At 41.0% G+C, this 70,481-nt stretch overlaps 6 protein-coding genes and 1 long non-coding RNA gene across 15 annotated transcripts; 5 read left to right on the top strand and 2 right to left on the bottom strand.

Moving 5' to 3' along the window:
• Window positions 1-2,832: 2,832 nt before the first annotated feature.
• Window positions 2,833-11,087, bottom strand: LOC116266259 (synaptotagmin-3). 8 transcript variants are annotated; one of them, XM_031647399.1, is made up of 12 exons: window positions 10,626-11,087; window positions 8,579-8,677; window positions 8,256-8,306; window positions 8,033-8,156; window positions 7,074-7,192; window positions 6,867-6,968; window positions 6,666-6,740; window positions 5,985-6,061; window positions 5,051-5,300; window positions 4,213-4,578; window positions 3,113-3,241; window positions 2,833-3,023 (listed from the first exon to the last, which is right to left on the bottom strand). In XM_031647399.1, exons 1-12 carry the CDS (start codon window positions 10,734-10,736, stop codon window positions 2,895-2,897), a joined length of 1,632 nt encoding a protein of 543 aa, XP_031503259.1. In that variant the 5' UTR covers window positions 10,737-11,087; the 3' UTR covers window positions 2,833-2,894. The 8 variants fall into 8 exon arrangements, with proteins under 8 accessions (XP_031503259.1, XP_031503260.1, XP_031503264.1 ...); XM_031647400.1 differs by lacking the exon at window positions 8,256-8,306; XM_031647401.2 differs by lacking the exon at window positions 2,833-3,023 and having other exon boundaries at window positions 3,112-3,246.
• Window positions 11,088-14,744: 3,657 nt separating this feature from the next.
• On the top strand, window positions 14,745-15,815 carry LOC116265191 (uncharacterized). The gene is made up of 2 exons (XR_004175005.2): window positions 14,745-15,130; window positions 15,281-15,815. It is a non-coding gene; the product is annotated as an uncharacterized LOC116265191 (long non-coding RNA).
• Window positions 15,816-25,325: 9,510 nt separating this feature from the next.
• On the top strand, window positions 25,326-26,693 carry LOC116266123 (uncharacterized). Of its 2 annotated transcripts, none has more exons than XR_004175268.2 (2): window positions 25,326-25,930; window positions 26,081-26,693. XR_004175268.2 is itself a non-coding variant. In XM_031647225.2 (2 exons), the coding sequence occupies exons 1-2, from the start codon at window positions 25,764-25,766 to the stop codon at window positions 26,482-26,484; spliced, it is 417 nt and encodes a 138-aa protein (XP_031503085.1). In that variant the 5' UTR covers window positions 25,326-25,763; the 3' UTR covers window positions 26,485-26,693. The 2 variants fall into 2 exon arrangements, 1 of the variants encoding a protein (XP_031503085.1); XM_031647225.2 differs by having other exon boundaries at window positions 26,235-26,693.
• A 9,458-nt stretch (window positions 26,694-36,151) lies between these two features.
• Window positions 36,152-38,754, top strand: LOC116265747 (phenylalanine ammonia-lyase-like). The gene has a single exon (XM_031646607.1). It carries the CDS (start codon window positions 36,281-36,283, stop codon window positions 38,435-38,437), a length of 2,157 nt encoding a protein of 718 aa, XP_031502467.1. The 5' UTR covers window positions 36,152-36,280; the 3' UTR covers window positions 38,438-38,754.
• A 10,726-nt stretch (window positions 38,755-49,480) lies between these two features.
• LOC116265355 (phosphoenolpyruvate carboxylase kinase 1-like) lies at window positions 49,481-50,863 on the top strand. Its single transcript, XM_031645918.2, has 2 exons — window positions 49,481-50,352; window positions 50,468-50,863. The coding sequence occupies exons 1-2, from the start codon at window positions 49,575-49,577 to the stop codon at window positions 50,521-50,523; spliced, it is 834 nt and encodes a 277-aa protein (XP_031501778.1). The 5' UTR covers window positions 49,481-49,574; the 3' UTR covers window positions 50,524-50,863.
• Window positions 50,864-52,537: 1,674 nt separating this feature from the next.
• LOC116265358 (phosphoenolpyruvate carboxylase kinase 1-like) lies at window positions 52,538-54,181 on the top strand. The gene is made up of 2 exons (XM_031645920.2): window positions 52,538-53,478; window positions 53,760-54,181. Exons 1-2 carry the CDS (start codon window positions 52,701-52,703, stop codon window positions 53,813-53,815), a joined length of 834 nt encoding a protein of 277 aa, XP_031501780.1. The 5' UTR covers window positions 52,538-52,700; the 3' UTR covers window positions 53,816-54,181.
• A 3,396-nt stretch (window positions 54,182-57,577) lies between these two features.
• Window positions 57,578-66,030, bottom strand: LOC116265357 (cryptochrome-1). The gene is made up of 5 exons (XM_031645919.2): window positions 64,935-66,030; window positions 63,237-63,458; window positions 61,438-62,144; window positions 58,177-58,863; window positions 57,578-57,921 (listed from the first exon to the last, which is right to left on the bottom strand). The coding sequence occupies exons 1-5, from the start codon at window positions 65,245-65,247 to the stop codon at window positions 57,847-57,849; spliced, it is 2,004 nt and encodes a 667-aa protein (XP_031501779.1). The 5' UTR covers window positions 65,248-66,030; the 3' UTR covers window positions 57,578-57,846.
• Between the last annotated feature and the right edge of the window lie 4,451 nt (window positions 66,031-70,481).

Here is a 70,481-nt window from a genome sequence, read left to right as displayed (position 1 = left end):
ACAATATGATGCATAGAATGCTGCTTGCTGTAACATAAACAAGGTTTTGCTTACCAGAATCAAGAAAATCATTCCTAAACAAATATCTAGCAGAAGTGGCAAAATAACTGGGACTACTTTTTCCCATTTACTGAATATACTAAACCAAAAAAAAAAGAAATTCAAAATAGGCAAACGTAAATGCCATAGAATCTAAAATGGAACAGATATCTAACAACAAATTTACTTAGAAAAAACCGACTCCAATATACCAAAAAAAAAAAAGCAAATGAAAAACAGACCAATACAACCACAATAAAGCCAAAACTGAACTAATATGACTCTTTGTAGCTGATTGAAGTTCACGCCACTACTTTATTCATCTGAGCAAATGATTACTGATACCTGAGTCATAAAAAATAAAAGAATCCGGAGGGGGGAGAAGAGAAAAAGTGTGGGTGGGAATAACAGGTCATCTATACCGGCGAAAATAATCACCACTATATATATATATATATAAACCTTCAAGCATGCATGTTGCCTCCTTTATTCCTATGTAACTCATGTCTCTTCTACCGGTGCCAATTCAAATGCGTTGATCGACGAATTCATGCGTCACCAATCAGCAACTTCTTATGTGATGATCCCCTGACGCCTGCCTCTAAGCAGTACTGTGTGCCTTGTGATCTCATCTGCTTGCCCTTGGACAAAGGTGGCTTAGATGTTCCGGACTTGCATTGGATCCGTGAGGATCACTTTGGATTTCAAACGGTGGCATGCTACTCTTTTAGGTGAGGGAGGTTTTATAAAAATACTGATTCCCTGTTGATCCTGTGGCGGTCCAAGAAGCCTGCTCTGACTTCAATGAATCTCGTCCACTCAAAATAGAAGTATTCTTTTATAACAAAATATTATCGCACACAATATTGTATCCTGCCAGATTTGGAGAGGCGCATGCTCGAAGGAGAGAAAGGTCGAGCGAGTTGGAAAGGCGAGGGTTGCAGGGAAATTGAGAGAGAGAGAGAGAGACTGAGAGAGAGGTGGAGGAGGTCTTCTTCTTCCTTTCACGGGGGTCTTCCTCCTTTGGGCCTGGTCCTCCATCAAACTACAACAACTTGTATTGCTCCCAACGAGGCTGCCTAAGGGAAGAGAGAGGGATAAAGAGCGGGGGTTTTCTTCGTATGCTTCAACGCTTTGTGTATGATCCTCCTTTCTGGTTCGCTGGGAAGGAAACATCTAAAGAAAACGGCGATCCAGAAACCGTAGGAACCGCAGAGGAAAGGGTGATGGAATCTACGAAGGTGAAGAAGAAAGAGAAGATGCAAATGACGGCCGAGAATAGCTGAGCATTTGAGATCGACAAAGAAGCATATCACCTTCCGGATGTTGAAAACAGATTTCATTGAGATATCACAAGAAAATGTTGACGGATCCAAGAAGAAGAGGAAGAAACGGGAGAAATCCTTGAAGGAAAACTGTTCTGATGGAGTGGCGGGAAGCCACTGAGGGATGTTCTAAGAGGGCGAGGCAAAAGCTATAGGTATTTCTGAGAACTATAAAAGGGGAGATGAGCATGACTTTAAAAGACAAACCGTGACTCGGAATGAGGTCGAATTGCCGAAGTATACAGCATTGAAGAATTTTCTGGATTCGTGACAACCTGCCGAAGAGGTATATATTTTGTCCCGTCTTCTCATTTTTCATGTTCCTTTTCCATGAACCAGGTACTCTGTTGCTTCTTTGTATTTTATTCTTTATTCTTTTCTTTTTTTTCTTGAAACTCGTCGGATCTTCAATTTTTTGTTTCACATTTTTTTTTAAAATTTTGTTTCTTCTCCACATAAGCACACGAACTTATCGTTTCTCTTTTTGTAGTACTGTTTCCTGGTATGGTTGGCCTTCTTTTCTAGGAAGAGAAAAATACGTCTTAACTGCATGCCGTTCTTTATAAGGCTCAAAGGTTTTCTATTCAATTAAAATAGGGTTCTATTTCTCGAGTGCATTTTTAGACTATGTCCCTAATGGAGGGGAACTAGAGGAGAAGTTGAAAATGCAGGTTATTCTAAAGTTCCAATCCCTCTTTCAATTTAACAATATACTTGTCGGTGAAAAAGGGAACAAGGAAACAACATTCGTCATTAGCTTATGTAACGTCCAGCCCATGTTGGCAACTCCTTAAATATGCTTAGGGTCGTTGACCCAACAGGTGTTTTTATTCTCAAACTATACCAGAGGGTTTTGCAAGAATTATGGAAATTCCCTTCTCGATATCAGAATTTCCGATCTATTCATTCAATATTTCTCTTTTTTAAAAGACAAATTATCACATTTATATTACGTTTCACATATACTATTGCCCTACCCAATCCATCTAAAAATCTTGCTTCAAACTCCTCGGATACCAGATGATCCTTTGCATTTATTCCGATGTTTTCTACACAAACATCATAATTGCAATAGCCGTATTACTTCAAATAAATCCACAAGTATATAGCACAATCTGCTATATTAAGCACAGTCACCAATACGATCAACATCCTCAAAACACTTCAACATTAAACCTTTTGAGGACCTTTAAAAGTGCGAAGTTCAAAAAAATGAACATGTTTGCAATACAATAACTAGAACCACGTATAAGGCTATCGTAGGCATCCAAGCCTTTTGTCCCGACAAACATTATTAAAAGTAGATTAATATTCATTGAACTTTTAAGATCCTCCTTCGGAGGACACTTTAATGTTAACAAATATAAGGCTATCTTAGACATCTAAGTCTCTTGTTACCAGAAACATAATTCATGTAGCACAATAAATCTGTACATCGAAAGATATCAATAATTGACCCAAAAATTGACCAGGCTAATATAAACAACTGGAGATGTCCCATTATAATCCTTTCGTTCTGTTGTTATTTTCTCAGATAACCTTCCACCGCATCTCAATGTGTATGACTCCATTCTTTGAATTGATCAGATGATATTTCTCATTAATACGTCCATTATTCACCACATCAACTAGATTGATATCCACATGGCCCAGTGGTTCCTGCCACATACATGCACATATAGCATTGAGATGACCATATAAGAGTGATTGGAAACAAAAGTCAAAAGTCAACGTAAATAGTGGGTAACCTTCCAATGAAAATTGAAACCCTTTTTTCTGCTCATAACTTCAATGTGAACCCTTTCACGTGTAGGAGCCTCCTCTAGCATGAATTGGAATTCCTCATTCCAGTTAGGTGCACGGCTCTTCTTTATCACCTGAACTTCACGGAATAAAGAATCAGATGTGAAAAGCAGGAAGCAAGACAGCTAACTCTAGTTAGTCAGGCCAAATTGAGAATCAGTGCCTAGCTTACAAAATTTCATAACTAGGACGAGATTAGAATCCATGTAAAGATCAAAATGGACATATTCTACAGAAACTGTTTTCAGAGGGAAAACTGAAAATGGTCGGTATGACATTTATAAGATAAATGAGTCAAACAACAAAAGACAAGTACCGTATAGAGGTAAAGTTGGCTTTGAAACTGACGCTTGTGAAAATTCTATTTGTTTTCCTCCCATGTTGAGTATGTGGGTGGTTAAAATTTGGACAGCTTCAATCTACTGTTTTGGAACTAAGTAAAGCGCTAGCAATTTTATGACTAGGTAGGCCACTTCATCCTTTTGCCCTTCATTTATTGGTTTTTAACCAACAGCTTGCCTGCTAAAGTATATTAAAAATTAACTTCTGAATTGCCTCACATGTTTAGGATTGCCAGTGCAACTAAATTCAGATAAAATAGATGCAAGTTGCTGGATTTCCATCATAGAAGAGAAAAGGCTCAACAAAGCAATTGGGAAATGCACAACTAAAGAGAGTAGAAATCGTCAAGGAAAAATAACTCATCTGATTCCTTACAGAGGCACATCAATATGACAGTCAGCATATGTCAAACGCAGTTTCCAACATGTCCTTGACTTCAGATCTCTTTCACTTTATGATCTTATTTATTTTATTTTTATGCAAGTTTTATTCTTGATAATCTTTATTTATTGTTGTTCCGGATGTTAACAACTTAACAGCTATTCAAGAATTTCCATTTACAGTAGCAATCAAGGGATTTGCATGTCCTGCACTTCCTACATTGAGGTGGAGAAACTTTCAACAAATAGAACAAGAAATGCTATCTAAATCATGTATCATTTTGTTGAAAAAGAGAATTTTAAAAGCTGTGAGACACACTCACCTTGGTTCTCTTTTGATCTCCTTTTACAATGACTAAAGCATATGGATTAGTGTGATGCTTTCCTTCCACATTCTTAGCCTCTTGGACCCACACAGAAAGCAAGCCCCCAGTTGAAGCCACCTTTGTATCCCTTCCAACAAGACCATTCTCATTCTTGTCCTCTTCAATGGATAAAGAAAATTGTAAATTGTCATTTTTAAAGGGAACAAAATTCAGCTCTAACGTGATCTGTCCTCTGTTCCTTTTATTGTGAGGATCATTAGGGTTCAAGCTCTTGAGAAGATCAAGTGTGAATTCCCTTTTCTCATTGGGGACAAGCAAACTTAAGGGTACCACTTGCATTCCCAATTTATCGTGAAAGCCAACCTACAAGTTTTGAAAGAAAAATAACTTAGCATTCAGAAAGGGGAGGCAGCAAGTAAGTGACAATGATTGTTTACAAGCTAATGCACTTAAAAAAAGGAGGAAACGAATACAAAAGAAATTTTTTAATAAACATTTTTTAAGCCAAACATCAAAAGTTTTACTACATAGATCAGAGTGACATCTCAAGATAACTTAAGTGTGCTGGAAAGGAAATTGACAAATGCAAAAGAAGGTACATATCAAATACAAAGGCATATAAAGTTTTAGTATAACCATAAAACATTTGCACCACATTACAATAATAGTAACTGCTAAAAGTGTACAGGAAAGGACTCAATCTCGTCCAAAGGAGAAAACCATAGACCTAAGTGCTACATTAAAAGCAAACATGCCAGTAAATATATATTCAAGAACTCTGGAACTAAAAACATATGCTAGCCAAACACAGGATGCACAAGAATTGAATGCACACCTTTTCCCAGTCAAAGACATGGAGTTCAAGGACTTGACATTTTAGGTCTTTCACAATCAGCCGGAACTGTTCATTCCACACAGGGTTCAAATTACACATCTTCACCGTTGTTTTCTTTGCAGGCAAACTTTCTCCACTCAACCTCATCTTCACGTAAGGATCAGACTTGCCCAAGATATCCATCTTTCGAAGGTTGACTGCCCTAACAACCTTCACATGAAGTATGCCTATAGGCTTCTTTATTGCCACACTGACGAGGAAAAGAAAAAAAAGATTAGGCAAAATCACAATTACCTATGCAACGGTATAGAATTTTCAGAACAAAAAGACATTCACTTATTATTCTAATTCTGTTTAGCTAGGATAATTTAGTTTTAATCACATAACGAAAATTGACATAACTATAATTTTAAAATAAATAGATATTAGATAATGGCTTCACGATATGAAAAAAGTAAATAATATGTGCATCAGTTTGTGGTTACAAAGAATATGCACAGTTCGTAGTAACCAAACATCATCGACAACTAGAGAGAAAAAGGACAAATCATTTCTCTGCCAAGGGTTCCTTTTACCATATTAAACCCATATAAAACTTATCAATTACCCCTTAGTAAAGTAACTGCTAAAGGGTAAGGTTACTTCAGAAGGGAAGACAATCTCATTCTAGGAAAAGGAAAAAGATAAAAAATACACCTCATCAAAATGACATTCAAAATATTTATACGCACAAAAGAATAGATAACAATTACTTTTACAACGTTAACTGGTCTAAAAGGTTATTTCAGAAGGCATACTTATCGTCAATAGTTAAGAGGCAAGGTTACCTCAAAAGAGAAGACAATTTAAAACAAGAAAAGGAAAAAGGCACGAAACCACCTCAATGAAACAACATTGAAAATACTTATGTGCATAAAAGGATAAACAATATTACCTTGAAATGTCCAGGATAGGTATTTCCAAGATCTTAGGCCATAGATATAGGCTTGCAATCTGATCTTTTATCATCTCCTGTGCAATAGAAGGTCCATAACTAACATGGAAAATATGTTTCCTAATGGCAAAGGGAATACACATCATGATGTATCAGAGAAAGTAATACCAAACTATTTTTCCATAACACCACAGAGCACAGCAAAAGAAGCATTAGCCTTTATTTTCCTTTCCACTAAATAGAATAGAAGCACCAATGTCTAAAGATGGATTTGTTTGAAGTTTGAACCTGATAAAATCACATATAGCAGTACGTACGATAAAAACAAAGAAAGTAGATGGACAGCACCAACTATTGGCGTCCTTAGTTGGAGGAGAATTATGTACACAACTGATCCTATCAAAGTCAAAACTCAAGGTACAGCCACATCAAAATAGCACGAAACTTCTGAAGTTGTTCAACTTGTGGGTATGGTACAGTACTACTACAGCCATATCAAAATAACATGAAGCTTCTGAGGTTGAACAACCTGCGGATATGGAACTAAGAAACTGAGATGAAGTGAAACTAAAATGAAGAGGAAGAAAGGAATAACTAGACTTTTGGGATTGCACATGCTACATCCTTATATCAGATTTCAACTTGGAAAAGCCTATGAACATGTAGACATGGGCTTCTTACCTGAATAAATCGATAAAACCGTGGTATAGCCATGATATCTCCTCCCATCACCTTAAGTCCAAAGTCAATATGCGGCTGAAAGTATTTTAAAAAAAAAAGAAAAAGAAAAAAGAAAAGCAACAACAACAAATGTATGAAATTTCTTTCATGTAAATTAGCAACCTTGAAAGCAATTTTGAGAAAGACTAACAACCTGCATACCTTTTCCATCAAAGTCCCAATTATGGATGCAAAGCATGGAAATGATGGCACAAGAGGCTTCAATGTAATGCGTGGTGCCACGAATATCTGCATGTCTATCAACTTCAACAGACAAGTTTGATTAGCTTTTGAGCAAAAGCCTTGAACTGTACTGTGTAATTTTTAAATGATATTTCCCATTTTCTAAAGATGTCACAGTCCACAAACCTGTGTGGTAACTCGAAGACATGATGCTTTCAGTGCCACAGTTATGTTGGGGTTGCCAGCCCATCTAATTGCTGGTTCGAAAACTAAAACTTTCTCATTTGTATCATACACTTTAATACCTGCCATGAAAAATTTCTGCAAGATAATTTAGGTCTGCAAGATTAGAAACCGTCATGCAAAGAGATGAAACTTTTGACATGTAATCAGGAATTAGAAATGCTCATATTCCTCGTGTAAGCAACCACAGCCATCAACTGGTTCAATATTTCAAAATTGTCCTGAGGTCATCACATTCTATAACAAAAAACACACATCCTGGAAGAACATCATGATATTATACTACCAAGATTATTATAATGCAACGTATTTCACTCTGAGGTCATCACATTCTATATGAAAAACACTAATCCTGGAAGGTTATCATGATATTATCATATAGCATATGCTTGTGATAAATTCACATTACTGTTTTCTTGTATTGTGAATTTTAACATTTATGGGGCAATTCTAAGGAAAACCTTGCCAAGAAATAATGATATTGTTGGCCATACACGCAGAATCCATACCTAAGAAAACAAGGAAAGAACTTATTATAAGCCTCTAAAAGTGATCGTGGCATCTTTTGTCAAGAATTAGCAGAATAATTAGCCCAAGTTGAAGGATGTAGATAAGAGGAGCAGTTAAGTATACGCTTAAAAGATCGTCTCTAGCTATCCATCCAGCTTAATATTTCTCTCACTTCAACTCAAAATGGTTCAACAAATCATGAACCACTTTAAATGCATCTTGGTGAAAGATAGGCATTGCACCCCAAACCTAAACCGTCTACTTGGAACTACCCATACACCATGTTTTAAAAATTTCACGTCGCACCGAGATCACCTGAGTTTAACCATGAGCAAAACAACCAATGCTACCAAGCTAAAAAAAAGGAGTTACTGACATGTAAATAGACATACCATGAATTGTAGGTGGAAGCGTTCCAAGAGTTAGCTGATCAAATTTAATTGATTCTACATGGAACTTTCCAACGTATTCATCAAATATTGGTCTTACTGTGCTTCTTATGATATTGCATATTGCCTGCAGAAGTTGCATAATAAGATTAGAATTTAGAACACAAAGTATTTTCTTGAATTTAGTGGATAAATACCAATGTTGAGTTCCCACAGTGAACCACACCTTATCCAAATAAGGCCAGATATCACGAATAAACATGTTCAACCAATCGACCTAAAAATGCCAGCAAAGGACAGTAACTGTACTTAGACATAGTTCACCAAGACAACTCTTTATCTATATAAAATAACAATCCAACAAGACCAAAGCTCCTAAATCAACAGCAAAGCACCACAAGAATTTGATAATCTAGGAATCAAAAGCAGAAAATTTTAGGTTCTTGATGTATGAAAAAATATAAGGTTCATATAGTTTTAGTCTTTTAGAAAGATGCAAGAGAAGGCAACCCACAAGTAAGCCAGCTAAATGTGAAATTCAAAACTCACTCGGTCATAATCAGGATTCTTCACCCAAAAGGGCATGAAAGGTAGAAGTGATTTCATCAATGTTGAGTCCATCTGATGGACAGGTTTGATATATGGATCCTGTGACAAAAGTTTTCAGTGGGAATAAATCAGGTAAACAAATCGATGAAACAGGAAAATTAAATAAAAAACAAATTACAGCAATAACTTAACAAAGTAAAACATGACCGTCTCTGTGAAGTGATATGGGGGAAAGAGTGGAATCAATAGAATCGGAAGCAGTGGCAAACATAGATCCAGAGGCAACAAAACATATTCCTAATCATAACTGCAGCAGCCAGAAACTCACAAGTGACAGACAAAAGGGTCAAGTAACCATGTGGCTGCCCAGCATGTAGGTCCTAAATGTCTTCATCTACGTAACCAACACCCATGCAGCCTGAAGAGCAGTGTTTCCAGGTACTCATGTAACCAATTTTACAAATGTGTAAAACATGCCTAAGATATTAGATGATGTTCACTTTCTAACAGACTAAAAGTCTAAAATCATGATTACAGAATCAGATAGTTTAGTTAAATTAGTACAACTGAGAACAGGTTTTCCTTAGTAAACAACTGATATTAAACATATGCTATAGCTAAATATTTAGTAAGCAAAAAATACAAGTGAATCCTTAACATTGAGGACAATTAAGATACACAAGCCCATTCACACACACACATAAGCACATACACAAACAGATAAATTACACATATGGACTATATGCACTAATAATGAGTCGTCGGATCAATTTGATTGATAGCTTGTAGCAACATGGAAATATATTTCTCCACAAAGGGTGGGACATCAAATACTTCTTTTTGAAAAGTAGCTTTTGCATGTACCATTTGGTGAGCTATGAATCAGGTTGATCAAAACATTCATAATCAAAACACATAGTCTTCTTTTACTTAGTGCAAATATTGATATCACTGACATAAAGGGAAATGAAAAATGTGAAAGATCATGACGCTTTCAAGAAAGGCAAAATGAAATATTGTTGCTTTTTTTTTCAGGAGAAAATTTTTAATTATATTTTAAAGTTTTTGAAGTTTCTTTTAACATTTTAATAACTATTTTTATTTTTTATTAATGTTTTGCAAGAAAACTAGTAGAAAAATCAATGTTTTATAATTCTTCTATTTTTATTTTTTTGACTTCCCAAGATTTAAGAAATATAGACTTCCAAATTAACAGCCAAAAAAAACCTCATAGATAATAGGGTGGCATATTTGAGATGTCTCAGTCTGAGCATGCGCACAAACATACACAGATATATATATATATATATGGTGAGAGATTGGACCGCAACATCTCAAATGTGCCACGAGTATATCATGATGTACAGACACATACACACACGAGGGAACCACATGCTGCCAAGATCATAAGTCGCACCAACTGTAGGAACTCGTTTCTCATGTAAAATACCAAGCGTCCTACGGGATGGTAAGAACTGATAAGTCCCATGAAAAAGATGGCTGCCTTTTGTGGGAGGAATACGACTTTAGCACTCAATGCAGTTGTCTCATGGTAAAGGGATTGACACCGACTTGTACAGTGTCTAGTACCTTTTTTTTAACCTAACAGAAGCGAACTTCTGCCCCTCGACTGCCTAATGCAATAAAAAAATAATAAAATAAAAGGAAAAAAGAAGGGACGCCTCGTGGCGTCTCTTGACCAGTGTAGATTGAAGGTGTCCGTGATGTTTGAAAACAGAGTTTGTTTTGAGAACATATGTATAACCTAAAGAGAAGAAGGCGGGATTTCAAGACCGGGTGAGCAAAAGTAACACCCTCAGACCGCCAAGGATTCTCGGCTTCCTCCTCCATCCAATGACAGTTCTGACGTCCCGTACTGATCACCAATAAAGGCATCATAAAACCCAACGAGACTAACGATGCACGCCAGGAGAAAAGAAGAAAGCCTCTAGGGTGAATCCAACACAAAAATGATGATCCTACGATCCGGTACTATAAAGCAAGAAAGTAAGAGGAAGAGGTGGAGGAAATATGGACATCCCTTTACCTTGACATCCGCAGGTCGTCTGTAGATGAAGAAGAAGTAGCCGGCGAGAAGGCCGATCGGGATTCCGATGCTGAAGCCAAGGGCACCAAGTAGAGTGCTCCAGAAACCCATCCCTCCTCCGGCCACGGAAACTCCTTGCGTCCCAAACAGGGGCACAAAGACCCTCCGGTAAAGAAAAGGGAAGAAAACAAACTGGAAGGACGAGAAGTCCAAGGGAAGGCTTTCAGAAGAAAGACAGAGAAACAAAACAAGGATGGATGACTGATGAGAAAATGGTTCATCGGAGAGGGAATGCAAAACAGGGAGAGGGTGTTTACGGCATCGTGGCCGGAGAGACCTATCTCTGTTGAAGAATCAACTCTCTCTCGTAGACCTCCCTCCCCAACTTCTTGTTGGGTTTTGAAACGTTGAAGAATCAATTCTCTCTCTCTCTCTCTCTCTCTCGTGCGTCGTTCGGTGGGGAGGAGCAAAACCGCAACAGAAATGCAACAACGGACGTTTGTAAGCGGGTGCTGCTCTGAAATGACGATTTTAACCCCCTAAATTGGATCCGAAACCGAAAGGGAGTTGTTTCCGATACGATTTGAGTCACATGGCCATCTCCATCTGTGGAGCTTGTAATTACGAGGATTGATTGATTTCAAGTGACCGACTATCTCATTCATTCGACATAATGTAAAAAAAAAAAGAAAACACTGGATAGCGAGGTACAACAAGTCTGCCTAACGGCATCCGTATCATGATTTCTTTTTCTCTTTTTGGGTACTGTTATTTAATTTTAACTTAAGAAAATTTCAAAACATTCACATCATACATCCCCAGTAATTAGTGGGGGTGGGAAAAAGCTTCAAGAGAATGCATAATTAGTGGGGGTGGGAAAAAGCTTCAAGAGAATGCATGTGCATGGAGCCTTGGGTGGACTGGGTGCACGACCACGGAGCATTTATTCCTTGGCATAAAACGTGGTTGATATTGGACGAGGCCAACCGCTTTTAACCTTTTTCATTTCCATCTTTCGTTCATAAAGTTTGCAATAAATTGCTGTTCCCATCGTAAGCACCAAACAAGCTTTAGTGTTGAATTTCTTAAGCTGGCCAACACAACACCAAGGGTTGATGGATTGGTATCATGCACTGATCAGTTTTTACGCGATGGACATCTGAAAGAGTGTCTTCCAGCCTACGAATATTTCTTCTTCTAAAATGGATTACAGTGTGTACGAATATTATTATATTACGGCAAATCCGTCATATTTTGCTGATCTGGTGAAGGCAACCCCTTCGACACGTGTCCTGCAGAGGTTTTTTTGTAGGACGTTAGCGTGGCCCCACCCGAGTAATTATTCCCTTTTGAGTCCAACAAAAATATTTCTATTTTGCTAAAGACACCCTTGCAAGCATGTTTTTGCCTTTGATTATTGCCACATGTTTTTGCCTTAAGAATTTGGTACAAATTCATAAAATATTTTAAAAAAGTGTTGCATCAATTTTGTACCTGTTTCAAGCTCGCAAGGTCTGACATCGATCAATTAAAGAAAACTATCAATTAACGAACGGTGCCTGTTTAGTTTTTGGAGGCAAATATATACAATAATATCATTACATAGTTACTAGCGGACCAGCCTCTATAGAATCGACAAAACCAAACGGAGTATTCACAAATTCAACGTAATTAACTAAGCAGCTGGCAAAAGTAAGCATTACCAAGTAGAGGCGATCCATCTTTAGACCCACCAAACCATTCCCTAGTCTTAGCCGACTGGCGTGAGATTTAAGTTTACTAGTGACTCTCAAGAATCAAAATCAAGGGCATATTCGGGGCACAATACAACTAAGATATGCAAACGTCCACGCTTCTTTTTTTTCTCCTTTTTGGAATAAAGAAAGAGATGGGGAAGGCCCTTGGCGGGCAGGGACTGGACGGCCATGGAGTGACGCAGCTGATGATGCCAAGTGCACAGCCCACAACCAGAAATATTAAGGATCAAGACTTGGCCCATCACTATATTAACCATCTTTGAAGAACCGATCATTTTCGAAGTTGGTGTTATTTATTGCAGGCGCGTGCGATTCGCTTTGCCCGGAACACTTGCGAATGCCAGAGACCAATTAAACCTCTTTTTCTTTTCCAAATTTGCTTTCTTGCGTGCAATCATTATTTTCTTGTGTGTCGCTACCCAACCCAATCAAATGTCATGCTTATCTTAATTTCTAAGTGAAGTTTTTTGCAGCCGGCATACATCTTCGCTTTGTGTTTCCATCTTATTGTGACATTTTCCCTTTCATATCGGAACTTTGGTAGAACTACCACATTCTCGATTGAACTAGTTTTGGTAGAACTACCACATTCTCGATTGAACTAGTTTTGGTAGAGCTACCACATTCTCTATTGATCTAGAGTCTGACTGAAGGCGAAGCTCCCATCTAACTCTTCCTTTTCTTCTAATGAAGGCCCTGGTTTCCATTGATCTAACTACTGCCTAATGTTATTATTAAAAAGGTGAAGTCGCAGTAAACAGCAACGACACCTCAGTTTTGCTCATTAGTGCCAAGTAGTTACCTGCATTTTTTCTTTTAACATTTTTTACTATTGTCGTTTCTGAAAGACCGTGACTTCTTATCTCTTTTTTTATCTTCGAACCCGAGAAAGTTCCAAGCGTTCAGCAACATTTCTTTTCTGAGTTCCTATAAAATTTTCAACTGACTAATGTTTCATCAGCAGCCAATCATACTGAAGGGACATCCAACACAAGTCTGCTTCGCTCATGACTCTAAGCGGGTCCATATAAGGGCCATCAGCCTCAGCAGATCACAATGTTTACATCTGGTAGTTCTGACCACATAAACAACTTTATTGTGGATGCTCTAGATATCTGTTCCAAATTGCTTTTCAGTTTGGGAGAATGAATTCCAACACCTACCAACGATAATCAATATAAATGTCGATTAATTTAAATAACATAAACTTATCGTATACACAAATACATATAACCAAGCATATGTATATATGTGGAACCCATTATTGAAGTACTTTGTTCTATATGGATTCATCGGCATAGCAATTGAAAAGAAAAAAGCAAACGAAAAAAGGATTATGTTCATGACCAGGCGTCCAGATTCAGGTGAGGTCAGATTTATGTAGATACATATAACAACACCAATCTAACCAACTGCCATCTCTAGGGCCGTAAGTGCACAAAAGGCCTTGGTTTCTCTTTGAACTTTGAAGTTGCGGTGTCTATCTCGTCCCTGTTAGAACACGGGCAGCCAAACGGCCGGTCGGGGTTCGTGGTTTGGAAAGTTGGCAAGTCAAAAAAGTGATCACCTCTTTCAGTTCTATCTTTTCCACTTGATTAATCAAATGATGCGTGCCGTTTCCTCTTACGCCTGTCAGACGGCATTTGCGGTCGACCACATCCTTCATCAATCCTCACAAGAATTCCATTGCTTACATCTCAGAGAACACAAGAATTTCACACCTGGTAACATGCAATATGCCCATTTCAGGAGGAAACCAAATTCAAAAATAGAGAAAGAAAGAAGAGTTCATAAAGCAGTTGGAAGGGTGAAATCTTTGCAGAAAATATTCCCTGCTTGTGGCGGTATAGCTAAAACGGAGTCCCGTTTGATCTTCCTTCTTTTAATTAACAGTTTTTTTTTTTTAAAAATGTAATTCAGGTACTGGTCAAGTGTAGCGAAGTCAAACTTGACGATGTCTTAGGTTAGCTCTTAAAAACTGAACACGTCTGCAAGAAAGTTTCTCAAAGGGAGGTGCTCGAATGTCTGACATCACCAGAAACACGTCTTCAAAATACGAATTATTTATTCCCTCACCCTTTGAGGTGGCATCTTATGCGAGAGCCGATGCCCCACATTATTACAACTGTCAACATGTTTAATTGAAAGGCCGGTGTTTTCACAGGACGTTAATATATCTGATTTGCACTGTTTCTTTTGAAAGAAAGTTTAATCTCAAATTAAGAAATCGGTTCAGATTTAATTTGAACTTAAGAAAGGCTAGTGTTCACCGTATTGACTTGCAGTTAATAGGATCTAAGTTGTGGTATCTGGTCTGATCCAGGCCCGCCCGATGAGGTCCGGATTCGTTGCCTGAGGTTGATTTTCTTCGCCCGCAAGAATGGATGAGAACGGCGAAAGCAGTTACCTGGCGAATGTAGATCGGCGTAAAAGAGCGCCCTTATTTCATCCTGGAGTGGGGTCTGGCGACTCAGAAGCGCACGCAAAACTACAAAGCGGTTTCAATAGCGCAGCCACGAGCACACTACGTGGCTTATCACTGTGAAGAGACGTAACGAAGCGGCGTGACGGCGGCAACCAAGGCCTTCTCCGCGGAATTCATCGGCGTGTAGAGTCACCTCCTCCTCTATAAACAGCTAGAGTTGCAGACGCAGCGGCGGCTGCCAATAAAGCTTCGTCACCGTCTCTCAATTCTCTTCCCGTCAGCACCACCAGAAGCCCCTTATGGCTCTTGTTCTTCGCAACAAGGTACGAACACAAGGCCCCCCGTTCTCCTCAGAGTTCTTTATTCTGTCTTCGTTCAAATTGCAGAATTGAATCATCAGATCCTCAAGTTGGTACTTGGAATTTACCGACTTCTCCAACGGTTCTTAACGTTTGTCTCTTTAAATTTTTTAGTTGTGATTGTGAACTGAAACAAAGGAATTCATCGCTGGGGAGAGAGGAAAAAGGAGTATTGTGAGAAGATGGGTTACGTGGTGGTGGTGTCCGTTCCCTTTATCGTTCTGGTATTGATTGTCGGGTTGGTATGTTACATATTGGGGAGGTCGAAAGGAAGGAGAGAGGCCCAGAATCAGATGATGGTGGCTCCACCCGTCTACGGCGCGGGTGTTCCACCGCCGCCGCCTCCTCCTCCTCAACCGGAATATGGAGGACCAGTTTACCCGAATAAAGCCTCTGTATAGCAGCGTCCATGTATCACGATATATTCTGGCTTTGATTATCGGGTAGATGGTGCATGCCTAGATATTGGGTTCATTCTCTTCCTTGCTCTTCCCTCATCTTTTTAGCTTTTATTTTTCTTTTTTTGTTGCGTACAAAATTATCTCTTGTGCCCTGTTCTTCTTGATCTCTATGGTTACAGGTGTGACGAAAAGACCTGCTTTTCTTTTTATTTGCTTTACCGTATTCAAGGCAATTATGGTTCTTTCTCTGGATTGTGTATGAATTGTTATATGCAGAGATAATAACGCTTGAAGTGATATATATATATAAATATACATATGTATATATAAGATATAGTGAAACTAGTTTGATTATTTAAAGTCACACAACTATTTTCATTGATGAAATGTCTTCGTTTAACTGTTCATTATATTATGTTGGATTGGACGATGTAAGTTAAAGGGTTGGTTGACTCTAAAAACTAGATGAATGGTGTATTTGAGCACCCACTTTTACCAAAATAAAATAGAAATAGAAGACTTGAGGGACTTAAACTTTCAGCTACTAATTGTCTCGTACTTATTGGCGAGGGGAATATAATGGTTTGAGGAAAGTGAGAGAGAGAAAACCGATAAATGAGAATTGATAACAAAATTTGGAAACAAGAAGTTTCTTATATATAAAAACAAACCGCAAAAACAAAAATTAAAAGACGAAATATACAAGACAACCGCACAGTAAAACAAAATAAAAGGATCGAAAGAGAGTGAATAGACAGAGCAACACTTTCACTTAACCGCAGACGAAAGACGGCGCTTAAACATTGTGCACGATTGAGATAGTGAAACTTCCCAAGAGATCGTCAAACTTCCCAAGTGTACATGACAGCGTGGGCCCACTCTCTCACATCTGAGTTCCCTTTGAGTGCACGAAAAATATTTATATTTTGCTAAAGACCTCCTTGCAAGCATTTTGATCTGCCAAATTTCCACGAACTCTTAAGGAGCGTTTAATCGGTGTGAATAACTTCTGCAGTTAACTTAATTGGAGACGATTATCTCCACTATACACCTTAGCCATCAGAGACATCCTTCGGATTTTGTACCCAACAAAGAGCTTCCACCATTTTACTTGAAATTATTTATTTATTTTATTTTTTATTTTTACAGAATGCATAACTTGTTCTTAAGCGATCAAATAACTTCTATTTAGGCATTAGTATGCTAAAAATCTTAAGATTATTCACAAAAATCGTTGACATAGAAGCTAACGGAAACGTATTGTAGCCCATTGTTGGAATACAAAAACAGAAAGTTGTGGATCTTTTACAAGGTTTTATGTAATGTTCAGAATTTCTCTACAATGGAGAAAAACCCACCTCCATAGTAACAATGTTATTGCCAACTAGAATTTGTTTTATTTGGAGGACCAAATAATAGTTTCAAAATTTTAATAGGGATTGAACTTTTTTAAAATTACATGTATTAAAAAAAAAAATCTTGAAGGGGCACCATGGCTCCTGCCGGCCCCCTGGCTTTGCCTTTGATTATTGCTACATGTTTGTGCCCTAAAAATTTAAGACATATTCATAAAATACTTTAAAAAGTGTTGCATGAATTTACTTCAATTTTGTACATGTTTCAAGTTTGCAAGGTCTGACATCGATCTCTTACAAAAAGCTATCAATTATTGAAAGATAGACTAGGTGCCTGTTCACTTTTGGAAGGCAAATATATAGAATAATATCATACTGTTACTAGCCAACCAGCCTCTATAGACTCAACAAAACCAAACGGAGTATTCACAAATTCAACCTAATTAACTAAGCCTAAGACATGCAGCTGGCTCCCTGCGCCAATCACAACTGCAAAAGTAAGCCTTAACAAGTAGAGACGATCGATCTTTAGACCCACCATTCCCTAATCTTAGCTGATTGGCGTGAGATTTAAGTTTACTGGTGACTCAAGAATCAAAATCAAGGCATATTCTGGGCACAATACAACTAGATATGCAGACGTCCACGCTTCTTTTTTTCTCCTTTCTGGAATAAAGAAATGGGGAAGGCCCTCGGCGGGCAGGGACTGGACGGCCATGCAGTAACGCAGAGCTTGTATCCTGATGCCAAATGCACATCCCACAACCAGATATATTGCGAATCAAGACTTAGCCCATCACTATATAAACCATCTTTTAAGATCCGATCATTTTCGAAGTTGGTGTTATTTATTGCAGGCGCGTGCGAATTCGCATTGCCCGGAACACTTGCGAATCCCATAATCCAATTAAACCTGTTTTTCTAATTTCTTTTCCAAATTTGCTTTCTTGCGTGCAATCATTTTCTTGTGTGTCGCCACCCTCTCAAATGTCATGCTTATCTTAATTTCTAAAACATTCCATTCTTCTATCTCTTTCCTTGTGAAGTTTTTTGCAGGCGCATACATCTTCGCCTTGTGTTCCCATCTGATTGTGACATTTCTATCGGAACTTTGGTAGAACCACCACATTCTCGATTGATCTAGTTTTGGTAGAACTACCACATTCTCGATTGGTCTAGAGTCTGACTGAAGGCGAAACTCCCATCTAACTCTTCCTTTTCTTCTAATAAAGGCCCTTGTTTCGATTTATCTGCCCAATGTTATCATTAAAAAGGTAAAAGGTTGAACCTTGCGAACGTCGCAGTTGTTGAACGTTATTATTTGCAACGGTTGAGAAGATCACCCCAAAATCGAGAGGACGAGCTGTTGGACGTATTCGCAACAAATTGGGAATGATAATTTTGGTATGATATTGTACTAGCAAAAATATCCAATAGCTTCTATATATCCCTTGTAAATTATTCATAGTTAATAACACAATACAACTTACCAATCTTTGTTCCATTCGTTTGTCTTTGTTCCTCTCACTTTTATCATGGTATCAGAGCTTGGTCGACAGGGAAAGCACAGTAGCATTTGCTCTTTTTTTTTCAGTCGTTCTCCTTTTTGCCACAGAGATTCTGGCGCTCCTGTTTCTCTGTTCACTACCACCGGCGTCGGCCATCGTTGGCCTCCATAGTGCTCAGGCAGCACCCTCCATTCGTTCTGGTTCCAATGAGCCCTAGCTCGACCGGAATCGACGGCTGAGCCGGTTGGAATCTTCATATTTCCGGCCACCTAACCTACTTTGTTTTTATTTTTCAACGAGAGAGACATGCCTCTCGCTGGAGCAGTCCTGCAAAATTTCAGATTTTTTGGTGCAGCAGTCGATGAGCTATGCATTTTTGAATGACCGCCTCTTGCTGGAGCAGTCGAGGCGGTAATAGCTAGCCATTCTTCTTCTTGCCACCGGCAACGCCCTCCTTCAGCAGCCGCTTTTCCGCCTTTGGCTTCTTCTCAGCGGGAGCCATGTATGCCACTGCCTTCTTCTCTTCCGTCGGCTTCTCGACTGCGGGCTTCTTCTCAGCTGGCTCTAAAATGGCGAAGGATATTACAAGTAAGGGAAGTGAGCGAAAACGAGGCGGACAGCCCCGATACGTGTCATCCACTCAAGAAGATAGGCCATTTTTCCTTCATCATTCGGACAACCCTGGTACTTGTCTTGTATCTTAGCAACTCATGAAACGTGGAAAAGGGCCATGACCATGGCTCTTTTAGCCAAAAATAAAATGGGTTTTGTCGATGGTTCTATACCAAAATCTGAGTCTCCCTCATTCCCTCATCGTTTCTTGGGAAAGATCCAACAACATAGTACTTTCTTGGTTGCTTAATTCTCTTCACAAGTCTTTGGATTCAATAGTCGTTTATACCAAAAATGCTGCAGTTGTTTGGAACGAATTAAAGACTAGATTTTCTCAGTCAAATGCTCCACATCTATATCAGATCTAACAATAAATTATTAATTGCAAGCAGGAATAGTCTTCAATTAGTGCTTATTATACTCAAATCAAAGGCCTTTGGTATGAGTATGATTCACTGGTCACTTGGTCACTTTCCCCACCTGAATGTGGGACTATGAGGAAAGCACATGATATTCAAGGACATGACAGACTAATTAATGAGACTGAATGAAAGCTATGGAGCCATTAGTAGCTAGATCTTGCTTATGGATCCGGTTCCTAATACATCCAAAGCTTACGCCCTACTGGTTCAAGAAGAATGCTAATGTGAACTTCATGCTCCCCTTCAATCTGATAGCATTTTTGCGGCTGCTGTAAAGAAACAAAATTATGACAACAACAGGTTTAAGGGTCAAATCAAGCCTCAATGCGAGCATTGTGGACGACTTGGGCACATCAAAGCCCACTACTACCATCTTCACGGTTTTCAAGAAGAGCACATCTAGTGGCCAATGACAACAACCTCAAGCAAATCTTCATTTTACCAATCATGCATTGTCAATCTCCCCATCTACAAAGCCTCAAGAACAACCAACTTCCTTCACGTCAGATATGTACCGTCTGTTTATGGAATTTATAAATTCCAAAACACCAACCTCGCAGGTATATTAAACTCACCTATTGTTTGTTTGGCCTCCTCTCAAGTATGGATAATTGATACCAGAACTACACAATACATTACCAATTTATTGTCTAACTTTGTTTCCCCTTCTTTAGCTCAATCTAGCTTCCTAATGGTTCAACAACTCTGGTTACTCATGTTGGTCAGTTTCATTTAAATTCCTCTATCACGTTACATCATGTCTTATGTATTCCCACCTTTTCCTTTAATCTTATATATGTGTCTAAGTTGGTTGCTGAAAACAATTGTCATGTTATCTTTGATACTCATAATTGTACAATTCATGACCGACAATCGATGAGGACGATTGGGAAGGGTAGGATGGAGAATGACTTGTATATCATTGAGGATGAAGAACCACGTGCTGCCGCACAGTCGCCAAACCAATCCCATCTATGGCATGTTAGATTCGGTCACCGTTCATTTGCTTGCTGTAGTTTTATTGATTCTTCTCATGTTAATGAACATTGCTCTATATGTTATCATGTCAAACAAACTCGGTTACCATTTCCCAGTAATTCAATATCTACCACTAATATATTTCATCAAACACCTTCATTATCTGGTTTCGCGTTGCAAGTGGGTCTTTTTCATGCATTACAAATCTGAAGCATTTTTGTATATTAAAAAATTCATTAATCTTGTGGAAAATCAATTTCAAACCTCCATTAAAAAAAATGCAGTGATAATGAAGCTGATTTTTTTTTCTGCAAATATGAAAAATCTTTTACACCATAAGGCTATCGAACGTCAACATTCTTGCATCGCCACACCCCAAAAAAATGACGTGGTTGAACGTAAACACTAAGATCTTTTAAATATTGCTCGTGCACTTCATTTTCAAGCATGCCTGCCAACAAAATTTTGGGTAAATGTGTTTTAACTGCTACCTATTTAATCATTCATTTGCCCACTCATCCATTACAAGAAAAAAAACTCTTATGAGGTTTTTTTATGTGCAAACTCTCAAATATGATCATATTCGAGTTTTTGGCTACTTATGTTATGCTTACAACATTAATAAAGACTCACAAACTTAATTCGCTCTCACGCAAATGTGTCTTTGTCGGATACCCTTTTAGTCAAAATGCTTACAAACTTTATGATCTTGACACTCATGACATTTTTACTTGTTGAGATGTTAACTTTATAGAAAACATATTTCTTTTTCAAAACCACAAAGACCAGATAGTGGGGTTGTTATATCTCTTTCATCTCAAGAATCACTTGAATATAAATACCAACCTCATGCCCCCTAGCCCACAACAACCAACCAAACCTCAATCATCTACACTAAACATAATCTGATCAGCACTAACCCACCATCATTGATGCTATCACCACCAACTCTAATTCCCATGAACCTTCATTACGACAATCAACTAAATGGCGTGTTCCTTCCTCACGACTTAAGGATTATCAGTGTCACTCCATCGCTCAACCCACACCATCTGAATCAATGTTGGCACCTATGTAACCTAACGAAACAAGGTACCCCATGAGTCAATACCTCCATTTACACAAGTTTTCTCCTAAATATCAAGTGTTCCTTATATCTCTTCTCAATCACCATGAGTCATCCACTTTCCAAAAAGCAATGCAACATCAAGAAAGGAGAGATGCTATGGCTGCTGAAATTTGGGCATTAGAAGCAAACTCCACTTGGGACATAGTTTATCTCCCGCTAGGAAAACACCCTATTGGCCGCTGATGGGTATATAAAATAGAATATCATGCAGATAGCACCATCGAGCGTTACAAGGCTCACCTCGTTGTTAAGGGTTATACTCAATCATAATGCATTGATTACACAGAGACACTCTCTCCAGTCACTAAAATTACCACCATTCGATGTCTCTTATCTGTTGCAGCCATCAAAGGATAGAGTTTTGTTCAAATAGATGTCAACAATGTCTTCCTCCATGATGTTTTACATGAAAAAATCTATATGACGCTTCTTCCTCGTTTTACCCGATAAGGAGAGATTAAGGTGTGTCGGCTAAACAAATCTTTATATGGTCTCAAACACTCATCTCGCAACTAGTTTTTAAATTGATAGATACCCTCAAGCAACTTGGCTTCACTCAATCTAAGGTAAACTATTCATTATTTTCTAATATCAATAAACAGGGCAGTGTTTTCATCGTTGTATATGTTGATGGCATAATCATCAGAGAAGACAATCGTGATGCCATCAAGAAACTGAAAGTCATCTTCAATAGTAAATTTTAGTTGAAAGATTTAAGAGAATTAAAATATTTTTTGAGTATTGAAGTAGCTCGATCCAAGAAAGAGATATTCTTATCCCAAAAGATGTATATCATGGACATCTTACATGATGCCAAATACAGTGGTGCCAAACCTAGTGAAACACCCATGAAACAACATTTAAAATTAGTTGATGAAAGAGAGTAATCACTAAAAGATATTACCATTTTCAAGAAAATAATTGGTCGTTTGATTTATCTAACCAACCCGATATTTTGCATAGTATCCACATGTTGAGTCAATTCATGTTGCAGCCAAGAACAACACATTTAAAAGCAGCCTTCAGGATCCTTCGATATATCAAATCTACAGCAAGTTGTGGGGTTTTGTTATCATCCCATAGTGACATGATAATCAAAGCTTTTTGCGATTCAGATTGGGCATCTTGCCCAATGACAAGGAGATCTACTTCAGGCTTTTGCATTTTTATTGGAGAAAACTCAATATCATGGAAAGTAAAGAAACAAACTACCATTTCGAAGTCCTCAGCAGAAGCCAAATATAGAGCAATGGCATTGACTTATTATGAGATGACTGGGATAAAGTACATTTTTAATGACTTTAGAATTACTCATCATCAACCAATGGAATTGCATTGTGAGAATCAAGCAGCAATACACATATCTGCAAATCCGGTGTTTGATGAAAGAAGGAAATATATTGAAATTGAATGCCATGTTGTTCGAGAGAAGATCCAAAGAAAGGAAATTTGTACTAAGCAAATAGACACTGAAAATCAAATTGCAGACATTTTTACTAAGACATTGGAAAAGGACTCATTCGTAAAATTCAGATGCAAGTTGGGTCTCATCGATCTTGGAGCACCAACTTGAGGGGGAGTGTTGAACATTACTATCTGTAACGGTTAAGAAGATTGCCCCAAAATCAAGAGGATGAGCTGATTGAGAGATTACAACAAATTAAGAATGATAATTTTGGTATTTGTACTAAGCAAATAGACACTGAAAATCAAATTGCAGACATTTTTACTAAGGCATTGGGAAAGGACTCATTCGTAAAATTCAGATGCAAGTTGGGTCTCATCGATCCTGGAGCACCAACTTGAGGGGGAGTGTTGAACATTACTATCTGTAACGGTTAAGAAGATCGCCCCAAAATCAAGAGGATGAGCTGTTGGACGTTGCAGATTGAGAGATTACAACAAATTAGGAATGATAATTTTGGTATGATATTGTACTAACAAAAAATCAGGGATATGAACGTTGCATGTTCTTATCCAATAGCTTCTGTATATACCTTGTAAATTATTCATAGTTAATAACACAATACCACTTATCATTCTCTGTTACAATACAACTTATCATTCTCTGTTCCTTTTGTGGTCCCTGTTCCCTCTCACTTTTATCAGCAGTAAACAGCAACGACACCTCCGTTTTGCTCATTAGTGCCAAGCAGTTACCTGCATTTTTTCTTTTACATTTTTAACTATTGTTGTTTCTGAAAGACCGTGACTTCTTAACTGTTTTTCCATCTTTGAACCCGAAAAAGTTCCAAGCGTTCAACAACATCTCCTTTTCTGAGTTCGTATAAAATTTTCAACTGACTAATGATCCATCAGCAGTCGAACATACTAACGGGACATCCAACACAAGTCTGCTTCGCTCATGACTCTAAGCGGGTCCATATAAGGGCCATCAGCGGGAGCAGATCACATCGGATCATGTTTATATCTGGTTGTTGTGACTACATAAACAACTTTATTGTGGATGCTCTAGATATCTGTTTCAAATTGCTTTCCCGTTTGGGAGAATGAATTCCAACACCAACCAACGATAATCAATATAAATGTCGTCTAATTTAAATAACATAAACTTATCGTACACACAAATACATATAACCAAGCATATGTATATATGTGGAACCCATTATTGAAGTACTTGTTCTATATGGATTCATCGGCATAGCAATTGAAATGGAGAAGGGAAACGAAAAAAGATCACGTTCATGACCAGGCGTCCAGATTCAGGTTTGGTCAGATTTATGTAGATACATATAACTACACCAATCCAATCAATTGCCATCTCTAGGGCCGTAAGTGCACAAAAGGTCTTGGTTTATCTTTGAACTTTGAATGCAGAAAAGGTCATGGTTTCTCTTTTGAACTTTTAAGTTGCGGTGTCTATCCCGTCCCTGTTAGAACACGGTAGGCGAACGGCCGGTTGGGGTTCGTGGGTGTGGTAAGTTGGCAAGTCAAAAAAGTGATCACCTCTTTCCCTTCTATCTTTTCCACATGATTAATCAAATGATGCGTGCCGTTTACTCTTACAAGAATTTGCGGTCGACCACATCCTTCATCAATCCTCACAAGAATTCCATTGGTTACATCTCAGAGAACAAGAATTTCACACCTGGTAACATGCAATATGCCCGTTTCAGGAGGAAACCAAATTCAAAAATAGAGAAAGAAAGGAGTTCATAAAGCAGTTCGAAGGGTGAAATCTTTGCAGAAAATATTCCCTGCATGTGGTGGTATAGCGAAAACGGAGTGCCGTTTGATCTTCCTTCTTCTAACTAACCGTTTTTTTTTTAAATGTAATTCAGGATTTCAGGTACTGGTCAAGTGTAGCGAAGTCAAGCCTGACGATGTCTTAAGTTAGCTCTTGAAAAACTGAACATGTCTGCACGAAAGTTTCTCAAAGGGAGGTGTCAGGTGCTTGAATTGAATATTGACATCACCAGAAACTCATCTTAAAAACACGAATTATTCCCTCACACATTGAGGTCGCGTCGTAGACTTTTATGCGAGAGCCGATGCCCCACATTAGTACAACTGTCAACATTTTTAAGTGAAAGGCCGGTGTTTTCACATGATGTTAATATATCTGATTTTCAGAAGAAGCATAGATGAAAAAAAAAAGTTTAATCTCAAATGAAGAAATCTGTTCAGATTCGATTCAAACTAAAGAAATGACATCCCATCATATTTGAATTCGGATTCAGATCAGATGTAGCCTTTTTGAAAACGCAAGCATTTACTTGGATGTTAGAAAACATACACTTCTACCCATGATGTTGCTTTTCATAAGGTCGTTCGGCTAGAAGTCGAATCTCCCCTGTAAGACTGAAACTTGTAACAAAATCGAGATCTGTCTGCAAAATCTTCGTTGGAAAGACGAAAATTACTACCTTCCCAGGTATTGACTTGCAGTTAATAGGATGTAAGTCGAGGTATCTGGTCTGATCCGGGCCCGATGAGGTCCGGATTCGTCGACCTGAGGTTGATTTTCTTCACCTCCAAGAATGGATGAGAAAGGCGAAAGCAGTTACCAGGCGACTGTAGATCGGCGTAAAAGCGCGTCCGTATTTCATCATCCCTGCTGTGGGGTCTGGCGACTCAGAAGCCCACGCAATACTACAAAGCGGTTTCAATGGCGCGGCCACGAGCAAACTTCGTGGCTTACCACTGTGAAGAGAGGTAACGAAGGGGCGTCATGGCAGCAACCAAGGCCTTCTCTGCGGAATTCATCGGCATGCAGAGTCACCTGCTCCTCTATAAACAGCTAGGGTTGCAGACGCAGCGGCGGCTGCCACCATCTCTCAATTCTCTTTCGGTCAGGGCCGCCAGGTGCCCCTTACGGCTCTTCTTCTTCGCAACAAGGTAAGAACGCAAGGCCCCCGGTTCTCCTCAGAGTTCTTGATTCTGTCTTGGTTCAAATTGGAGAATTGAATCGTCAGATCCTCAAATTGGTACTTGGAATTTACCGACTTCTCCAACGGTTCTTAACGTTTATCTCTTTAAATTTTTTAGTTGCAATTGTGAACTGAAACAAAGGAATTCATCGTTGGGGAGAGAGGAAAAAGGAGTATTGTGAGAAGATGGGCTATGTGGGGGTGGGGGTGCTGTCCGTTCCCTTTATCGTTGTCATATTGATTGTCGGGTTCGTATGTTACATATTGAGGAGGTTGGCAGCAAGGAGAGAGGCCCAGAATCTGATGATGGTGGCTCCCCCTGTCTACGGCGCGGGTGTTCCACCGCCGCCTCCTCCTCCTCCTCAACCGGTATATGGAGAACCAGTTTACCCGAATAAACCGCTGCCTCCTCCTCCTCCTCCTCAACCGGTATATGGAGGACCAGTTTACCCGAATCAACCGCCGCCTCCTCCTCAACCGGTATATGGAGAACCAGTTTACCCGAATAAAGCCTCCGTATAGCAGCGTAGATGTATCACGATATATTCTGGCTTTGATTACCGGGTACATGGTGCATACCTACATTTTGGGTTCATTCTTTTCCTTGCTCTTCCCTCATCTTTTTAGCTTTTATTTTTCCTTTTTCGTTGCACACAAAATTATCTCTTGTACCCTGTTCTTCTTGATCTCTATGGTTACAGGTGTGGCGAAAAGGCCTGCTTTTCTTTTTATTTGCTTTACCGTGTTCAAGGCAATTATGGTTCTTTCTCTGGATTGTGTATGAATTGTTATATACAGAGATAATAACGATTGAAGTGCAAATGCAATCTATATATATATATATATATATTATATAGTGAAACTTTAAAATCACACAACCATTTCCATCTAATATTAGATAATGAAAATGAAAATGTATCATTTTTTTATTTAATTATTCATTATGATGGATTGAACTTTGTAAATTAAATGGTAGGTTGACTGTTAAAGCTAGAGTCACCATTCATGTGTATTTGAGCGTCCACTTTTGCCAAAATAAAATAGAAATAGAAGACTTGAGGGAAATGAACTTTCAGCTATCATCATCACTAATTGTGCGGTACTTTACTTATCGGTGAGGGGAATATAATGACTTGAGGAAAGTCATAGAGAGAGAGAGAAAAAGAGAGAGAGCTGAGAAGAAGTCCCCTAAGAAGTCTCCTAACAACAAAACAAATCAATAACAAAAAAAAAACGAAATATACAAGACAACTGCACAATAAAATGAAATAAGAGAGGGAGAGAGAGAAAGAACACATTGTGCACGATTGAGATGGTGAAATTTCCCAAGTATACATGACTCCTGCCTCAAGCTAATAATTTGATTGTGCTGATGTAGAATATTGTTAAATTTAAAACGCTAAAGCACAACTCTGTCATTAAATTACCTTTTGGATGCAATGTTATATCCTTTGAGAATTTAAGAAAACTTACTAACCCTTCCAGCAAGTATAGTGCAGTTTGTTGATTTTGTAACTAAAAAGGGGTGTTTTAAGTGGTGGAAGAGAATCTGTGATGTGGGTTCCGTCTCAATGGTCCTGTCCCGATTCAAACACGGTAGGAGACACATCCAAAGCATCAGCATCTTCTACCAAACTATGTTAAAAACGCTCTCTTTTAACTTCTAGGGAGGATATAAATCATGTTCTCAAACATGCCCTTGATGTTGATGTCACCGACTTGAGGATTCTGTTAATACATTTTCAACACTCAAAACAATTTTCAAAAGCTCACAAAATGAGACCCAAATTCTCTTTGAAAGCAGTCTATTTCTGTTTCATAAGACTAAAATATATGTATATTCATGTGCTGTCGTAACTGAATGTAGATGGGCTTCATAGCAATGACCTTGTTATTCTATTTTTCATTGTAACTGAAACAAATGCCGGAAGCCAAATAGACGAGCACTGCCATATTCTGATCTACATCAATATCATGAGCCCGAACAGTAATAGCTGAAATAAAGAAGGAAAAATGAGGCGCGCAAATTTACGTTGAAAAACCCCAAAACGGCGTAAAGGAACCACGGTCGAAAGATCCTCTGTATGCTCAAATAAGAGTCAATACATCAGCAATGAAATGTCCACTGTTTTCAGCAATCAAATAATAACGCAAGAGCCAAAACTTTCAGCTGGACGACCTCCAACCAGTCAAGAGAAAACCTTCAGAAAGAAAGCAAATAAACCAAGAAAGAAATCACCGCCATTGCTGCTGCAAAAACCTTCCGCTTTCTTCTTTTGCTATTCTTTCTTTATTTCCTTCTGCTGCTGTTGAACCCACGCACGCAGCAACGCTCTCCTTATCTGCTGCTCTGCTTTTCTCCTGCCCCTGCTTTTCGCCGTCCACCCAACAGACCAAGAGCGTTGCCTCTTTCCCTCTTCGTGAGTTACCTCCTCATCACTAGAGGTAAGTGAGGGCCGGGTCCTCTGTTAAGGCTGGACACGACCCAACAGATTCCTGTAAACTTTGAACTTATGAATATAAACCTTCTCCCTTGAATTTGTGAACGCCTTCCTCTTGCCTTGCCTTAAGAAATTTCATGGGTTTAGATACGTTTGAGAGAGAGATACAAAGTCCATGACTCACAATGTTCCACAACTTTTGATGAATAAAAGTCATTTTTTCATGCATTAGTGGACTAATGACGGATTTATAAACTGATCCCCTTCAAATCTAACGTTATACATGATATGATTATTCTGACTGTGTGCAAGTCTAAGATCTCCCTCTCCCTCTCCCTTTATGTGTGTGTGTCTTAAGAAAATTTCTTCTCTGTTTCTCGTGCCTGCGCTTTTGTCTAATAAGACCAGCAAGTCCGCACATGACTTAGGAAAGTGTACATGATAAGCATGGTTTAAAAATTGTCTAAAAATGGCACCTGTGGTAGTCACCACTCCATATATCCAAAGAGAAACCGGATCTCAACTCTCCCAATTCTAACAACTTGAGCTTATGCTTATCTCTTCATTCCTTCTTAATGTACTGCATTTCTCTTCAATTGGACATCTATTGATGGCCTCCCCATTAGTGCTTTTAAGCGGCATAATGATTTTTTCTAGTAACGGCTTCATATATGGTTCTTGTTTCATAGACTTTGACAAGGATCCAAGTTCGATTCTGAATCAGGTGCTCTAACCCTCTAAGAGACCACGATTGGCTGGATTGGGGTTGCAGAACAACTGTTGCAAGTGCTCTGTATCAGTCCTGCACCCTTAAATTGCTCAGCGCGAGCTTGACAGTCTCTGCTAACTCATACAGCAAAGCTTAGTCTCAATTTCCCACATGGTCGAGGTGTGGAGAGGATTCTATTCCCTTAATTAAAGCTTTCACACAACAATACGAAAATGGCGCCCCTCGCTTCAGAAAATGTTTTAGCATCAACTCCTTGTTTCTGCAAGAGAGAGAAAAAGAAAACAACTTAAAATGGTTCGGTTCAACTGAACCTACTAAACATTCTCCCACACTTTTCATATGCGTGAGAGGATAGAATCTTCATTCAAATCTTGGCATCTGATTTTGTCCAGCTTTGATTTCTATCTGTGTTTAACCGTTTAACGAATTCTGCTCCTGCCTTTTTGGTCGACAAATCATTTCTGAGTTGTAAATCCTTGCCGAGATCTTCCCCACCAATATTTTTGCCTTTCTTATGTTCATCATCAGCGATCCTCTTTCTTTTATCTTGTAAAACCAGTCTGTCACCGTTATCTGTTTCTCTTTCATCTGTTGTATCTGTATTTCTGGTTTTACTTTCATCTGTTGTATCTGCTTGTGGATGACAAGGATGAAAGCAGGCCGGATGATGGAAGCGACTTCTTCATTCCCAGGGATAGAGCCAGGATTTTTTCTAGGGTCGGGCCAAGAGGAGCGACCCTAGAAACCATGTTCCCTATCTCCCTCCGCGTTGGCATCTCGTGATAGTAAAAAGAAGCCAATGTTCACGATCCCTCCATCTAGCAACCGCCGTTTTTCCACATTTTGTGAACTTGTTCATTTCATGGACTTGCACGGGCAACCGTGAAGCAGATTCAAAGTGCATTCATATGTAAATATTAAGTACGTTTGCTATCGGTTAATTTCATGGAACAGTTCCTTGGACCCCTCACCTTGATAATGCTGCCGCTGAACGGGGGTCAAATCAACACAACTGCTGGATCCATAAATGGAGACTTATTGATGTCAATGGATCTGATTTAAATCAGCTGCATTCTTTATTGTTATTAAATATAGGGCATTTCAGTCTGAATACGGGTCTACATGGATCTGATCTTTAGAATCACATCCAAATTTGGCTTAAGTCGAATTTTTTATTTTCACATTGGAATCTGAATTCAACTTTGAACTACACAGTCAAATTTGAACCACATTCATTATGATATGTTAAGAACAGACTTTCAAAATGCATGGAATATGGATATTGGATACTTGATACCTGAAACCAATCTACTTTGTTAGTCAGACGTTAAATTCTTTTCTATATCCAACTTTTCTAACCAGTTTCTATCCAAATCCAATCCATTAATATCTATACCAGTTGTGACAGCCTGAGCTAGAGTAAGCGGTCGAGCATATGAGGAACAGCACCCGTCCGTCATTGCTCATGAAAGGAACACCGCCTTATTAAATTCATCTTCGGTTCTTTGGCTCTTGATTTAAGACCCCGTGGCCATACAGGATTCAATGTCGGAGCTGAGCTATTGTACACCGATCTAAGAGCAACTGGCTAAAATATAAAATACGAAATGATTGAAAACACTGAGCTAGTAAGATGCGTCCCAAGGATCAAACGTACTCTCGATCCGATTCAATCAAATTAAGTCCTACCGCCAGCTAGGACAAATTTATCTCACCAACGCCTATGACAATTATATATATATAGCCAACGCACATGAAATTGAAAATAATTTTGCAAAAAAGATACCCAGGCTCCTTCACTATAACATCAAACAATGTTATTGTCATTTTATTGAATAGCTCAGCCCTTTGTAGTTTAAAAAGTTTTTCCAGTTTGATTGGTCCTTTTTCTGGGAAAACGATTCAAAAAATGTAGGTGCGGTCGGACTTTTGAAAGGAAAGGAAATAATAAAGGAATGGGATGTGGGTCTAGTCAATCCTTAAGAGTCATTAGACCTTCGTGGTCAAGGTCAGCGGGCGGAGACCTGTGCTAATCAGCAGGGCACACTGGTGGCGGTCGAGTCGTGCACTTCAATGGGATAGATACGGCTGGTTGGGTCAGGGCAGGTAGGCCCATTTTTGGTTTGACTCTGTTTCACTTGAAGTGGACTCGGCTCATTTTTTCAAACCATGGCAGCGAAAGACGGATTAGACTCTCCGAGACCGAAGCCACTTGGTAGCACACACGCACAACTTAAAAGATTTTTCAAAAAAGGAAGCTCGAAGTTTGAGTAATTTACAATTCCCACCTAATTACCTTTACAAGTTTACATTTAGACACCTAATATTAATTTCACAACCAACTTGAGCTCGCCTCTTTAGTAATTAGTGTTTACATTACTACGATTAAGCAAGAGCCACAAAAACAAGATTTTATATTATTGGCGATGAATTCCTCTTTTTTCATCTTCTATATATATATGACGATGAATCACAAAGAGAGGGAGGATGGCAAATATATATATATATGACGCAAGCATGACATGGATGTGACGTGTTTCCTTGTCCTTCATTTCTTTTTTTTTTTCGTTACATTTTCGCCTCCTTTTTATAGCGTATTATATTTGTAATCTTTAACGGTGCTCCTTTTCTTCTCACTTCCCAAAACACGAAGTTCATATAATTCCATTATAAGCTAAACGACTACCTCTAGATTTTTTTTTTTTTTTTTTCTTAACTTCGCCATTAATGCCAATGTTGTTGGTATATGTATCATCACCGGATCATCGATTTGAAGATAATGTGGCGTATCTGTGGCCCCTTATTATATTTTATATGAAAGACAACTTGAAGCAAATTATTTAAAATGATTAGAGAAGCAACGTAAAGCTGTTTCCAACATCCCATTACCCTGGTATTGACAAGATGTTTCCTGCTATTTTCTTGTTAGAATCGAGTTTACTGACAAGTAACCCCTTCCCCACCCCACCCCACCGTAACAAGTGCAACGTCTGCACGCTTGGGCACAAGTCCCTGATTTTCGTTTTTCTGTGAAGAAGGTAAAGACCAACTTTCTATAAAGCTTTGAGCATGAAACATGCAAGAGAAGCTCCGGAACGACGACGAGGGCTCAAAGGGGTTGGTGGAACAAACAGGATGGGAGTTGGTAGGCAGCTAATCTATCTTTATTTAAATTCAGAAGGGCCATTAACACACAACTTTTGTATTGTAAAAGAAGGATCAAGTTGAATCTAAGCTGAAAGCAACACCCCAAAGCACAGAGCACTGAAAGAAAGAAAGCTCTTGAGCCATAAAAATACTTTGGAGTCAAGTGAAAAATGTGCAATATCCAGTAACTGCTGGGGGCCTATCACCTATATGCCCGTGCATGTGCGTACAATACCGATTAATGATCTTGCCCTTAGTCCCATCCATCTGCTCTCTCGCCCCTCATCAACTATGACTTGGTAGGTCCACCAAGTCTTATTTTATATATATATATATAAGAGAGAGAGAGAGAGAGACGAACCACATTTACATTTCACTTGACAATTTGAATATGACAAAAAAAAAAAAAAACAAGGATGGGTGGGGCATAGATATGAGATCATCAGCTTTAGCTTTAGGAGGGTTTGGTAGGTGAAAGGAATTCACCACCAAACTCGAGGGGTTTGGTTGGCACGCAGCGTATCATCTGCACTTCTTTTTGTCTCCCCTCAAGGAGAGCAATTAAATGTAGTTTTTTTTCTCTCTCTCTCTCTCTCTCATGTTTGCTATGGACAAGGAATCCCCAACCTTATCCATATTTTCAAGAACAATTTAGTATTTTTATCCCATCCGCAAAGTCCCCACAAAAACCGTTAGCAAGAAGCCATACTTTACTGTGCAGGCTCGGCTCTTTGGAAAGTTAGACAAATGGATGGCAAATTGAAGGAAAACAAATGCATGAAAAAATGAAGCTTTGTCATCCAGCATTTTTGAAAAGCCCATAACAAGTGTTTGTTTTTTTTTTTTTTTTCTCGTATACACCATAATCCAGCGGGCCACCTTTTGTTGAGTTATAAACGATTAAATAATTCTTCCACTTATCCATAATTGCAAGAAGTCCAATGCGATTAAGCCAAATTGCAAGGGCTGATTCTAAACCGTTTTCACAAAATACGTCACACATAATAAATAAGGCATAGATATATATATATATATATATTTTAACACACAAAAATTGCCTAATAAAGTAAAATAAAATAAAAAAGGGCCTTGCCTACCCCCATCCCGCACAAACACAAGCACAAGCAAAGAAAGGGCGAGGTCGTGGGTTGGTGGACCGCAACGCTCACGCCCCCTACCACCTACTCGTGGCCGGTGGTTGGTGGCGACCGCCAAATGGTGTTAGGTCAACAAAATTGACCCCTTTTTTTTTTCATTATATATATAATTATATATACTCATCTCCCTTCCTCTTTGCTCCCCTTAACTTAATTCGCATCCTCCCCTCATTTTTTATTCCGCATCCGCGTCCCCGTACCAGTGGGGACCTATCAAGGAAAATTGAACAAGTTTTTTTTTCCCTCCTTCATATCATATCATATCTAATCTGACCCAACTTTAGAGTCCCTCGGTCAAGCTCCCGACCTTATCCATCAGCTGCTTTTAATTAAGAAATTAACATCCGCAAAAAGAGAGCTTCATGCAAAACTAAACTCCCACATTTGGGTCCGCGTCAGAGCTGGCTGGAGGGTCAAGAGCAGCTCCTCCGCTCATCTGCTTCTTATTTTCTACCATACGGCGCCGTAGCTGGGGGTTTCAAGCATAGCAACAAATGCCCAGTCGGTCATAAAGTCCGTGCTCTCCTCGTCGCTGCTTCCCCCCCTTTCCATGATGCCTTTTGAATAAATACATCGTACACGAATTATTAAAAAAAAAAGAAAAAGAAATGATCAAGAATTAAGTGCGCCCACAGAAAGCACGGAAACGGAGGCTCGCCCGTTTAAAACTTTTCTTTCAGCAAAATCTCACTTCAAATCATGATCTAGAAGCACGACTAAGTTCATGATCTATGTGGTTTTCCCAGCCCCGTGTCGTGATGATAAGAAGTGCGATAGAGATTGTTTGACAGTATGTTTCACGAGTGTTTCATTTGCCTTGTCATGATGCGGAAACAAAATACAAGGAACGCCTCTGTCTATCTCGGTTTCAATTCAATTATCTTCTTTTAAGTGTTCCTGAGGGTGATAAATGGAATCAGGAAACAAAAAATTACCACACAAAGGAACAGGAAATCCATGCCACCGACAAACAGAAGAGATAAATAAGGGTTGAAACTGGAACTCAATCATCTCTCTGATCGTAAACTGATTGCAGAACTCGTGCAGTTCTGTAAATGGCGTCATAGTTCCGTCTATCTTGTAAATAAACAGTCGAAGCACGGCTTCTCGCGGTCGAGTAGGAGATCAGCCGGAAGTTTTTCCATGGTTTCACACGATCTCTGACCAGTGTTGAGACTATGATGCAATGTTACGTGGCAGACAACATGAAGTAGGTGAGTTTCGTGCGCAGCTCACGGGTGCCAAGTCTCTTTCCACACCAAACCATGGCTTTTCTACCCTGTGGCCGTGTCTGTCATTGAGGAGCGAGAAGGGATCCAACGCTTATCATTGTACACAATTTATACGCTTCCTTCCACTCATTCGCAAATCATCTTTCCCCAAATGCTTTTACAAAAACTTCCACTGCATGGCCGTCATGCATACGCTCCAAAGCTTGCAAATTGGTTGATTAATTCATAAACAGCGAAAACGGGGTTTTTTTTTTTTTTATAAGAATGCCAACCACATTGATTTTAAATTTCGAGCTTATAAAAATCTCATTCCCGGTTCGAATATAATGATTCAGGAATGCTTTTCTAAGGTACTTTTAAGACAGGATGGTTGCAGATTTTAAAAAAAAGCACTCGGACAAGATGGGGCTATAACGTGTACTTCGTTCTATGCACTTATACTTGTTTCGCCGGAGTTCTTTCCGGTAGCCAAGTCGACGACAAACAACAAAGGCAGATACGAAAGTCAAGAACTTAATCGTACTTTAGAAAAAGCCGGGAGGGCTTAAGCCTAACGATAAAAAGAAAAAAAAACTTTCGGGGCACATAAAATCAACAAACGTTTCGACTGGACTTTTTTGGGGCTTTTTGATTCCAAGTTCATCCTTCATTTATAGGCAATTGAGAAACTCGTCCCTGCCGTGCTGCCACTGCTAAATTCATTCATTCATTCATTCATTCGTTCGTTCCGCTTCTCTCAACTGTTCATATACATTTGAGTGACATGGGGACAAAATTGCCTTTGAAAATGAAAAATAAAAAAGAAAGCTCCATGCAACTATCTTGCAGATGACACTGTTAAACACCCAAGTTTGGTGTGCTGCTAAACAAGGTAAGAAAAATGAAAAAACACGAAAGGGAAAAGTTGTTTTAAATGTGGAAATGTACTCGGGGATGGATTTGCAGATGGCAATGAAGCTAAAGCGGATGAATATGATTGATAAATGCGTCTGAGCTTTAAAGAGAAGGAAGGCGACATGATCACCGGAAGCTTCCAACCGGTGTCTTCTCTATTTCGCTCTGCCATGGCGGTCCGATTTTGAGGATCATTTAAACGCACGGTAGAAGTCAATGGACTGTCAGTATCGTGGTTCTGCGAAAATTAACCGCGCAACAGGCAGGCGACCAGAAATTGGGACTCCAACCAACGATTGGTCTTCTCAGAAGCGGTACGCCGCAATGACTTACCGGCGGGCGGCGATCGGGGATGGACGCCCGGTGGGTGATGACGTCATGGTGTGCGTGCCTCACCAACCCGCACCACCAAGCACCGTGGGCCCCGTGTCTCTTTCCTTGCTTTGACCATTGCACACTCGCCCAATGTCACCTCATCCATGGCCGATCTACCATCCGACGGCTGAGATCCGCATCCAACTAACCAACCAACCCCCCCTCCTCCCCACTATATTAAACCCTGAGAAGGCGCTTGCCTAAACCAGGAAATTCACGCATACTGCAATTTCCTCTTCATTGCCTCTCACTCCTCTCCCCCCTCTGCCAAATCCTCCATTTCCGCCACCTCCCCGCCCGGAATCTCTCACTCGGTGTCTCGTGTTTCTCGTCCCGGAGGAAATGGAGTTTGTGGAGAAGAGGTTGTACGAGAACGGCAATGGAGTGCTGCACCATAACGTCGACAAATGCGTGAAGGACCCTTTGAACTGGGGAGCTGCGGCCGAGTCCCTCAAGGGCAGCCACCTCGACCAAGTGAAGCAGATGATCGATGAGTACAGAAACCCCATGGTTAGGCTTGAAGGAGAGACCCTCACCATCGCCCAGGTGGCCAGCGTCGCCCGTAGGGAGCTCGACGTCAAGGTTGAGCTCTCCGAGTCCGCCCGCCCGCGCGTCAAGTCCAGCAGCGACTGGATCGTGGACAGTCTTAATAGGGGAACCGACAGCTACGGTGTCACCACTGGCTTCGGCGCCACCTCCCACCGCCGCACCAAGCAGGGAGGAGCCCTGCAGAGGGAGCTCATCAGGTTCCTCAACGCCGGCATTTTCGGCTCCGGCGTGCCGGAGTCCGACTGCACCCTCCCCAGGTCGACCTCCCGGGCCGCCATGCTCGTTCGCGCCAATACCCTCCTCCAGGGCTACTCCGGCATCCGGTTCGAGATCCTTGAGGCGATCGCTGGGTTCCTCAACCACGGCATCACCCCTTGCCTTCCCCTCAGGGGGACCATCACTGCCTCTGGCGACCTCGTGCCGCTGTCATACATCGCCGGCCTACTGACGGGCCGCCCTAACTCGAGGGCTGTCGGACCGAAGGGCGAGGTGGTCGACGCCCAAGAGGCGTTCCACCTCGCCGGAATCCCGTCCGGCTTCTTCGAGCTGCAGCCTAAGGAAGGGCTGGCACTGGTGAACGGCACGGCGGTCGGGTCGGGCTTGGCTTCCATTGTTCTCTACGACGCCAACGTGTTGGCACTCCTGTCGGAGGTTCTGTCTGCGGTGTTCTGCGAGGTCATGAACGGGAAGCCCGAGTTCACCGACCACCTGACCCACAAGCTGAAGCACCACCCTGGCCAGATCGAGGCGGCGGCGATCATGGAGCACATCCTCGACGGTAGCTCCTACATGAAGGAGGCCGCGAGGCTGCACGAGATGGACCCTCTGCAAAAGCCCAAGCAGGACAGATACGCCTTGAGGACGTCGCCCCAGTGGCTGGGTCCCCAGATCGAGGTCATCAGGGCAGCAACTCAGTCCATTCAGAGGGAGATCAACTCCGTCAACGACAACCCCCTCATCGACGTCTCGAGAAACAAGTGCCTCCATGGCGGCAACTTCCAGGGCACACCGATCGGTGTGTCCATGGACAACGCTAGGCTCGCCCTGGCCGCCGTCGGCAAGCTCATGTTCGCTCAATTCTCCGAGCTGGTCAACGACTTCTACAATAATGGCCTGCCGTCCAACCTCAGCGCCGGCGCCAACCCAAGCTTGGACTACGGCTTCAAGGGTGCGGAGATCGCCATGGCCTCCTATTGCTCCGAGCTTCAGTTCCTCGCCAACCCCGTCACCTCTCATGTCCAGAGCGCCGAGCAGCACAACCAGGACGTCAATTCCCTCGGCCTCATCTCCGCGAGGAAGACGGCAGAAGCGGTAGAGATCCTAAAGCTCATGTCATCTACGTACATGGTTGCGCTGTGCCAAGCGATCGATTTGAGGCATGCGGAGGAGAATTTGAGACATGCCGTGAAGGCGGTGGTCAGCCAGGCGGCCAAGAGAACTCTCACCGTTGGCCAAAACGGCGAACTCCTCTCCTCGAGGTTCTGTGAGAAAGAGCTCCTAAAGGTGGTGGAGAGGGAATACGTCTTCGCCTACATAGACGACCCATGCAGTGCGACGTACCCTCTCATGCAGAAACTGCGGCAGGTGTTGGTGGAGCACGCCTTGATCAATGCAGAGAAGGAGAAGGAAGCTGCTACTTCCATCTTCCAAAGAATCGCCGCCTTCGAGGAGGAATTGAAGACCCACCTGCCAAAGGAAGTGGAGGGCATCAGGAGCGCTCTGGAGAGCGGGAGCGCAGCGATTCCAAACAGGATTAAGGAGTGCAGGTCCTACCCTCTCTACAGGTTCGTGAGGCAGGAGCTCGGCACCGAAATCCTCACCGGTGAGAAGACGCGGTCTCCGGGAGAAGAGTGCGATAAGGTATTCAGAGCCATCGCGGAAGGGAAAATCGTAGATCCATTGTTGGAGTGCTTGAAGGGATGGAACGGCTGCCCTCTACCCATATGCTGATCACTAGAAGGGAATTTCGAGTGGTGGCCACCACCCAATACCTTTATCTCTTTCCCGTTCTACTCTTCATGATCAGATACCTGTTTTTCCGTATAAGACAATACGTAAACGGAGGCCGGAGGAAAAGAGGGTGATCCCGGCAGCCTACCCAGTGTCATGCTCGTCTGTTTTTCCTTGTTAATTTACACTCGGAATGTGTAAATTAAGCTTATGTAACGTTTTATTTTTTCTTTTCTTCTCTACTGTGTCCACTGTAAATTTGCAAAAGCTGCGTCTTTTTTCAATAAATGCAAAAATTTTTCTTGTTTTCGATGAAATTTAACTGTATTTTTATGACAGCAAAACGTAGTGCGTTGCAGGTGGAGGTCGACGCTCTCTGTTTTAAGAAAATAAAAGGGGGAGCAGATCCGCACTTGCTGGAGGAATTCGAAATTTGAATCACCTTGGCGGTCTTTTAGCGTCCGATGAGTTCACTTGGAGTTGAGTTTCAAGATAAAATGCAAGATTTTTCCACTACCGGTACAACGCAATAACATCTCTTCACTTCACTTTTCCAGGCTGATATAAGTAGCGGAGAGACAGTGCCTTCATGCATTCCGGATATATGGCCTTTTTTGCCTTGTATAATCCCGACACCGGTCCTTTACTTACTATTTTCTTTCTTTGATGCCTTTTTTCACAAATAAAAAGAAAGATTGGAATTTTTGGAAATTTAATCATGCCGAAAACTAGCCATAGATTATTAAACAAGTGGTGGCAATATGTCCAGCAAGTCTAATTTAGTCTGAGATTCGATGGATCTGCCCCTTAGACAGGCGCTCACTTTATGTGTAATGCGTGCTTCTATGTCTACATATTGGGACATACAAAAATGAAGCACATTTCAAGGTTTTTGAGTCCAGATCAGATTATTTCAGGAATTGTTGCCGGTCGCTGGCCAAACATTGGGCTAGAATCTATTGTCTCTTTCAGACGCAATGGCAAACTATCCATGTGTTTTGGCAGCAGAAATCAGCATACCGCCTCAATAGCTCTAAAGCTCAGATCACGTTTGGACTTGGGATTGGACTCATGAATTTGAGGGCCTAAATGATGCTCTGGGTAAGTTGTTCCCAGCAGTTCCCTTGGAAATCGTGATTGTTTCAAATCATTCCCGATGGCTTAGTCTTCTGGTTGAACAGTTGGAAGGCAGGAAACCTTTTGCTCAACGCTTTGGTTGCATTCCTTTGTACGTGGTGAGACTATCTATATCTCATTGCCCTCCTGCTCTTGACGTTGTTCATGCTTTTCATTCTTTGCTGTAGGTTTTGCCCTCAGCTCATTTTTTTTGTATACTTTGTTCTAATAAAATTGATGGAGGCTAAACCTCCAGCAGGACTGTTTTCGGAGTCCAGACCAGATTATTAGTTTCACGAAAAGCCACTCCAGAGTACATGATTAAAGGTATATACGGATCTTCCTTTTGAACAAAGCATTTAGGTGCCAATCCACTTCAATAGAATTGTGTTTGGTGGCCTACAACTTTGTTCTCTCCTCGCTACCTTTCTCAATTGATTAGGTGCCGATCTTTGGCCTCAAAAATTCATATACAAGCCTGCCCTTGCTGCACATCTCTTGTAACTGGGTTTATTGTGCACAAGATTAGTTATAATAATTTGTGTGATATAAGATATTTTGTTAGGTTTGATTTTAGTACAAAACAAAAGGGGGCAGTCATTTTTTTCCCTTAAACCTTTTAGAGAAAAGTATTGGTCGTGTTCGGCAGATTCTGTTAGACCCATATTAGTTTTACGTCTTGAAATTCAGAAATGATCCGAGTCCTAAAGTGGGGCGAGATATTCCCTGAATTATTTTCCAAACAACAACGATGCAAGCATATTTTATACGTTCCTTACTGCCATATATTTTTCTGCTCCGGACGACAAACCGTTCGAAACATTGCTGCGGGTTGGCCACCCGATTGCGAGAAAAGAAATCCACCACCTACCATCTACCAAAGGGAGTTGCCTCGTTGTTTTCGTGACACTACTTACTACATTCTAACTTCCAACGATTGTCCACTATATTCTTGCCAGCTTGAAGACAGTGTCCTGCAACATTCGTCTCCCCGTGTTAGAATTGGAACAGAGCCATGCGTCATCTTCTTCTTTCCTTTCTTCTCATAAGAAAAATGAGGTTCAGCTTTTCCACAACCTGAAAACAGAGAAGAGAGAGACAAAGCAGAGAACTAATCCGGCGGCCCAACTACAATATTTGACGTCCGCGTTAGGTTAGGATGACATATGTATAGGAGTTGACCGAGAATTGACAATTCTTCGTTGGCGTCAACAAATATTTAAAATTAGCACATCACCTACAGGAATCATACAGCGATTCATTTTCACCTAATATCATCAACTAGGCAACCTTTGTAGTATCTATAAATCTTCCACCGAACCAGACTTGGCAGTTACCTGTACCGTGCCAACTAAAAACATGCTGCATCATAACACAAGCCTCTTAACCTGCACTACTATATTGGGCTCTTCCCGCTAGGTACTCGTTAAAAAGATTGATTTTTCAAGCCCCTTAGTCCAGTTTAGCCGTTTTCTTATCACAATTTCTTGGTCTCAAGCAATGCCCTGTATCTGATATTGGACATTACGTAAGATCGATTTAAAGGACCGAAGTCGTTGGGAGGAGGAAGCCTCAACTTGATCAGTGGGCTGTGTTAATGGGGCTATTAAAAGTCAAGTTATGGTCCCTTAATGGTGAAGCGATTGTTAAGTGGTAAATGGTTCATGAATATTAAGTTAATGCCTTAGTTACTGGTTTCACAAATAAATAGAGGAATAATGAATAGTAATGGAGTCTTGAATGATGAATGCTTAATTCTTCTTCTTTTTTGTTGTTCAAATAGGTCATCCACTATGAAAATGTAAGTTCAGCCAATGTAAACCATGGGCATGGCAAAAAATGAAACTTAATGTTTTCTTTTTTCCAGAAACTTTGCTTCTTCTTGTAGTTCTTAGATTTTTGCAGGTTATGTGCTCTAATTATGGAAAAGCCAACACGAGTTTCATTGCCTAATCGGTTCAACTCAATTGAAGTCGAAGTTTTCTGTCTTTTGAACTGATCTTACCAATTAAATACGAAAGCGTTAGTGCCGGCTTAACCTATGTATTCAGTCAAGACAATGGAACCTTTGGTGTTGATAAGGAAAATATAAAAAAATTATGGTCCATAAGTGCCTTGGAAGAAGGAACTCAGCAGAATGTAATTGGAAGAACCTGTGAGATTACATTAATTAGCATAATTACGACCACCAGAGGCGAACATAGGAGAATGTGAAAAGTACCAAGTAGAAAACCCTATATTAAAACTCTACCCAGTCCTGTTGTTCGAGGCTTTTCATGGTGTTGCTCTCGTGAGCGTTGGTGGCCGGGACTCGCCCTCAACTCAAGAAAACAGGAAGAAGAAAAACAAAGCATCGGTTTGTTTTGATTAGCCTATAAAACTTTCAGAAATTCTAAGATGCTGAGATTTTTATTCTTTTGATATCTACTTTGTGCTTCCAAATCAACCAATCTAAATGACAGATCTGTAGCTTGTGAACCACGGAGATCCCAACTGGATATATGGTTAATTAATTTTGACCTGACAAATATAAAACGATGATTCTGGATCCTGAACCTAATTATTCAAATTTCTGCAATTATTGCAGCGCGCAGATCCCCTTTTCATGCTTTCGTCGTACGCATGCATGGTTTTCATTTCGACCGTTGGTTCAAGCGATCGATCAAGTTGGTGGGTAGCAAGATTGCAATTCCACCTACAGAAGAAGTCTGAATGGAGGGATTTTTTAGTGCTTGAGGCCCGTACGATGTGACGAAGACATCCAGTAGCTTTATGTGTGTCTGGGCTCTTGTACTTCACTTTCGTATAGTGTAGTTTGGAGTAGTATCCTGTAATGCGTATTTTATTTCATATGAATATATATCTATGGATGATAAGTTGACGTTTGATTGCATGAAACTAGCATATCCATTGATATATTTTTAAGTGTAAGATTTATCATGCTAGAATGTCCATCTAAACGAAACACGATATTGAAGTTGTTACTGAGTGCTCTTTGGTGATATATGTTAGAAATTTGACTACTGAGATGTATCTAGATTGAAGATGAATCCATTTGATTTTTCGAGGCATGTTTCTAGCCTAAGATGGATCCATTGCTCAATGCCTAGTCCAGTTGCTTCGACGACCAGTGTGGAGTTCTTACCAACCACAGGTGCAAGCACTTATGCTGCATCAGATGGAAAATTTTTCCTTGCCCGAATACGCCAGACAAAAAGTGTTCCTGCAACCTATGTTTAGACATAGGAGTTAAATCAACCCAACTAACTAGAACTTCTATTTCTCGCTTGCAGCGAAAAAAAAGGACAAAAAAACTAAAACTCCTAATTTATTGGCAAAGAGATCTGTACAAGATCCCCAACTTCCACAACCCAAAACGTTTAAGTTAGACAGCTCACGACTGCAAAGTCTTTCGCATCTATTTTCAAGCACTACATAGTGGGGTTATCTGCATGCGAAGTGGTTCTTTAAGACCTACGACCACTTAGCAGGTGACAACTGCGCAAGGAAGGCGCAGGGCGCCCTCGTGCCTGTCATTGTGCACAACTGTTAAATCATAGCCTATCAAGAAAAACAACAATTTTTCCACTAGTTGGCTCTTGGGACTCCTACAACTGCTGCCTCCCTCGACTCAGGAAATCAAAATTGAAAGGGTTTTTATAATACCCCTCTCCGGAGGGATCATCCAGCCTCCATAATGCCTTCCCCTACAGCCAGCTGACAATTTTACATGTGAACGTTTTAGATTAGACCCAGAGCCGTCATCCTTTCTGTCCACCAGCCATGTCCCATCAGTCTTTTTCATGGCGAGAAGCAAAAGACCTCCAGTTTCCAGCAGCTAACCTTCCTTTGGACATCAAATTAGTCAATCCCAAATCAGTCATCATCAGACAAGCACATGATATAGCTCCATTTGCCGTTGTTGCGCACCCATTAAACCGGTATCTGAAAGCATCAAGCTGCAGTAAAGGGTAATTCAGTTGTCCTGCTCTCTGTGCTTGCCATAACTGGGGCTTCACAAGCTAGTGATATCAAAAAAATAAACCCGGACAAGAGGAAGAAGTAGACCTTGTTGATGGCTGGAATGCTATAAAAACCACAGGGCTTCTGGGAGACGCATTTCACATGCTTGAAGTTCTCGGAACAAGAGCAGGTTCCGTTAAGTATACGCTGAGCGCCGACCAGTTAGACTACATAAATGCGAAAGTATCCTACCAAAAAAATACGTCTGTAGAACTATGTCTTCATAAGCACCTAACTGCGGCTGCCTAGTCAACTGTGATGTTTACCAATTGAAGGTTGAAAGCTTCTACAAGAAAGCGGTTAAGTGTAACTTTCTTCATGTAACTTTGTGCCGTGGTCTTTATCTTGAATCTGTATTCTGACGCAGCATGATGTACTTCCTCAATCTCTACAGTAAGATGCAGTTTTTAACTGAAAATAAGAAATTTAAATCAGAAGTTGGATGGATTTAAGAAGACGAGTAAAACGAGAGAACTTCGCCTAAGTTGGCCTCATCTTCATGCAACTTCTTGTTTTGCTCTTCCTCCCTGCACAGTTGGAATATCTCATGGTAAAGGAGGTTTAGATAATTCATTAAGGGAGGTATGATAAATTGGAAAAGAAGTAGACCGGGCATTTGCACACCAGACTCCATACTTGCAATTCTCCATCTTATATTTGCTGAAACCTGAAGGCGTTTGAGTAGCCACCCATAGGAGGAAGCAGAAAGCTTGGTGTTTCAAGCAACAGCCTCAATTGCGGCCACTTTGGCAGCACAATCGAACACTTTTATCGGAAATGGGTGATATTTGAAGCAAGAAGCAAATCTACAAGAACAAAAAAAAAAAACCTTTTCCATGGCAGCAGTAGATAAGGAATTTTTTTCTTGAAGTATCAAAGAAATAAGACAAGTAGCTGCACGGTAATGTATGGCCGTTTCCATTTCTAGGCACCAAAAGAATTAAAACAAAGGAGAACATTCATTTGTTTGACTTCCATACTTTCCTCAATATCTTTGCTTGGATACTTTCTTCCTCCAAGAGTGAACTAGGTCTCTCGGTATGGAAGGCATTCAAGTTGCCATAGCATCAGTTTTTGGTACAATGCAAGATATAAAGGTGTTGTATGCATGTGCATGCATTACAATGCCCATGGATATATTAATGCATGTGACATATAAAGGTTAGCAAAATCTGCAGCCTCTAAAAGATTGAGGAAAGGCATGGAAGCCTACTTTGAATGCCATCAACAAAGGCATCTAAAAAGATATAGAAAAAACAAACACATTAACATAAGGTTTTTCTTACATAAATATGAGTAGATTTGTTTTTCACTTTCAAAGCGCTTAATCACATATTGAATGACCAGCGGACTCCAAGAAAGTCTGCTTTGTAAAGAAAATATAAGATGGATCTAAAGGAATACTGAAGACACATGGCGACATGGCGACATAATATATATATATATATATATATATATATATAATATGCATGCATTTTCTGTGAGATTTTCACCATCTTATATACAAAATGACATACGTACACGTACTGGAAACATATTTGTTGCAAATATGCTATTCAAAAGTTTCATGTTATATGCATTAAATACTCACCAAACCCCTCTCATTCCCCTCTAAAATGATGCAGACCCTTAAAAGTCATTAAAGAACAACTGTGGAACCAAAACCCATTTAGGCTGTGTTCCAGGAACTTAAATCGATGAATCATTTGGCATATCAATACTGAAGAGGCAAGAGCTCTCAAAATCCTTAGTTTAGAGTCTTTAGACATACAAGGGAGAACATACATAAAATTGAGACCCCCAAAAAACAGAGGACAAGGGAAGAAGCATCTCTTCTTTTCAACATTTAATGAAGGTTAGCTTAGACTCGAAGAATTCATAACAGAGGAACCCAATAAGCTTGATGTTGTACGGCCATATAAACCTTGCATCTCATCTTTCCTTGTTGCTTATTTCCCGACCTTAAGAACAGATGAGCTTGTAAGTGCAACTAAAGGATGAGGTGCAGGTATGGAAACAGAAGCCACTTCTCTGTTTGGCTTTATTGAACGAAAATTGCAGCACCGGCAAGGCCACGTGCCGACTCAATCAAGATTTTTTCAGAGTCCATGATAAGCAGTTTCATAGCGGACCAGAGAATCTTACAGCAACACTACTTCATAACAGGCTCTAATTTCTGCAATCGAAGAGAGAAGCAACTGCCTTAGCTTGAGCTTCTTCTTATGAAGAGCTCGATATCCTTATTATTGTCTCAACTGAATCACTAGCAGCACTCCCTTCGTGCAATATGTCATTCAAAGGAGCAACTGAAAGAAAAGAGGGAGAAAGAACGAGAGAGAGCGCGTGAGAGCTAGAGATGAGCAAGGGACGAGAGGCCTTTTGGGAATAGGTGACCGGGAGCTTTTCTGTGCGCAAACTAGTTTTACCCGACGGTTTGTAGAAACGCGCTAATGACTTTGTAAAAATCTTGTAGTGATCGACTAAAATCTTTGATGATGACAAACCTTCGAGCAGGCAGCTTAACCACAGATGTTGATTGCAGGAAAACTATAAATCGTTCCAAAATTCCAAGTGCTAACTGCAGACACCATTATCTATGTCAAACCTTGAAAACGTAATCGTCAGGTCTTTTCGCCGTAAAGATCTAACCTACGCGGTTTAGAAGCTATATATCCGCTCTTGGATGGATCCGTTGAAAATATGATTTAGTAAGGATTTTCGGCGATGCCAAACATTTCTTTACGAATGAATCATATCTACATGTTAATTAACAAAAATGGGGAATGTAAGAATTTCTTATTCAAGGAGATCACATCCCCATGAGGATGAAAGCTTGAAAAGCACTTCAAAATATTTTACCTTGTAAGTGGAATTCTGCATTGCGCTTTCATATTGACCCGGATAACTGTTTCATGGCTTACAAGGAACACACCATGGGAAAGCTCAAAGTACGTATATAGTGGCTAGGGGTTGGTACTTAATCTAACGATCGAACTATGGATTTCATTGAGCTCTGTACGATCCACTTCCAGCATACCAAATTTGTTTTGCTATATATATACGCGTCTGATCGAGATCCGTAGAAAGTCTAAATAAGTCACTATAATCATATTATTGAGGTAGCAACCACTTATACGTGTGTCAAGAATAAATTTTATCATGTTAATAGAAAAAGTTATAGTGATTAGCATGTATATTTATTGGTTCTCAAAATTTAGATGACAAGAAAGAGAGGAGTTGAGAAAGCAAATATCTTGTGGTAACTCAAGCAGAGAATGTATTCCGTAATTCTCTAGTCAAGTAGTTGATGGGAAGCAATAGTTAGCCGCCAACATCCATGTTTTTCTCTCCGTCTTAAGTTCTACTATTTAGGTTAGACTAAAACGGAAAGAATCGAGAACAAAATATCTTGAAAGTGTTCTCTCCTACTTCGAACCTGGTTATACGAACTGTTTCAAGATATTTTGTTCTCGATTCCTCTGGTTATTATCACAAATTTACAATGCATTTGGGTTTTACTTGAAACAGTGCAGTGCAAAAGTATGTGTTTTCAATCAGTTCAAGCGTATGATATGAGCGCAGAAGATGAAAAAGCCAGTTTCACTTTCACTAGAAGTGAAAAAACAGCACGACAAAAACATCAAATAAAGCTATGACCTGTGCCATGCCATCCATCCATAGACAGTAGCCTATGATATTTTTACCTTTGATATTTTGCTTTTTGTTGAAAATATTTTAGAGTCGTATCAGAGAGTTATGAGAATCACCCTTTCTTTTCAGCTGTGGAATTAACATGTTTGATGGAAGGAGTGCAACAGGTGTGGTTCGTTGCCGGAGCTGATCACGATGTTTAACCTCCTATAATCTGGTCATTCTTGTTCTTTACTTCTACTTGAAGAAACACCTGATATCGGAATTGGTGTTTTCACTTTCAAGTGCCATGAATAATTATGCAACATTTTTTAGTGCAAAGTGATTTACACGGTTCATCATCAGCGTCTCTAATCTAATGCACTGGTTTTGATCCTCCTACCTTATGCATGCAGGGTTATGATCGGACTACTTTTGAATCACATGTACTCATTACCATATTCATTTTATTCGATTCGATGTTCCCATATTTATATTCAAATTCAGATCCAAAAAACAAAAGTCTATATCATATTTAAATTCGAATCCAAGTCCACAATCTGAGCCTAATTCGAATTCTGTCGCAACCAAAAGTCTGAATGAAACGTTTAAACTGAATTTGAACCGCATTACGATATGATAAGAACAGATTTTCAAATATATATGGATTCAAAATATTTATTTAAAACTAAATTTCGAGTCGAAATTTAAACCTAACCGGGTAATTATTTAAATTCGAATATTAAATCTGAATCCGGTTTTTTTTCTTTTTGACGCATGTGGGTCGTATACATAGCCACAAATATTATGATATTTTTGAAAATATTGTAATATTGACGAATAGAATGAAAAAAAAAATTGATATTTTGAGAAAACGTTGAGAATCAATTTACCATTATTTCAGTTTCTGTTTCAATTTTTTCAACTTTTATTTGTTCTTGTTTTGGGGTATTTAACATGACCTCTTGGACAACTCATATTACTTAATCGTGTTTTATTATTTTAACTAGATGTTTTTTTTTATATTACTGTTTTTACCTAATATTTTGTTATTATGCTTTATTTTTTAATCGCTGAGGTTTATGAGAATTATATTTATGGGCTAATGTCGAGTATCTTAATAAATAATAATTTATTGACAAGGTTAAGTAGGTAATGGGGAGGGGACGTCGTTTCAGGTGCAGTGCAGTGCAGTGACGTAAACGTAAGGGTGAAGGCCGATAAGCCCATGTGCTTATGCGTCCAGAGGCCGCAGTATTTGTGGGGACCGCCGCCCCCCCTGATGATGCCTTATATACAGACAGAAATAAGTGGTTCCCCTTATCTTTTCCCCAAAATATAAAAAAGGAAAAGGCGCGGGCACGTGATGCGCGTCCCCAGATCTTTTGGGGGACAGCGTGCCACTGCCACCTATAATATTAGTATCTACAAGGTCCGTTCCGTTCCTCTACGACTTGTTTCACTCATCACATCCATCCTAAGAAGAGGTTCCCTCGTAAATTTGCGAGCTTTCTCCAAAAGACAGACAGGCCTTGCAACCCGAGGACAGTTGAACACACAGTGTGCAGGAAGAATAGATAACAAACAGTGTGCCTCGATGATTTTGAAATTCCGGTGGCCATATTAATATAATATATATATATCCCAGACAGGCAACGTGGCCGTTGGTCTGGCGTTTCCGACGGTGAGCCCTGCCCCCACAGAAGATTCCCCATTTATTTTATATGCCCAACGAGTACATTGCCAACACGTTAGTTAGGCCCATTATTTATATTCAAGTTTTAACCACCCTTGCCCTATTGCAGGCCTTTGCTTTTAAACAAAGCATCAAAGCTCCTACTTTTTAGTTTTTAGAGAAAATAAAAATAAAAAAATCCCTCTAGGACTTCTGCAAATGTATCTTTCGATTACTATTTCTCTTTCTTGGTATTTATCTCGATTGTTGCTAGATTTTTTATTTGCAATCCCGGCTTTTATTTGATGAGCTGGGATCCCTATCAGATTGACATTGAGTTGCGAAAGGAGGTTAAAACGATACATCTCTTCTTTGTTTTTATCCTTTCAAACGATAAATAAAAATGTAAATCCTCCCTCACACAACAGGTATCGGGTTAATGATAGATCCAGATGGTGATTAGGGTTGTACATCGTGTAGAGCATGGGAACCGTCCATCTCGGACTGGAGCCCACGACAGGCGTACGTCTGCCAACTTCATCTGGCCCCGGACATTTCACTCCAACAGTAAATAGGAAGGTCGTCGCCTCCTTGGCAGAATATGCTGCTGGAAGATCCGTTGCTCCCCCCCCACACCCCTATAACAAGGAGGGCGCAGGAAGACAGACGGAGAAGTTTGGAGGAGGAGGAAATATGAGCGAGGGATTGCGGAGAGATTACCAGCTTCTGGAGGAGATCGGCCGGGGAAGGTTCGGTAAGGTATTCCGCTGCTTCCGGCCGGAAACCGGCGAGTTTTTCGCTTGCAAGTCCATCGACAAGAGGGCCATAACGGATCCCGTTGATCGGGAGTGCCTAGAGAAGGAGGTCAAGTTCCATCGCCTCGCCGGCGGACACCCCAACGTCGTCCAGGTCCACGCCGTCTACGAGGATGAGGAGTCGCTCCACCTGGTGATGGAGCTCTGTCAGTCGCCGGATCTCTTTGATCGCGTCTCCAAACGGGTTTTCACCGAGCCGGAGGCCGCCGCTCTCATGGCGCAGCTCATGGAGGCCATCGCGCATTGCCACCGCCTGGGCGTCGCACACCGCGACATCAAGCCGGATAACGTCCTGTTCGACGACCGCGACCGGCTCAAGCTTGCCGATTTCGGGTCGGCGGACTGCTTCCGCGAGGGCGAGGGACTCCGAGAGATCGTCGGAACGCCGTACTACGTGGCACCTGAGGTGCTACGGTCGAAGGAGTACAACGAGAAGGTGGACGTCTGGAGCGCGGGGGTTATCCTCTACGTTCTCCTCAGCGGGATTCCCCCCTTTTACGGCGAGTCTCCGGCCGAGATCTTCGAGTCCGTCCTCCGGGCCAACCTCCGCTTTCCATCCAGGTCCTTTCACTCAGTCTCCCCTGCAGCCAAGGACCTGATGCGCAAGATGCTCTGCAAGGAAGTTTCTCGACGATTCTCTGCTGAGCAAGTCTTAAGTAAGTCTCTCTCTCTCTCCCTTCCTCCCACAGAAACACATTTGCACAAGTGACAACTTCTTGACTTGTTGCCCAAGTTTCTTACCGACCGACCTTATGGGCATTATTTTCGCAGGGCACCCGTGGATCAGAAGCGGAGGGGAGCAGAGCTCTGCTTCCTACCTCACTTGACTCGATCGGTGAAGGAGGCAATAGGCATCGATGGTCCCGTCTCCGTCTCCTCCAGTTCGTGTAAATAAGTTTTCCCTGTAAATGAGTAGCCTCGGATACTATAGGCACGCTAGTCGATGCAGTGGATGGCGATTGGGGACGATCGCTTCCCCCGTCTGGTCTGTACATTCTGCTCACTGGTCAGGAGCTTCTCGTGTGTGCAGAATAACCTTTTTTGCCGGAGCCGGAGATGTCTTTTTTTACCTTGCGTTTTTTGCTTGAGGACTTGGTTTCTGTAAAAAAGAAAAAGTAGTGTGGCGGAAACTTTGTGGATAATGTATATGAATCCGTTCCCTGATGATCTTTCTTGGTACCGGAATCATCTCCCTCCCTCCCTTTCCGTTTCATTAAACTGATGACTGAGACGTGGTTGGCTCTCGAATTAATGATTTTCCTTTTGCTTGCTAGTGTGAGACGTACAGGCCAACGCGATCGATCGATGGTTCCCCGTTATTTCTCACAGAGTCCTTAGATCGCGGACTTCATTGACAAAGTGATGAGACATTTTCTTCTCGATCTCCTCTTTTTCCTTAAGCCCTAAGCTTCGATCTTTTTTTGCTTTAGCCGGTTTGTAACTAAAGTACTGTAGCTTGAGTTACGAAGATAATGCGGTTTTTTTCTCTGTCCACTGCTGTCTCTGTTAGGCGGGACCCGACCTTAATTCCTGGGCTCCATGGATTGTTTGCTTTATTTACTCAGAGAAGCCATCCTGAATGATTGTCTTTAGAAACCTTGGAAAATGAAAGATCTCTTGAGGACCAGTGGTGACCTATGCCTAATAATAATGTATCTGCAAGGCGTGCTTGCTCCAGCTTCAATGGTGGAGACTGTTTCTCTCTATCCATTGCCATTGATGTTGTTGTTGCAGACATGGCGACCTTCCAATAGATTAAAGGGCCACATCACATGGGACTAGGATAGGACGCCCTTGTCCTTCACTGGGACGAGTGGGGCTGGGACTCACTCTCGCGGCAGTCCACTTGGGCGGATAAGGGCATAGGCCCAACCATCAACTGAACTGAAAGGAAGGAGAGAGAAGAAGGCGAGAGTACTGTTTAACTGTTGAGGCCCAATGTTTGCCAATTATGCGACAAACTGCTTGGTCACGATATGGACTGGACTGCTGTATGCCAACGCCCTTTTTTTATTTTTCCTTTCCACATGGTATATATAAGTGAATTATTAGGTACGACAAGACGACATCGATACACAGCGCCTCATCCCAGTTTCTTTTCTTTCTTTCTTTCTTTTTTTTTTCTTAAAAAAAAAAAAAAGAATGTCGAACGGAAAATCCATTGGTCGAAAAAATTGGCATAAAGTAGGCAGCGGACGGAGGAACAAGCAAAATTTTCATTTTCCGGCGTACGTACTGATCTCTTTTTTAGTAAAAGCCACGGTTTTCGTGAAAGTGTTAAATAAAAGAAGTTGAAGCAAGCTTCTCCCTCTTAACGCTGAAAAGTTTTAAATAAAGCAATGAAAACGAAACTTAGTGGGGGCAGAAGTCAATATTAAAAACTTATGCAGTCGAAGCGAGAACGGTTTTACGTTTCTAACGAAAGTTGGGTCAAAGTCTTCACACTTTTAATAAAAAATCAATGTTCTCTAAAATAATTTTAGAAGAAAAGTAGGCTGAGCAAGAACCACACCATTCGGTGGTTGAACGTGCATTGGCGGAGAATCTTGAAAATAAAAAAAACGGGCGCCTCGTCCCGTCCCCTTTGCAGCTCACAGTCACTGTTGGCGCAATTCTTCTTTCGCAATCGCGGGGGGTCGCCTCTCCACGGGTTTGGTCCCGGTCCGATCGTCTTATCTCACCAAATCCAGATCCGGATTCATATGAGAATAGTTTTGTTTGGGTGGTCAAAACTTGCTTTCTTCCGGGCCGGCCTCCTGGAATTGGGAAGACTTCCACATTTCAAAAGCGTGTGTTGGCTTGGCGGCCGTCCATTTGGTGCTGTACCTTCTACGGCCCCCAATTCTTCCCCGCGCTCGGAGCCAAGCCAAGCCGTTAGTTTAGGAAAGGAAGGAAACTCCACTCTCTCTCACCGGACCGGATATGCTTCCTCCTCTCTCTCTCCCCCGCCCCCTTAAATAAATGGCAGAGCAAGCGGAACGAACGAGAAAGCAAAAGATTTTCGATGAGCGAGGGGTTGAGGAGAGATTACCGTCTTCTGCAGCCGATCGGCCAAGGACGGTTCGGCAAGGTGTTCCGCTGCTTCCATCCGGAATCCGGCCAGTTTTTCGCCTGCAAGACCATCCACAAGAGTGCCATAACCGATCCTGTTGATCGGGAGTGCCTCGAGAAGGAGGTCAAGCTCCACAGGCTCGTCGGCGGACACCCCAATGTCGTCCACCTCCATGCCGTCCACGAGGACGATGAGTCGCTCCACCTGGTGATGGAGCTTTGTCGGTCGCCGGACCTCTTTGATCGCGTCTCCAAGCGCGTTCTCACCGAGACGGAGGCCGCGGCCGTGATGATGCAGCTCATGGAGGCCATCGCCCATTGCCACCGCCTGGGCGTCGCGCACCGCGATATCAAGCCGGACAACGTCCTGTTCGACGACCGGAACCGGCTCAAGCTTGCCGATTTCGGGTCGGCGGACTGCTTCCACGACGGGAAGGGGCTCCGGGAAATCGTCGGGACGCCGTACTACGTGGCTCCCGAGGTGCTTAGGTTGAAGGAATACAGCGAGAAGGTGGACGTCTGGAGCGCCGGGGTCATCCTCTACGTCCTCCTGGGCGGGGTTCCCCCTTTCTATGGCGACTCGCCGGTCGAGATCTTCGAATCCGTCCTTCGGGCGAACCTCAGGTTCCCCTCCAGGACCTTCCGCTCCGTCTCCCCTGCGGCCAAGGACCTGATTCGCAAGATGCTCTGCAAAGACGTTTCCAAACGATTCTCCGCCGAGCAAGTTCTGAGTGAGTCTCCTAGACTAGACAGACGTTTCTCTCTTCTTTCCTTTTTCATTTCTAGGGTTTTTAGGCAATCGAAAATCGCCCTTCATCGTATCCTCATGTCTCCTTCTTTCTTTAGCCGTTTGGACTGGCGATCGATGCCGGTTCTTTCGTGTTCCTTCCGCTTGCAATCGTTTGTTCAGTTCCGGGAGTTCCTTTTCTTTCATTTTTCAGAAACTGTGATTTCTTAAATAGTGCGAGAATATTATGTTTTTTCATAGTTTTCCTTTCTTCCTCATGTACAGGCCATCCGTGGATCACTAGCGGAGGGGAGCAGAACTCGGGGGCAGATCTTTCTTAAAAAGAGTCGCACCACTCAGAAAGAAGCTTTATTCAAGATGGTGTAGACGGCCGCCTCCTTCCATTTTTGTATATAAGTTTGCCCCTGTAAATTAGGCCTTCTATAGTGCGAGGGTTAGCTGTGGATACAGTATTGGGCATGCCAGGCGATGAATGCAGTCGATAGGAGAGAGACGTTCTCTTCTGTGATTCTTTTCTTTACAGTGCGGGAGCTTGTGTTGTTCTGGAGGACCCAGAGAGGATTTCTTTTCATTTTCTTTTTCCCTTCTTGACTTGAGAGATGAGTTTGTGTAAAAACTGAAAAAGAGAGCGAACTCATATGTACAACACGGAATAAAGATGCGTTGCCGAATATGTTTGGTCGATCCGAATCCCTCCTTCATTTTCATTTCCTTCGAGTAATTAATCAAAATCAGCCGTCGGTGCCAAGAATATCCGCAGTGCTTTGTTGTATGATGGAGAAGGAAAGAAGGAGAAGCGACCCCACCGTGCATTGCTTTTTCCCCACTTGATTCTTTTCTTCTGCACCATGTCTAAATAGAATGTATGCTTGGATTGCTAATTTATTCACTTCATCTACTCCGGCCGTATGGTCATGGAGTCCAGTAACATTAGTTGTTCTCTATCCAATACTTTGATGTTCGGGGACCTTTCACTACTAACTCGTGATTATTGTTAATCCTCCCCTGATTGCTTCATCGGCGGGGGGCCTGTTCGTTGCTGCACTGAGAGGAGAGGGAGACCTACCACATGTGGTGCTTTGGCTCCTTCCTTCTCGGCCACCTCACTGTGGGTCGGTTGGTCGGGGGCCGAACATTTTGTCAGTATATGAGACAAAGTGGAGAAAAGAAGAGGAGACTTTTAATATTGGGGAGGCCATGTGGAAGAAGGGAGGCTCATGGTTCGGTTTGTCTGGGAGCTGACGAGTGCGGCGATGTTACGGAGTGGTTCCGCTGCCACCGGATCCATTTAACTCTGAAAAGTTTTATAAGACCCATAAAGTAGTCTAGCTCCAGCCCCCTTTGAACAGTTGCTTGTCACAAGGTAGTCTGGTTTTTGAACCGTTTCTTGTAACATCACTCCACTCCACATGTTTGGAGAGCGAAGTGCAAGCCATTTCAGTATTAAAAAACATGCATTTTGTTTTTCACCTAAAGAAGATGAATAATTGTTATTTTAGTTGTTGTAACATATTAAATGATGTAAGAAGAATTCGACGGGCATCTTTTTTCAGAAGTATGATGGTGTGCATGACGAGGTGGGAGGGTATAACTCAGGTGGTTTCTTGCACGCAACGCCTGTCCCCGTCGGGCAAGCAACCAAACGGCCCGTCGTTGATGTTGAAGTAAAATTAATGCTACTTTTTTCCGCTTACCATAAAACCTGAATGTTATTGTTTCAAATGTCATGATTTTAACAAACTATGTTCTGTAACATTGTCATTTCTTTTTTCTACATGTTCTTCCAAAGTCATAAACGTGTTGTGCTTCTTCATGTGCCCAACCTAGAAACGCAAGCTTCTTTTTAAATATTCAAGCAGTATGCCGATGCTGTTTTGGAGGTAAAATGATATATTTTCAAAACAGTGTAAATATCCTGCCACCTCTTAGGTTTTCCACATACCAAAAATAGGCCGTATGCTGCTTTAAGCGGAGGGAAACGGAGACCCTGCCTTCGAGCACCGTTTTAATGCCCTTCTTGTCATCCATATCACACAAACCAAGTTTCAAAAACTAGTTAATTAAAAACAAACTAGGTTGACGCAAAACCTGGTTTTCACAAGATGTAGTTTTTTTAGTGTATCGTCTATGCTAACCAGTGTGGGCTTTGTCACCATGAATCATGATAGACTAACATGTTGTGATGATAGAAAAGCAACTAACTGACAAACAACTCTCTCTCTCTCTCTCTCTCTCACCCACACACTGCACACACATGCACACACACTCATGTGCATGCATACATGCAATAGACGGTAGTTGGTTGATGCGCTTAATTAGGTCCATGTTTTAGGAGACGCCAAACTATGGAAAGTATTTCGGTTTTTATTTTTCCAAACTACTAGTTCCAATTTTATTTTCAAACTTTTTCAAAGTGGCCCCAATTCAATGCATCTCAACAACAAGCCAAATGCCAGAGAACCAATATCCAGGAATCATTCTCGTCCGCTTCTTTAATTATCCACATGGATATGCCTAGCCAAAGCTGGTTAGAAAAGAGAAAACATGTCTTACCTAACCGACAACCGACTGACAGAGGCTTTCCTTGCCAGTTGCCACCCTTCATGGGAAAAGTATTCTAACTGAAGAACAGGATCGGCCTAACAGATGCAGGCTGCCAAACTCTAGCTTGTTTATCCGAAGGGGGAAGAAGCAAAAGACTGGTTACAGAATCCTGAAGCATTGTTGTCACTGTGGATGCTTAACTCGATCGTGATAGTTAATGGACGATCTAATGTGACATTTAACGACGAGTTTGGAGTGAAAGCCAGTTTTTGAAGCCATAAGTTGTGTTCGTCTCAGTTTCAGTTTCCTTGGCCATTCAATGTCTTGCGATGAAGGGATATCGGTTCGCCTTTTGATGTTTCTACTAGTTTAAACCCTAAGAACATGACACCGACAGAAGGCAGTTTCCCCGGTGGAATCGTAAGACATGCGTGCAAGTTTTCTTCTTTTTATGGACATCTTTTAGTATAAAAAGTGTAAACGAAAAACAGCATGATGAGTGGAGTAAAATATACCACACTGCCCCATCAGTGAGTTTTAATTCCTGGCCTCTAGTAGCGTTTCTCTCCGTCCTTCACATCCTTTTGAATCAACATAATCTGGGTAAAAAGTCAAGAATGCTCTGAAACTAGACTGCTTCAGAAACAAAACCAGTGGGGATGGTAGGGTTGCCACCAATATAATTTGGTTATTGTTCGGCGGGGCTTGACCACAAAGCTTGCGATGCTCCTTAGAACCCAGCCACCACAAAGCTTGCATCGCAGCTAAACTTATTTCATCCTTGATTCCAAAGCAATTTGGTTGTGTTACCACAGGACTCAACCATTGGTGCTGCAGTCTGAATCACGCTGCAGATCATTTGGATGGACCGATTGCAACAGTAGCTCAAGAACAGTTGCTCCAACTAAGATTCTCAGACAGAAGTTTTAGTACTTAAAAAGGTATTGACAAAACTACTTCAGACACAATAGTCCTACATCCAGTAACGTGCATACACCAGTCATGTGTGCAGCCCAACTCTACTGTAACCGCTACAGAGACAACTGGTCGAGTCTACCGGGTTGGCTTCACCTACAAGGGCCCGTCAGCTTTCAAAAATCCACCTCCCACAAGTGCTTGTCGTTGTCGCAGTCTCAGTAAACATACCTACGTGCCTATGTAGTCAAGCTAGTCTTTCACATTAGACCCAGCTACGTTTTCCATTGAGTCATCGCTTCAGTCACATTGATTGGGCTTGAATCGGTCCGTTAAAGCTTCTTCTGGAAAGGCAGTAAAAACCCATTTTGATAGCCAGCTCGAAGTTCATTCTTGCAAGTTCTACCAGCGGTCCAGCTGAGTGGGACAGCAACATCTGCTTCGTTGTGCTCTCAGATAGTTCCTCAGATACCCCGAAGCCCAAAGCTGAGTTATCAAAGCCTTGATCAGCTTCAGTTTCACATTGGGCATGAAAAGTGAAGCATCCCTTGTTCAAGATATACTACATAGAGGGCCAAGACAGAAGACCATCTAGCTATGTGACCGACAACTTTATAGCAACATGAAAAATTCCACCTCTCATTCAGGAAAAGGTGGCGAGAGAGGCTGAAAATTCATCCATGGCCGATGAGCAGTCCTGGCTGTGCAGGCCAGAAAGTAGAATGCATAGAAAAAGCCCTCCAACACAGATGGTCTCGAAGAAAAGAAAATTGCTTTGTTCTTATCCAATCACAACCTTTAGCCTGTTTCCTGCCCAAAAAACATGAAATTAACACAATTACAATTTTTGCTATGATACAGATGTACAACCCGTGGAATCAAGGAGATGCCCTCATGGATCAAGTGTGGCAGGCCTCTTGCTAGGCCGGGGACAGTCAATACTGCCCTGGGCATCCACATATTCTTCCTGAACAAATTAGAGATAACCAATCAATAACAAACATTGAAGAGAAAATTAAATGTAGAAGAATGGGCCATCCCTAATATATGTCTAAATTCTCAACGCAGTTAGACCCCAAAATATGCAAATGGCAATAGTTATGACAAGTATCAGCAAGTAATGCAGAAAACCCACTAAGTAGAGCTAATCGAAAGTGGAAACATGGCACCGTAGGATTAGACATGAGCAAAATGTGAAATCAGGCACAGATTCAACGCATACCTTGTCTGCAGTATCTGTATCCATATCAAACTTTTCACTCCATGAATGTGTTGAAGAAGATTCACCAGTAGCAGAAGGCTCCCGCCTGTTTATCTCATTGCTCGAACAAGGAGAATATGAAGGTGGAACAACACACTCTGAAGAGCTAATGCTTCTTTTTCTCAATGATGAGGATTCAGCAGTGGACTTCAAATCTTCATCCATCCTTGACGAACCAGGTTTGCACTGATCTCTTAGGTACGTTTGGTTCACTTTATCTCCATCATTAACTAAAACATGGTGCTTATCTGGGCAGCCCTGATTAATATGAAATGTAGGCACTTTCTGGTCTTGGCTTGAGCTAGAGGGAGAAACATTCCTTTTCACCAGGACTCTTGGAACACGTGTAGTTTCTGCAACAATGCATGAATTGTCCGCCACACCTTCATCCATGCCATTCATTTTAGCAGCTTGAGCTGCAGCATCCAATCCATCCATCATTGAGATTGCAGTCATTAAGCATTCCCTTGCTAAAGTTATGTCAACCACCGGCCTTGGATAATTATGACCAAGCTCCACTCCAGCAGCTCTAAGCACAGATGCTGGTGCATCCCATGGATGGTGGATCCACTCAGTAGGCAATCTAGCAAGCTCTGGCAGCCAATGCCTCACGTACTCTCCCTCTGGGTCATATTTGCAGCCTTGAACCTGCAGTAAAATAAGAAAGAGAATACTTGAATCAAACTAACAAGATTTGATTTGCTTGAAAATAAACTGCCTCATTGGGGAAGCACAAAATATACACATCCCTGCGACAGAAATCAGAGACAGTCCTCGCATGATATGCAAGTTGACCACAGACAAACTGGTCTCGTTTTTTATATGTTTAATAAATGATTTCTTACTGACTGCAGTCACACATATCCAGTTCATAGCTGTTGCTCACATCTGGTAGATCAAAGCTCAACCTAGATTCCACTTCCTAGAATTTCTCGACTTCAAACTTCAGATTTTATAAGATTTTGCTCTATTGCCAGTAGAACCTCCAAAATCATGCAATATATGAACATCTGGTTAGAACTTTTTTCATTTTATGTGCATGGAAGGAACACAAACAATGTCATTTACTAGTGCACCTACTAGTAGCTATGCCAAGGTCTGAACGTGCAACATGTAGCTTCTGGAGGTAATGAGGCTAATAAGTGTGAAGCTGATCAGGTTTCGATGTGCTAATTCTAAGCATATAACCTGGAAAGAACAATGTGGTCGAGCAAATATTTTTGCATACCTGTACATGAGTGAACCAGAAAAAATAATTACTTAAGAGGCCATTATAAAGCAAGAAACTATGGCAATAATTAAAAATCCCCACACCCAGTACAAGTGTGTTCATTGCTCTTCCAGTTTCTCACTTCTCGGGACACAAACTCATATTTACCTCATGCAAATGAGGGAAAACGTGAAAAAAAATCAGGTTCTCGCAATCAAATTATACCACTTGCTAAATCTTCTGCTGAGTGTCCTATTCTATTCATTATCGAACAAAGAACCATCTTACGTACATCAGATTTTGAGAACTGTCAGCCTTGCAGGAAATCATTGAAGCCCTTTATGTCCTTTCTCAGACATAACACTTTGGCCCAGGTTTATAGCTCTTTAGCTGGGCACATGCGGTCATCTCTGTAAGCATGTCTATGCTATCAAGTGTCCACTATTTTTTACATGAAATAAGATGCTTGCAGAGCCTAGAAACATTAAATCATTTAGTGCACTTGATTATTTCATAATCAACTTTTCAGCATTTTTTTTTTTGCAGTCACTTTGATGACCCACATCCCATGGTACAATCCAAATATGATGTATGTGTATCTTAAGATCCACATAATGTGAAATACATGCTAGAGCAACAATATCAGCATCTGAAAATTACCATGATCTACATTAGATGTAAATATGATTAAATGACCAGACATAGAAGAGTTTTTTTTTCTTTTCCAACTGTTTTAGAAATACGATTTCAGGAATTTTCAAAATTCTAAGAATCAGTAATAAGTTTTTATATCGTTAGTAAAAATGTTCGTGTTGCAATATTAATAAAAAACAGTAATTTTTATTGAACAGGTGTCAGTACCATATCCACTCCTACAGGCACAGACATGCAGGTCAGCTTAGGACAAAATCTTTATGTCTGAAACTATTTCCATTCAAATGTTAGTAAGAAGTATTAAATTTTATTAAACATGTACCGTCGTCCATATCCACACCTCCAGGCATGTCCTGCATGTCTTTGCTAAAGGCACAAGGCACATGACAACTATGGAACAGCCCATGCCATAGCCTTATTATTTTGGTACCAACACTACTGCAGCTGGAGGAAAAACAAAGCCAAAATGCTTCACATGGGTAATGCATTGGTGCCAACACGTGCAAGGAAGGAGACGCCAAAAATTCTACACATCGACGGCTTTTAATTTTATGGCTCCTAAATTGATGCTCAGTATAACAACCCGATCCACTCCTGGGCTTGCCCCTGGTTCGGTGGATCCCAACCCACCCCCTAGCAGTTTTGGCTCCAACCTTAAAAAGGCTAGGAACCAAGATTATCATCTCATTAATGACCCATTTTATAAGCCCTTGAAGATCCCTCACAATCTTCAATACGGAACTAAACTTATGGGGTGTTACAATCTACCCCCCTTAAGGCACACGCGTCCGCGCGTGTGGAACCCCAGGTCCGAGTGTTGAAACTGCTCTGATACCACTATAACAACTCGATCCACTCTTGGGCTCGGGCCCTTGGTTCGGCGGATCCCAACCCCCCCCCCCCCCCCCCTAACAGTTTCGGCAACCTTAAAAAGGCTAGGAACCAGGACTACCATCTCATTAATAACCCCCTTTATAAGCCATTGAAGATCCCTCACAATCTTCAATACGGAACTAAACTTATGGGGTGTTACACTCAGTTTTTAATTTCAAAGGTATAGGCTTATAGCAATTTTTGGATTGACGAACCAAAAGCCAGAGAAAGAAATTGCAAAGTGAGAAGCCAAGCATCTGAACATGCATTTCTCATTGTTTCGTGCAGTATTGCTGTTTGAGAAGGAACATAAATGAGAGTATGATATCCTCAAGAAAACTTAAGAAATAAAGGGGCAGATTTTTCCTTGTTCTTCTACAAAAGAGGGTGAGGTGAATGCAGTCTAGAATAGTTCCTGAAATGGTTTGTCAATGTCGAGCCATGAAAGTTGATCCCACAGTCAAAGGTTTTCAAAGAAAATATACCTCAGGTTCATCCATGCGATCAAGTTCATGGCCATCAGGTAGACTTCCAGAGATATATTGCCAACCAAGGATGTCACTTTCCAAGTCAGCATCCAAAAGTGTGTCCCAGAAGTACTTCATCCCCCATGTCCAAGGAAGCTGAAGAAACTTCACACAGAAACTCGAGACAATCACTCTGATTCTATTGTGTATCCAACCAGTTGCCCATAGTTCCCTCATACCTGCATCAACTAGTGGATATCCTGTTCTCCCCTGCCGCCAAAGCTTGAAAAGGCCCTCATCATATCGCCATGGGAAATGTCTTAAGTTTTCCATTAATGACTTCTCATAAGTGAATGGAAAATTAAAGCATATATAACGTGAGTACTCCCTCAGCCCAATTGCCCTGAGAAAGAAATTCACACTCTCCTCTGCAGAAGAATTTCCTTCTTTCACCCACAACACTTGCTTCATCCATACGCGCTGGTAAACTTTTCTTATACTTAATTCTCCAAAATGTATATATGGTGACAACAGTGAGGTTGTGGCTCCTTCTACCTTCTGCCTGTGTATGGAATAATCTTTCAAGCGTTCAGAAAGGAATTCATCAAGTGTCTTGTCTGCATTGCTCCAACCAGGAGACCACCCTCTACTCAACAGTGCATTACTAGATTTCTCAGATTCATCTTCCAGACCTAGCTCCTCAATTGTAGAGCTCTGAACAGGTCCTGCCATGGATATGATTCATTGAACAAATGTTAGACAACTTTGAAACAATTCACAAAGCACTAAAGACAGTACGATGAACCTACATTCATACAATTAGAAAAGGCTTATCTGCCAGAGAACAAGCAAAAAAGTTCACCTTGAAGAGATTTTGTTCAGAAGAAAAAACCTAAATTAAATTAAAGGAATAGGAAAGTATGACAGAAGGTGAGAAGATGTCATTAGCAATTAAAGGGACAAAATTTCAAATGAGTTGCAGGATTTTCCGCTTTATAGGTTTAAGCAAGTCACGCTGTATCAGCTGTTGTCTCAACATTTCCACAACCAAGAAATTTGACACAAATCCAGGATATGAAACTCATTTGTGAAGCTGTAAAGAAAAAGTTAGCTAGTTTTCAGCAGACCATCAGGAGAAGTCTGACAATAAAAATGAAGTCAGCATAGAGTAGCTGCGCAAGAGACTCCACAATATGGCCTTTTCTTCTTATACTAGAAAAGATCATGGAGTCCAGAATCTCTCATGTTAACAAACTTGGGGACAACTAATTCCCTACAAATAAAATGCTGCCAAACAGAGGTACAGTTTCATGGTGAATAGATGGAGGACCAACACATTTACAAGGCAAAATCATTGCAAGAATTTCTCCAAATCTTTTATTTGAAGATGGGATATAGAAACAGAAAAACAATAGAAGAATGAAAACCAAACAAGCAGGAAGCAATGTAATATGAGAACTTCCTATCAGCCCGCCATGCCCATGTGTCATCCGCTCCGTAGGTACTTATCATATGGCCCATTCGACTTTCAGAATCCACACAAAAAGTATATAATTCTTACAACATATTTTTCACATATAATTGTTAGTCAGTAATCTTCGACATATTTTCAGCCTTGTGTTTAATGGAAACCTACACGTTGATGTCTAAAACATTTTCCAAATTTAATGTATTTGTATATTTTATGTCCTCACATCCAATTGTTATAGGGTTGCCATGTTGTATCATCCATGCCTTTTTGATAACTTGTACTGACATCCATATCAATGTGGTGTAAGGAAGGAGTGGGAGAGTAGGGGTGAGAGAGAGCAACCAACCTGCTGCTAGCACCAAATTCCTTGGAGGAAGAAGTGTGATTGGTTCAGTTGACATGTTCATGCACTTGCTCCAGTAGGCTTCAAATGTGGTAAAAGCATGTCCTGTTTCATCATGTACTTCCCAAGGTTCATACAGAAGATCTGCATTAAAGCTGTGGACATGGATCCCAAGCTCTGCAAGTTTCTGTTTTACTTTATGATCTCTAACAATGGAAATAGGATCTGTAATGACAAGAAAACACAATTAATGAACTGCTTGCACAAGCCTGAGGTCACAAAGGCATATCAGCAACTACAAGAATGGGATTTTAATAAAGAAGCACACAAATAACTGGCTAAATCGCCAATTCTTGAGCTAACATTGAATTAAAGCAAGAAGATGCCAAGAGGTTAGGAGCCTAAATAGAAGAGTACATCGAGTTATCCAATTAGATCCTTCCTGCTACTCATCTTCTCAGTAGCATTTTAATTTTTTGCTTGCTTCACTAGGAATATCAAGGAGTCATGCTTGAGTACTTTTATTTGTTTCATGCCACTACTAAGAGAGAGTAATGATGCTTAAACGTGCCGTAACATAAAATTACATTAGCTAGTCCAATTATGTATCAATTTAAATGTTTTAAAGTAACAAACCGAAAAAGAAAAATTCTTCTAAAGCTTCACATTTTTCGTTAGGATTCATAGAAGATTAATGAAGGCTTGAAGTTCAGGCACATTCTCCCAAGGCAGTAAGGAGAGATAAAGTCCTCTAAATGAAGATGGCAGTTTAATGCACAGACGTTACGGCATTTAGCATTTTAGCAATATCAGGCAGTATAGGAAATGAGCTACACCTAAGCATAAGACATAACAATCTGCTAAAATGCACTATACTCAAAGGCCCTGAACAAAACAAACATTTTTCGTTAGCATACCAAGTAATGTCTTTTGCTTGAATCATTGAAAGCATTGTAATCTATAGCAAAATAACACAACTTTTTCCTGTATAAAGCTTCCGCCTATAAAAAAATTTTTGGCAGAAACACGTTATGAAGAGGAAACCTTGCAGTCAATCATGTGCCTGTCTAGACACGTAAAACCGTTGTCGTTCTAACATCATATGCGTTTTAGACAAGATTTTAACAGATTTTGCTATGTACACTTTGCAGCTTTCCTTGACCCTCGGTCCTAAGCTACAAGGACCATGGTGAAGAGATTGTGGGAAGAACTCCTGAGAAAAAAGATCCTACCAAATAAAAACATAAGTTACAATTGTACTTTTAACTTCATCCTGAGAGCAGCGCAACGACTGTAAAGAATACCATCGGTTTCCTGCAGTTGTTTCACAGGAACAAGGAGAACCTAGCTAGCAGGTGGGAGACGGGGGTGTGTGGGTGTGGTAGGACTGAAAATCTAGGTAGGTAACGTGGGGATACTGTCTTCCTGCCGGGCACGTTCTGCACTGGAGAGTTTTCAAGTCATAAAAGCCCGCATGAAATCTAAAGCTTCACTCGCACGATCACCATCAATTGGGCTCCTAACCGAAGCTCCAAACTGGAGCTCCTACATAGAAGAAATTCCACGGCATGCAAGCTATTCGGAAATGGCAAAATCCATCAGCCAGACATTCAGAAAGATCTCTACCCTATACGGAATCGACCAGTTATGAGTGAAATGCGAAATGAAGCAAGCACAGAAAACCACAAAAATGCAACATACCGTAAAGATGGTTATACACAACTTGATTTGCACCAACGGCTCTAGCACAACCCACAAGTGCTTCAAAAGAATCTTCCGCTTTTATCATCACAAGACGCGCGCCAAGGGATTTCAAGGACTGATCCAAATGAAGCAGAGACTGCTTCAACCACCATCTTGAAACTCGACCAGGTATGAATTGCCCCTCCTCTTTGGGGCACCATATATAAACGGGAAGAACGCTTCCAGCTCTAGCAGCAGCGGCCAGAGCAGGGTTGTCCTCAACCCGAAGATCCCTCCGAAACCAAACAACAGATTTACAAGGAGTACCCATATTCAACAACCGAACTCTGCAAGACTTTGAAGCTCGTATAAAATCTTGCGCTCGGTATAACGTTACAACAAATTTACAAGAAGTGACTAAAGGAAAACCAGCTTATAGAATCTAAACATTTAAGAAAGCTTTCTCCTCGACACAACTCAGTGACTCTCGATAACCTCCAAGCAAACTTCAATACTTCCATCACAAACAAAAAGGCCGAGACTGATAAGTCCCATCCGGCGCATGGGAACTACTGACAAGGGATAGGCTTCTTAAGTGTTCTCGGCTCTCACAATGGAGGATCATAAATTTAATCTGAAGAGAAAAGCGCCCTTGTCAAATCGTATACTCTTCTCTGCAGAGTAAAAAGACTGAGCCAAGTCAATCCAATCGATGGGAAGGCCCTCCATCGACAGACTTGCCTAGACAACGGAGTTGGAACCCCCAACACCTCAACAGAGGAGGGTGGAGGGAATATAAGAAGGGCACCGAGATCTCACGCGTCCTCTCTCAGAAAAGCAAGTACGAGATCGACGGAATCTTTGAAGGAAAAGAATAATAATGAGGAGGTTGGGGAAGAGAAGGAAATTAAACACTGTTCATGTGATAGCCATGAATGAAGACATATGAGAAAGGCAAAAAACCAAAGATGAAAAAATCCAAATTGGAAAATCGGTGCCCTAACAGAAAAAGGCTAGATTCACTTCCCCACCTTGCTCGCAGAAAACAGGTCCCTTTCTCTGCCATGGTCACACTCTCGCTCTTCGCCAATTTTCCTCTTCCTTCCAGGAAACAAGATTTTATCGCCTTCTGATACTCGTTTTTTATTGTCTTACCGTGGTAGATTCCCGTTTCACGTGTGTCTCTAAACAGTCTCTCGGTGTCTCTCTCCTTCACTCTTTCAAGCATCCATTTAGCATCCTGACATTAGTTAGTTAATTAATTTAGTTAACAAGTGTCCTTTATACGTTTTGTTGCTTCAAGTTTACCTTTCTATTTTGTGCTTTTTTTTTTATAGTATATTTGCTTTTCAAACTCAATCTTCATTCACCTTTTTCTCCTTTATTATTTTTTTCTTCACTTGCCTTTTTTATAAAAGGCTGTGTTGTTTGAAGGCGGTAACTAACTTGTGTCTTTTTAGTGGCGTATTTATAAGAAGTGCAATAACGAAGTCTTCAAGAGCAACTTCTCATTGCCACGACATGCCTTATGTAGAGTGATGTGCATTTTATTATTTGATTAGGACACCGTCTTTCGCTTATTGATATTTTTTGCAGTTTGTTCTTTTAAGTCCTTAAGTTTTATTTTGCATTTCCATTTTATCAGATATCTCTTTTTGTAGGGAGGGATAATCCATTTTAGGTCGTTTACTCTCCAACAAAATTGTCACATTTATGTTGGAGAATACTTGTTTCCGGACCAAACTTTTTGGCGAGAATTAAAAGGAAATAAGAAGTGTCGAGCTTAATCGATTAGTTTTAAAATGAGAAATCAGAGTTTTTTTTCCTTTTTCCCGTTACGTTGACTTTACTAATTTTGCCATGCGTACGCAAATGATCGAGCTGAACATTAGAATTAGAATGCCACACTTAGCATGCCAGGGCCAAAGGAGATGCTGTCCAAGTTCAAACTTCAAAGTGCCCACTTAGTTTCATGGGAAAATCAAGAGTATTTCTATCTTCTTGTTTAATCTGCCCCGTTCTCCCAAACTATGAACAAATGGCAATAAGTTAGATTACTGAATTGAAAGCAGTCTTTTATGTACCGGCAAATTCGTTTGATTTGAGTCCATTAACAGAAAACCGTTATTGTTACTTTTTTATTATTTAGGTCAAGAGCGCACGTGAAGGTGAATACTTAAATAATATTTCGTTTAACTTCGTAAGCGAGATAAATGTCGTTTTCCCGTGGTTTTGGCTCTCTATCTGACTACTAAGACTGCAAGTGGTACGCGGGTTTGAAGGGGAGAGACCAGCTTTAACCCCTCGCACTCCGTTGTCAATCACCGAGAAAATCTTGCAGACTTAACAATTGACCTCCACAACTTGAATTTATTTTGGCTCCTATAACTCCATATATCTACAATAAGCAAGGTGCTAGCCTTTTGTGATTTCGGTTCGCGATAACAGAAGAAGATGGCTTTCCAAAGTTACCGGCTTGCGATAACAGCGTCAACCAAATAAGGTGGCTCCACCAACTTCAAGCAGTCGAAATGGCTGTGGCACCTAAAAGGCATGTACCCTTTAGCTTTATGTGAGAAATGAGTGTGAAAGATCTTCCCATTTTTTTCTCAAATATGTGCAAGAAATCTTCTCCTGCTTCCGCTCTCTGCAAATAAAAAACGTCTTAGCGTCAAGAAACAGTAATTACTCGTAAGCAGGCTGCACAGAAAATGTAGGAGATGCTGCTGGTGAAAAAATTATTAACAGGAGCAGACATGGCTCGTAGTGGCCGAGATTGCCGAGGTGCCCTTCCCCCGAATTGCTGCTACCACTTGTGGTGGAGGCAGCAGATGACCTGCCGAATTCCCTAAGCCCTTCTCTCCGACTCCCACAAACCAACGATGCCCAGACATTAAACTGCTCCCTCCACCCGTGCTTCTGCTTAAGAATGGACCTGAAATGCTCCACTTAGCGTCGAAGCATGCATGGCGCAGATACAGTTAATAAAGAACTGCACTGATTCGAATACAGTCTAACATATACGCATTGGTGACATTGTTTTAGAAAATTTGTTTTGAACTGATTTTTACCCATCTTAGTTCGACAGGCCTACTTGAAATTAAACGATAAAACAGCGACGAATTATTTAGAAAATGTTTATATTCGACAAAATAAATAAGAATAGTAAAAAAGGACAAGTGTGTTTCCTGACAACATTAACCATCTAATTTATATGGTTTGTTATAACCAAACATTTTTGGTTTTCTTTTTTCTTTTCATGTAGTTTGTCTTAGAAAGAAAAAAAAGGAGGAAAATGGAGGTGGCTTGGTGGGGGCTCCTCCTGTCATGTTGCTTGAGGTTGAGCTTCTAAATGAAAAAGATGGACAGCACATGGGTTTCTAGGCTCTTCTAGAGCAGTCTGTAGACTCTGTACCGAATAAGATAAGGGGGAAGTAATTAACCGTCGAGAAGGACTGGTAAATAGAACGTGAGTACGCACTGTGGAATCGACTATACACAGTGCTCACGTCCTTATCACGTGGAAGATAAGATCCCGCCTCCGAAGAAGGTCTGCGAATGGGTCGAACCTGGTACAAACCATCTTTGTCAACTTCTCTACCTTGTAATTGAAACTGATATCGACCCAACTGTCGATCTATGTAGTCATAAACCTCCCCAATTCGATCGAGCCGCCTCAGTTTCTAACATCACAAGAGGTGTATACATATGCTTGCTGCATATTGACCTTCGGGACGATGACATGTGAGTAGCTCACTCTGATACCAATGGCGGAAATACACATTTAGCTCAGGGTGCGGTCGAGTTGTACCCATCTTGAGGTGAACAGTTCCGAACGTATGTTTGGGGTTCAGGGAGCGGATCACTTGTCCGGTGACTGTTGTCATCTTATATCCAAGTGCCCTTCTATCTCCAAACACCTCTTTCGGGCTCCAGATTCATCCTTTCAAATTGGATAAATTGATTTGTCAAATTCTGTACTATTGTGTTCATCTGCCGTCATCTCTTTGCTCATCAATCCAGCTGCTAACTGTCCCGATCAATGAGATATTCGAGTGCCTTCTTTTGTTTTGTTTCTACAAAAGTGTTGTGCATTAGGTGAGTTCCAGAACATTGTGTAGTGACTAAAAGAGAAAAGGACTCAAACTACTCAGTTTCTGTGGCGACAAGAGGACACATGCCTCACTTAGATTTGGAGAAGATTAAGTTGCATTGAATTCTGAAGGTTTAAATTTGCATTGAGTTTTTGTTATTGTCATTACAAAATATGAACAACACCCGTCCGCCCGAAAATTCCCTTCTGAAATGGCCGTCTCTCTGTGTCTGTCTACGGCCGTCTCCACAGAAGAAATTACTTGCACGCAACTCCATATACTTACTTGTCAGGAAGGAAAATTAGAAGAGACAAGGCGCTAGTTGCCAACTTGACAGTAATTAGAATATTGGTAGTTTTCTTTACAGTGAGATCAAGCCTCAGAATCGGAAAATAGTTTGTCGGTTACAAAGGGAAAAAAAATTATTTTCTCCAGCATCAAGCCACCACCGAGAAGAAATGATATTATCCGGCCACCGTGGAAAGGAAATGATTTTATGGCATGCAAGCTACAGGGCACCCTTCTTTACTTTTCCTTTGAGAATCAAGAGGCACAGGTATTCCGAACTGCGAGTTGACGGGGCTCTGCCACGCCCTGCGCTATGATGCCCTTTAGTTTCATTTTCTCATGAATATTATAGTGCAGCCAAGCAACTTGCTCATTCTTCCTTCCCTAATCATGAAGGGGGCAGCTGCTGTTCCGATCCATCTCCATTGAGCAAGTTGGCCACGACGGACGGTCGACAATATTCCTGCAAATCTTTCCTCTCGGAGTCAGGCCCGCTTGTGGATAAGAAGTGTGGAGACCCCACAAAGGGGATGACAACCAATGACAGTCCATATTTTGATTTGGTGCGGCTAACGCTTGCGGCCACCCTCGGAGGATGAGAGTGAGAGAAAGAAGATGGGCTCGATCTGCATGCATGTGATTGGGCCAGCTTTTCTAGACAGTTCGTGAGAGGGAGCCCCACGCTCCATATATTTTGAACATTCTGCAATTCAAGTTGTTGATCCAACTGCTGAGGTAACCTTGCAGAACTCAGTACATGTGACTCGATCGCATATTCTCTCTATCTCTCTCATGGGGGCCAGGAAGTTTCTAGGTCCTGTCTTGTGAATCCCATACACAGTGATGATGATCAATGAGAGGCCATCTGACTTTGACATTCATGATTAATAGGCACACATAATTGCAATGATAAGGTACTTAACGCGCGGAGTCCCACTTTTGGAGGTCTGGAAACTTCTCTTTAGATAAGGCCGACAATTGTTCCCCACCTCTCCATTGGGAAAAGAGAACTTGAAACTGAGAGAGCAATCAGACCAAAATCTTCGCAAACCACAGGCAGATCAGGTGTCACGTGTAAGATTATTTAAAATATCTGCACTCTGCTTGCTTGGCTCACACTTAGATGCGGTTATATTTCATCACTTATCATCCCAATCTCGAAGTTTGCTCGATACCAAACAAA

The sequence above is a fragment of the Nymphaea colorata genome, chromosome 12 (assembly GCF_008831285.2).
Source record: "Nymphaea colorata isolate Beijing-Zhang1983 chromosome 12, ASM883128v2, whole genome shotgun sequence".
NCBI lineage: Eukaryota > Viridiplantae > Streptophyta > Magnoliopsida > Nymphaeales > Nymphaeaceae > Nymphaea > Nymphaea colorata.
This window is presented reverse-complemented; position numbering and strand designations above follow the sequence as displayed.

Excerpts from the sequence above, each read along its gene's own strand:
- LOC116265355 (XM_031645918.2), top strand. The coding sequence starts at position 49,575 with ATGAGCGAGGGATTGCGGAGAGATTACCAGCTTCTGGAGGAGATCGGC. Across the intron at positions 50,353-50,467 it reads CTCTGCTGAGCAAGTCTTAA|GGCACCCGTGGATCAGAAGC; the intron begins GTAAGTCTCTCT and ends TTATTTTCGCAG.
- LOC116266259 (XM_031647399.1), bottom strand. The coding sequence starts at position 10,736 with ATGGGTTTCTGGAGCACTCTACTTGGTGCCCTTGGCTTCAGCATCGGA. Across the intron at positions 8,157-8,255 it reads TCTGGCCTTATTTGGATAAG|GCAATATGCAATATCATAAG; the intron begins GTGTGGTTCACT and ends CAACTTCTGCAG. Across the intron at positions 6,969-7,073 it reads GTCTTCGAGTTACCACACAG|TTGATAGACATGCAGATATT; the intron begins GTTTGTGGACTG and ends TGTCTGTTGAAG.
- LOC116265358 (XM_031645920.2), top strand. The coding sequence starts at position 52,701 with ATGAGCGAGGGGTTGAGGAGAGATTACCGTCTTCTGCAGCCGATCGGC. Across the intron at positions 53,479-53,759 it reads CTCCGCCGAGCAAGTTCTGA|GCCATCCGTGGATCACTAGC; the intron begins GTGAGTCTCCTA and ends CCTCATGTACAG.
- LOC116266123 (XM_031647225.2), top strand. The coding sequence starts at position 25,764 with ATGGCAGCAACCAAGGCCTTCTCTGCGGAATTCATCGGCATGCAGAGT. Across the intron at positions 25,931-26,234 it reads CTCTTCTTCTTCGCAACAAG|GTTGGCAGCAAGGAGAGAGG; the intron begins GTAAGAACGCAA and ends CATATTGAGGAG.
- LOC116265747 (XM_031646607.1), top strand. The coding sequence starts at position 36,281 with ATGGAGTTTGTGGAGAAGAGGTTGTACGAGAACGGCAATGGAGTGCTG.
- LOC116265357 (XM_031645919.2), bottom strand. The coding sequence starts at position 65,247 with ATGGGTACTCCTTGTAAATCTGTTGTTTGGTTTCGGAGGGATCTTCGG. Across the intron at positions 63,459-64,934 it reads TGTGTATAACCATCTTTACG|ATCCTATTTCCATTGTTAGA; the intron begins GTATGTTGCATT and ends TTGTCATTACAG. Across the intron at positions 57,922-58,176 it reads ATACAGATACTGCAGACAAG|GAAGAATATGTGGATGCCCA; the intron begins GTATGCGTTGAA and ends TAATTTGTTCAG.